This window comes from Phyllobates terribilis, unplaced genomic scaffold (genome assembly GCF_046119375.1).
Source record: "Phyllobates terribilis strain yellow unplaced genomic scaffold, ASM4611937v1 Scaffold_4__5_contigs__length_816908805, whole genome shotgun sequence".
In the NCBI taxonomy this organism is placed as follows: Eukaryota; Metazoa; Chordata; class Amphibia; order Anura; family Dendrobatidae; genus Phyllobates; species Phyllobates terribilis.
The window spans coordinates 478234924-478307012 of record NW_027362764.1 but is presented as its reverse complement, the minus strand read 5'-3'; the positions used below and the strand labels follow the sequence as shown (position 1 = coordinate 478307012).

The 72089-nt window shown below is 46.4% G+C and overlaps 1 protein-coding gene across 1 annotated transcript; it reads right to left on the bottom strand.

Moving 5' to 3' along the window:
* Positions 1 to 38801: 38801 nt before the first annotated feature.
* LOC141264378 (proto-oncogene Mas-like) lies at positions 38802 to 52389 on the bottom strand. The gene is made up of 2 exons (XM_073676669.1): positions 52258 to 52389; positions 38802 to 40706 (listed from the first exon to the last, which is right to left on the bottom strand). Exon 2 carries the CDS (start codon positions 40675 to 40677, stop codon positions 39673 to 39675), a length of 1005 nt encoding a protein of 334 aa, XP_073532770.1. The 5' UTR covers positions 40678 to 40706; positions 52258 to 52389; the 3' UTR covers positions 38802 to 39672.
* Between the last annotated feature and the right edge of the window lie 19700 nt (positions 52390 to 72089).

Sequence of the window (72089 nt, the reverse complement as noted above, 5' to 3'; positions counted from 1 at the left end):
GATTGGTGGGTTGGCACCCACCTGACCCGGTGACCTGGCACAGCCTGATTGGTTCACGGGTAACGTCACCAATAGCGCGTTGGTGGGCAGGGCTTAGTCTTTAAAAGGCCCGTCCACAAAGATGGCGATGCGCTCAGATCATTTGAGCTGGTTGTTTGTGGTGTGCACGCTGAAACTCTTGGGCTCCTCTAAGAGCCATAGCTTTATGCAGGTAGGTAGCCATATAGAGCGCGTCTGCTCAGTCCGGTAGCACGCCGGCTGAGTGCACGAATACCCGGCGGGTATCACACCCACATACTAGCGCCGACTGCTATAGCGTAACGCCTGTACCGAAGACAGGGCTACTGCTCCTAGTCCGGTCACACGTCTCCCTGCGGTTCTTGGAGATTGTGTGAACCGCTTTAGCGCCAATCCACATAGCGTAGCGCCTGTATCAAAGACAGGGCTACTGCTGTTCCCACGGTCGCACGTCTCCCTGGGGTTCTTGGAGATTGTGCGAACCGTCTTACCCTTCCGTGTGCCTTAACACGAAGGGTTAAGATAATTGTTAAGTGCGTCGCCGGTTCCTCTCTCCTCCGTGCAGTTAACGGAGATAGAGCGTACCGCTTTACCCGGTCCGGTGTGCTGTTAACACGGACGGGTTATCTGTTTAATTGTCGCTTTTCCTTTCCACCCGGAAAGTGTTCGGCAGCAGTCCATTAGGCTGCATTGCGGACCCCGGGGTCGGTTGCGTTCCATTTAAATAAAGTTGTCTGCAACGGCCCTCCTAACACCAACTATTTAAAACTGTGGTTTGTCCTTCACACGGATCACATATAATTGCGCTGAAAATTCTGCCATTTCTGGCCTCCATTAAAATTTTGTTTCAGTGTGTCAGTGAAGTTATTGACACCAGTTTGCTGTTAAAAATAGTTACGAACAGGCCAACTATTTAAAACGGTGGTTTGTCCGTCACACGGATCACATATGAGTTCGTTCCAAATTCAGCCATTTGTAGTGAGCGTGGAAGATATTGTCCTCCATTTAAAATGGGCAAGGCACGTGGCACAGGGCGGGGAACTGAACCTGATGGTGATGGTGCATGCAGAGGCCGAGGCCGTGGGCAAGCTGAAATTGTGCCACAACAAACACCCACACGTTCTCGCTTGACCTTCCTGTCCCAATTAATAGGGGACAGCAGAACACCACTATTGAACACAGAGCAGTGTGAAAAGGTTATTGGTTGGATAGCAGATAATGCTTCCAGTCACTTAGCCACCACCACCACCCTGTCTTCCACACGGTCAAGTCTCAGTAGCCGTGAGTCTGGACCACATATTCCTCACCATGATCCTCTTCCTCCCACCATGCCGAGTGCCCAGAGACAACTGATCCCACACTTGGACACTCTAAAGAGCTGTTCACTTTTCCATTTATAGGTTCGGGCCTCTCGCCTGGTCCACTTGAAGCGTGGCAAGAGGAGATCACATGTAGTGATGCCCAAATATTTGAGCAGCCACGGTCATACGAAGGTGACTGTGGGAAAGTGTCACAAGAGGTGGACGATGATGAGACAAAATTGCCAGAATGTCAGGAAGAGGACCAGGGTGCGGAAGTGGAAGACTAGGTGGTGGATGATATAGTAACTGACCCAACTTGGCAGGAGGACATGCAGAGCGAGGACAGCAGCACACAGGGGGAGGGAGGCAGAGCACCCCAACAGGCAGGAAGAAGCTGTGTGGTGGCCGCAGACACCAACACGACGGACATTGCCAGTACAACTGTTAGGTCTTCCCGAGTCTGGTTGTTTTTTAAAGACTCTGCAGATAACCCCAAAAAGGCCATTTGCACCACCTGCCAGGCCAGCATTAGCAGGGGTAGCAAAACTACCAGCTTGACCAGCACCAGCATGATCAGGCACATGGCAGCAAAGCAGCCGACTTTGTGGGCCGAACCCCAGGGTCCAGGAACTGTGTCTGCGGGTGACACCACTGCTTCTTCTGCTGTTGTTCATGCAAGCCAATTCCCTGTCCATAGTGCATGCGAAGATGCCTCCTGCCCTGCACCTGTCGTTGCACACTCTCAACTAGCAGCATCAGCAAGCATGTCCTTGTCCCAGCGCAGCGTTCAATTGTTCATTCCACAGTCCTTGGAACGCAAGCGCAAATACGCAGCCAATGACCCACAGGCCACACTGCTAAATTCACACATTTTGCGACTGTTTGCGCTAGAAATGTTGACTTTCAGGCTTGTGGAGGTGGAAGCTTTCCGCAACCTGATGGCAGCGGCCGTCCCTCGGTACTTGGTCCCCAGCCGCCACTATTTCTCCTGGTGTGTCGTCCCCGCCTTACACAAGCAGGTGTCCCACAACATTAGCCATGCTCTCAACAATGCAGTTACCGGGAAAGTCCACCTAACCACGGACACGTGGACAAGTGCTTGTGGGCAGGGACGGTACATCCTGCTGACGGCACACTGGGTTAACATAACGGAAGCCAGGACCCAATTGGACCTTGGGACGGAACACATCCTCCCGACGCTGAGGATTGCGGGCCCTAGGTCAATCAGCGTTGCCCCACAGTCTACAGCTCCTGCACCTCATCCTCCCCAGCCTCCTCCTCTTCAGCCTCAATCTCCGAAATGACCACATCAGTCACAAGCTGGAAGCACTGCAGCACTGCCTCGGCCAAGCGGCAACAGGCTGTGCTGAAGCTAATATGCTTAGGTGACAAACCGCACAATGCTGAAGAGTTGTGGACAACTCTGAAAGATCAGGCAGATCTGTGGCTGACACTGCTGAACCTACAGCCTGGCATGGTCGTGTGTGACAATGGCCGGAACCTGGTGGCGGCTCTGAGGTGAGATCACACATGTAGCTTGCCTGGCCCATGTGCTTAACCTTGTGGTTCAGCAGTTTCTCAAAAGCTACCCGGAGCTGCCAGATCTGCTTGTCAAAGTACGCCACCTGTGTGCCCATTTTAGAAAGTCAGCTACAACTTCCGCCGCCCTTGCTGTGCTTCAGCAGCGTTTGCAGCTTCTGGCTCACCGACTGGTGTGTGATGTTCCCATGCATTGGAACTCTACACTGCAGATGTTGGGAAGGATTTGTGAGCAGAAGAAGACAGCTGTTGACTACCAGCATCAGCAAGGCCGTCGGTATTCAGTTCAGACTCCACACATAAGACCTCAGGAGTGAACATGGATGTCAGACATCCGTACCATCTTCCAAAACTTTGAGGACTCCACCAAGATGGTGAGCGGCGATGATGCCATAATTAGCGTCACCATCCTGCTTCTCTGTCTTATGAAACGCTCTCTGCTCACAATCAAAGAGGATGCATGCAGGCAGAGCACAATGAGATGGTGCAAGGAACCATACAGGGTGATTACACACAGCCCAGCTTATCTCATCCCAACGTGAATTGGGTGACAACGAGGAAGAGGAGGAGGAGAAAGAACAGGAGCTAGTTTCATGCGCTATTGAAGGTACTACCTGCACTACTGTCATACCGTCTGTTCAGCGTGGATGGCCTGAAGACAGGGAGGAGGAGTAGGAGAGCATGGTCAGTCATCCTCTTGCTGAGGACACGGAAGTCTTGCCTGTTAGCAGTCTGGCACACATGGCTGAGTTCTGTAAGAACCCTCCTGTTAGTTCTTTTTCTATTTTGTTGGTCACATGACTTTCTGCCTATATAATCCAGCTCCGCCCTTCTGGCCTTGCTGGACTTCAGTGTTTCATTTACTCTTAAGCTAGCCAGTTGCCTTGTACCTAACTCTGTAGTTTGCTTGGTCCTTGGACCACTAGTACTTTTGTTTGTTTGTCTTTGCTTTGCTACAATTTCTGCTAGGAGGTGTCCATCTATATCCCAGTCCTTAGTTCTTGTAGGGACCCCTCCCTTATATCTATAGGTCTGAATTCCGACTAGCCGAGGACTTAGGTGGGTCTGTTCACAAGGAACAGGTCCCCCGCTGCATCGTAGGGAATCAACTTAGTCCTATTGTAGGGACAGTTTTCCTATCTTTCCTTAGTGCTTGTAGCAGTTCATAACACTAAGTCCAGCCTAAAACAAACAAACAAAAAAATAAAACACTCTAAGGAAAGAAATCCAGATATCAGCATGGTGTCGGTTCAGGAGTTGGCTCAACGCCTACAGGGACTGTCTTTGGAGGTGGCCGAGCTCCAGCAACACGTGAGTAGCTGTCCTGGAGCTCATTTTGTGGAACCGAAGGTAGGACTGCCAGATTTTTTTTATGGTAAACAGCAAGATTTTTTTTCCTTTAAAAACGCTTGTTTATTATATTTTCGTTTAAGACCCAGATCCTCTGGGAATGAATCACAGCGCATTGGGTTTATAATGTCACTTTTGCGCAAAGAACCACAGGGTTGGGCCTTTTCTCTCCAACCTAATGATCCGTGTTTTAGATCAGTGGAAGATTTTTTTTCTGCTATGGGGTTGTTGTATGACGATCCTGATCGAGTCTCATCTGCTGAAACTGAATTAAGATGTTTGAAGCAGGGATCAGGTGATGTGGAAAATTATTGTACATTCTTCAGAAGATGGTCGGCCGAAGTGGAATGGAATGACTCGGCATTAAAATGTCTGGTTCTTGCTGGTCTAGGTGAAAGGGTTAAGGATCTGCTGATTGCCTTCCCAACACCTGGAACCTTGCAGGAGGCAATGCAATTAGCTATACGTGTGGACAGGAGACTGCGTGCTAGGATTAATGAAGAGAAATCTACTGCTATGGCAGCTCCTAGTTTTCAGAGGGTCTGCTCGGAAGGTGGAGAACCGATGGAGATTGGGGCGACGTCACCCCATTCTCAGGAAAAAGACCGCAGGTTTGCTAAGGGATTATGTTTTTATTGCGGTAAATCTGACCACTTTATTAAGAACTGTGTGCTTCATTTTAACAAAGAAAAAAAAAAGGTCAGTTACGCCCGTATAGCTTGTTTAAACTCAAAGGGAGTATTTCTTTCTGGGAGCACCTCATTTCAGGAGGAGTTGATTGAATTTCAGGTATTTGTGGATTGTGGTTCTACACTCAATGTGATTGATAAGGGATTTTTGGAAAAATTTAAATTAGAATCCAAACTTTTGTCATCTCCTATTTCTGTGGTTGCTGTTGATTGCTCTCCTTTGAAATGTATTACTCACAAGGTTTTTGAGTTTCCCCTCACCATTAATGGTATTCACCAAGAGAATTTGGATTTGGCGGTATTAAATAATTTGCCTGCTCCAGTGGTTTTGGGGTTACCTTGGTTAAAATTGCACAATCCTGTACTGGACTGGTCTACCCATGAAATTAAGTCTTGGAGTCCTAAGTGTCATGATAAATGTTGTAACGGTCGCATTGCTGCTGTGGAAAAAGGGGATTTACCTGTACCTATTCAGGATTTTTGGAAGGTTTTTTCTGAGGAGGAGTCGCAAGTTTTGCCTCCTCATAGGGACTATGATTGCACCATTGAGTTTGTCCCTGGAGCTACTCTTCCCAAGAGTCGCTTATTTAATCTGACTATCCCTGAGAGAAAGGCCTTGGAGGAATACATACAGATGAGCTTGGCTGCTGGTCACATTAGACCTTCTAAGTCTCCTGTGTCTGTTGGATTTTTTTTTGTAAAAAAAAGGACGGCGGTTTACGTCCATGTCTGGACTTTCGCGAAATTAATAAAATTACCGTACTCAATTCCTACCCACTGCCATTAATTCCTGACTTGTTCAACCAGTTAGTGGGGGCCAAGTGGTTCTCTAAAATTGATCTCCGGGGGGCATACAATTTGTTACGAATGAAGGAAGGTGATGAATGGAAAACTGCTTTTAACACTCCGGTGGGTCATTTTGAGAATCTGGTTATGCCTTTTGGTCTTACCAATGCACCAGCGTTTTTTCAGAACCTTATTAATGACATCCTAAGACCGTTGATCGGTAAGAATGTGGTGGTGTATTTGGATGACATTTTGATTTATTCGCCGGATCTGGAGTCTCATTGGCAGAGCATACGTGAGGCATTGCAGTTATTAAGTGACAATTCACTTTTTGCTAAGCTGGAGAAATGTGAGTTCGCTGTGCAGAGAATTAGTTTTTTGGGCTACATTATCTCCAGCGAGGGCTGTGAGATGGACCCGGTGAAGGTTCAGGCGGTGCAGGAATGGCCTAGGCCTATTGGTTTGAAATCGATACAGAGATTTTTGGGTTTCGCCAATTATTGCAGAAAATTCATTAAGAATTTTTCTATAATTGTTAAGCCGCTGACCGATCTCACCAGGAAAGGTGCAAATACGGTTCTGTGGACTACGGAGGCCATTGAAGCTTTTGTGTATCTCAAGGAGAGGTTCAGTTCTGCCCCCATCCTTATGCAGCCTGATGAGACCAAGCCTTTTTTGGTCTAGGTTGATGCTTCTTCGGTGGGGGTCGGTGCTGTTTTGTCTCAGGAAAACAAGGATGGAGTACATCCCTGTGCTTTTTTTTTAAAAAAAATTTTCTGAGACCGAACTTAATTACGATGTTGGTAATCGGGAATTGTTGGCGATTAAACTCGCATTTGAACATTGGCGTCATCTCTTGGAAGGTGCTAAATTTCCCATTCAGGTTTTCACTGATCATAAGAATCTGATCTATCTTGATGCTGCAAAGCACTTGAATGCCCGTGAGGCTAGGTGGGCACTTTTTTTTTCGCGGTTTAATTTTTCTGTTACTTACATCCCGGGTACCAAGAATGTAAAAGCTGATGCTTTATCTCGCAGCTTTTCTCCCATGGTTGGTACTGAGGAGGAGGAGAGCATTTTACAGGAAGGTGTTGTGATAGCAGCATTGGACTCCGTTTTGGAAGATGGGATTCTGAAAGCCCAGGAGGATGCCCCGTCTAACACTCCCTATGGGAGGTTGTTTGTGCCTAGGAACTTTAGGAGAGATTTGTTTGTGGAGTGTCAGGAGTCTCGGTTGGCAGGTCATCCAGGAATTTCTGAGACTAAGAGACTTGTAGGTCGCAGTTTTTGGTGGCCTGGGTGGCAGAAGAAAGTCATTAAGTGGGTACATCAATGTACTGTTTGTGCTCGATCTATGTCTTCACATGCTTCTGCTGCGGGGTTGCTTTGCCCTCTGGAGGTTCCTAGTGCACGTTGGATGCATCTTGCTATGGATTTTATTACTGACCTTCCTGCCTCTGAGGGTTTCACTGTCATCTGGGTGGTCGTGGACCGTTTTAGCAAGATGTGTCACTTGGTTCCTTTCATCATACTGCCCTGCACTAAGACACTCGCTAAGGCTTTTGTTAAGGAAATTGTCAGACTCCATGGCGTTCCTACCGACATTGTTTCCGATAGGGGACCTCAGTTCGTGGCTCGTTTTTGGTGTGCCTTTTGTGAGTTCTTTTGTCATTTTCATCTGGATATCATCCTGAGTCTAATGGACAGACAGAAAGAAAGAACCAGGATGTTGAACAGTTTTTGCATTGTTTTGTGGCTGACAATCAAGAGGGGTTGTCTGAGTTTCTTCCACTTGCTGAATTTGCTGTTAACAACCATACATCCTCTTCTGCTGGGTGTTCTCCTTTTTTTTGTTGTACTGGGAAGCATCCGTCGTTTGGGTCATACTCCAAATTGGTATCGGCTGTGCCGGAGGAGGAGAGTTTTTCCGGTGATTTGGAGAGAGTTTGGACTGATGTACGTTGTAACCTTCAAGAGGCTAACAAAAAATCTAAGAGGTACTTTGACAGGAAACGTCAAGAGGTTTTGTTTACGGTTGGTGACATGGTTTGGTTGTCCTCTAAGAATCTGCGGTTGAGGATTCCTTCTAAGAAATTGGGCCCGAAATTTGTAGGGCCGTTTAAGGTACTTCAGGTAGTTAACCAATCTGCTGTTAGGTTGGAGGTTCCCACCTCCTGGAAGATTAATCCGGTGTTTCATGTTTCCTTATTGAAAAAAGCTGATGTTTCGGATAGGGACGCCACTATCTCTGTTCCTCCGGTGGTGGAAGACGGTGAATATGAAATTTCTCGCATTCTTAATTCTAGATGGCATAGAGGGAGATTGCAGTATCTCGTCGCTTGGAAAGGTTTCGGTCCCGAGGATAACTCCTGGGTAAAGGTGGATGATGTCTCTGCTCCTAGACTTGTCGGTGCGTTTCACAGGAGGTTTCCTGATAGACCTGGGCCTGGGGGATCCGGAGGATCCTCATAGAAGAGGGGATACTGTTAGAACCCTCCTGTTAGTTCTTTTTCTATTTTGTTGGTCACATGACTTTCTGCCTATATAATCCAGGTCCGCCCTTCTGGCCTTGCTGGACTTCAGTGTTTTATTTACTCTTAAGCTAGCCAGGTGCCTTGTACCTAACTCTGTAGTTTGCTTGGTCCTTGGACCACTAGTACTTTTGTTTGTTTGTCTTTGCTTTGCTACAATTTCTTCTCGGAGGTGTCCATCTATATCCCAGTCCTTAGTTCTTGTAGGGACCCCTCCCTTATATCTATAGGTCTGCGTTCAGACTAGCCGAGGACTTAGGCGGGTCTGTTCACAAGGAACAGGTCCCCCGCTGCATCGTAGGGAATCAACTTAGTCCTATTGTAGGGACAGTTTTCCTATCTTTCCTTAGTGCTTGTAGCAGTTCATAACAAGTTCATGTTATGCTGCCTTTCCCATTCTCGCGTTCTCAAAATTTTGGGTGACTGTCATTACTGGTTGGTGACACTTCTAGACCCACGCTACAAGGAGAACTTTATATCTCTTATTCCTGAAGCGGACAGGTCTACAAAAATGGGGCAGTATCAGAAAGCCCTTGTTGCGGAACTATTAAAAAAATTCCCATCTGAAAACGCTGGTGGCAGAGGTCACAGTTCATTGGAAAACCAAGGAGTACAGGCGAGAGAGACACAGCTCCAATCCAGCAGAGGCAGGGGAACACTGTCAAAGTTCTGGGAGAGTTTTCTCTGCCCCTCCCATCGCACAGGCCCTGAGGCACGGGGTACTCTCACAAGGGGTGCAAAGTTTGGAAAGATGCTGAGGGAGTACCTTGCCAACCGTACCAATGTCCTTCGTGATTCCTCTGTGCCTTATAATTATTGGGTATCCAAGCTGGACACGTGGAATGAACTGGCTCTCTACACCTTGGAGGTCCTGGCCTGCCCTGCCGCTAGCGTTTTATCAGAGAGGGTTTTTAGTGCTGCTGGTGGAATTATAACTGATAAGCGCATCCGCCTGTTAACTGAAAATGCTGACAGGCTGACTCTTATAAAAATGAACAAGGGCTAGATTGGGCCAGACTTCTCAACACCACCGAATGATAGCAGTGTAACATAAACTCAAATCCAGTGTCTTTTTATGTGCGGTGTATTCCCATGCACCTTTTCACACCCACACATGGGTATTCGCTTCCTGATTTTGGCTATTTGCTATTGACTCCTCCTTCTCCTCATCCTCCACCACCATATCTCCAGGGTGACCATGGTCTGTGATGCAACACCCACATATTTTTTTTAAAGGGTGTTTATGATGCCCGTAAAATTTTTTTTTATACTTATATGTTCATGTATACCCCCCCAGGGGTAAATGTTTCTCAGCCCATACACTTAGTGCATGGGCATTACAAGTATAGGAGACCGGCTCCGTTCTAATGGGAATATTTTTTTTATAAGGCCCTCCTCCACGTCTTTTCCAAGATGCATTTGAGTGCCTCTCAATTTTTGGCAGACCATGCATTCACTGCATAGGCCAACACTATGGGAGTCCCTCTTCCTAATAATGGGAACATTTTTTCATGAGGCCCTCTACATCTCTTCCAAGGGGCATTGTAGTGCCTCCCAATTTTTGGCAGACCTTGCATTCACTGCATAGGTCAACACTATGGGAAACCCACTTCCTAATAATGGGAACATTGTTTTCAGGAGGCCCTCTGACCTCCACGTCTCTTCCAAGGGGCATTGGAGTGCCTCCAAATTTTTGGAAACCCTTGCATTCACTGAATAAGCAAATACAATGGGAGACCTACTTCCTAATAATGGGAACATTGTTTTCAGGAGGCCCTCCTCTAAGTCTCTTCAAGGGGGTATTGGGTGCGTCGAAATTTTCATAGAGGTATTGGGGTGTGACCAAATTTTGGGCAGACCTGCCACTCATTGCATACGCAATAATAGTATTGGAGAGCCACTCTTTAGTAATGGGAACAACAAAGCATAGCAGGCTGATGGCTCTCTAAGAATAGCGAGGGCCGACTGCTGGCCCTTTAAGAAAAGTAAAGGTCGCCTGATGGCCCTATAAAAATAGGCTTTGTGACTTTCAGAGTCCCTCCTTCATAAATGAAACAGGATGTGTTTGATCATGTCTCACTCACCACATGGCCAGATAAGGTTGTAAAATGTTAAAATGACATTTCCCGGTGAATGCATTTGTCACTGTTGAAAGCAATGCAAAAGTGCAAAAATGCATCAAAAACGCTACGTGTGAACATAGCTCAAGGTGTGGAGGAGTATTTTTGTTTTTGGTTATTTATTTTGCCTTATATACAAGTAATTACCCCGGAAAGGATGTTCCTTAACATATTTCCCAGGAAAATCCATTTTGGTTTAGTTTTTGTATGTTTATTTTGAGTCCGTAAAAGTGGTTTAATACCTCTGACAATGTTGTTGACAGCAGTGACCTGAGAGTCAGAAATGCTTCTTCCCCATGCTGTTCCCATGTCATTTGAGCACTGTTCCCATCGATTTGGGCAATTTTTAGGCCTCTGCAGACCGCCGGGTAGAGCCGTCTGAAAAATGCTCGAGTTTCTCATGGACTTACATTGGGCTCGTTGCTCAGGTCGAGCACCCGAGCATCAAGCACCCGAGCATTTCAGTACTCACCCATCACTAATAATGATATTTCCATAATATTACAGCAACCGAGAGTGAGTCCTAACCAGAATTAAAGATATCACATAAGCAGTATAAACTAACAGCCATGTAGTAATAATCCAAAAATAAACAACCTTGTATTTTATTAATCAAAAAATTATCTTTATTACTTACAAAGAACACAAAAACCAAAAGGAAATTAAAATTATACCCTATTAAAAACTAAACAGACAGTGTGGACAATAGTTTACAGAACACTGGCAAAATGCAATCAATACTATACTACTTGGAAGGTAACAAATATAGGACAAGGAAACATTATTTATTCACGCTGAACAAATAAAATATAACAATCCACACATATTTATTTATTTTTATTTATTTTACTCACTTATGTAATGCCATTAATTCCACAGCACTTTACAGACATCATTAGCCCTGTCCCCATTGGGGCTCACAATCCACATTCCCTATCAGTATATCTTTGGAGTGTGGGAGTAAGCCTAAGTACTCTCAGGAAAGCCACGCAAACATGTGGAGAACATACAAACTCCTTGCAGATGTTGTCCTTGGTGGGATTTGAACCCAGGACCCCAGCACTGCAAGATTGCAGTGCTAACCACTGATATATAAAATAAATTCAATTTAATGATTAAATGCAAACAACTCTATAAATCTTGAACTTTGAAAATCAAAACCCACACCAACCATGAGCCTTGTCTGCCAAACATGACACTATCCAGTACCCCACCTTGTAGATGCTGCTAGAGGTTGCACTCAATCAATGTATATCCAAGAGATAGGCCACCCTGATGGATAGAGCTGAGGTCAGAAGTAAGTATGCAAAAAAAGTCAGAATGTTACAGTTTTGTAAAATACAGTCTTAACATATTACATTGTAATACAACCCTTGGCAAAAATTATGGAATCACCGGGCTCAGAGGATGTTCATTCAGTTGTTTAATGTTGTTGTAAAAAAGCAGATCACAGACATGGCACAAAACTAAAGTAATTTCAAATGGCAACTTTAGGGCTTTAAGAAACACTAAAAGAAATCAATATAAAAAATGTGGTACTCAGTAAGGGTAATTTTTTTCAGACCAAGCAGAGGGAAAAAATTATGGAATCACTCAATTCTGAGGAAAAAATTATGGAATTATGAAAAACAAACACACAAAAGAACACTCCAATACATCACTAGTATTTTGTTGCACCACCTCTGGCTTTAATAACAGCTTACAGTCTCTGAGGCATGGACTTAATGAGTGACAAACAGGTCTCTTAATCAATCTGGCTCCAACCTTCTCTGATTGCTGTTGCCAGATCAGCTTTGCAGGTTGGAGCCTTGTCATGGACCATTTTCTTCAATTTCCACCAAAGATTTTCAATTGGATTGAGATCCGGACTATTTGCAGGCCATGACATTGACCTTATGTGTCTTCTTTCAAGGAATGTTTTCACAGTTTTTGCTCTATGGCAGGAAGCATTATCATCTTGAAAAATGATGTTATCATCCCCAACATTCTTTCAATTGATGGGATAAGAAAACTGTCCAAAATATCAATGTAAACTTGGGCATTTATTGAAGATGTAATGACAGCACAGGACACCAGCGCTGTGGTGTCCTGTTCTGTCGGAGGGCAGGGGAGGAGAGCGGCACCGGAGTACGCGTGTGCCCACTGCAAATGTGTCTTCAATAAAATGGCGCCGGAGACCGACGTCTCACTCCTGCCCCGGTCTCCGGCGAAGAGAGGTGCCGCGGCAACGCTCCTCCCGGTCAGGTAAGTATGTAAGTATGGCGCCGAAGATCGCGGTATGCGTTTAGTGTCTACGCATACCGTGATCTCCGGCACCATACACTCCTCTTACCTGTAACAGCTGGATGCGGTCTTCTGTCTGGAGCCAGACTGTTCAGGCGTGTCGTGCTTGTGCAGTCTATAAAGGCTTCAGACAGAGACACACATCTCCCGTTATATTATAGATAGTTACATTATATGTCAGTTCTCTGACTTTGATACTGGCTCGCAAGCCAAGCCCATGTTTCCTGGCAGATGATGGCTGAATAATTCAGTCATCATCTGCCTCTAACTGCCTTGGCTGTTAACATGTTAAATGTCACTGCCAAGTAGTAGTACAAGCGATCAGAAGATCCCATCGGGGGACTGACAAACACAGTAAAAAGTGAGTAAAAAATGTTTTAAAAACTATGAAAAAAATGAAAAAATACAAAAGTTTAAATCACCCCCCTTGAGCCCCGTTAAAAAGAAAACAATTAAAAAAATATTAAAAACACACATATTTGGTATCTCTGCATCTATCAAAATGTAAAATAGATCAGTCTGATAGATACATGGTGTAAGGAGAAAGGGGATCAAAACGCTTGAATTATGTTTTTTTGTCCGCCGCAACAAAGCAATAAAATGCAATAATATGCGATCAAAACATTATACATATCCCAAAATGGTATCAATAAAAACATCAGCTCAGGGCACAAAAAATAAGCTTCCACCCAGCCTCAGTTCCTAAAAATGTAAAACGTTACAGGTCTCAGAAAATGGCGACATAAGCAAATTTTTTTTTCATTTTCAAATTTTTTTCCCCACTTAACTTAAAAAAAAACAATGCATACTAGCATCTGCGTAATCATACTGACCTGGAGAATTATATTGCCAGGTCAATTTTACTGTATGGTGAACATGGTAAATAACCCCCCCCCCCAAAAAAAAAGTGGAATTTTACCTTTTTTTGCAATTCCAATGCACTTTGATTTTTTTTCCATGGTTCAGTGCATCGCATGATAAAATGAATGGTGTAATTCAAAATTACATCCTGTCCCGTAAGAAACAAACCATGTGCCTGCCATTACGATACTCCTGTGAACGCGGCTTGTGGCCGGCATTCATAGGAGATCGTGATTTCTGTTATACATAGCAGGGCTGAAGCACTACTATGTATAGCACAGGCTATCGGACAATCGCAGCTTTAAGTCTCCTAAGGGGACTTTTAAATGAAGTAAAAAGTATAAAAAAAAGGTTTTAAAAAAATGAAAAGAATTTAATAAACACAAAAGTTAAAATCACCCCCCTTTTGCCCCATTGGAAATAAAACCATTAAAAATAAATACACATACTTGGTATCACTGGGTTCATAAATGTCTGATCTATCAAAATATAAAATAAATTACCGTAATATGATCGGTAAACAGTGTAAAGAGAAAAAAAAAATCAAAATTCCAGAATTATGTTTTTTTGGCCACCACAACATTGAAATAAAATGTAATTAGATGCGATCAAAACATTATATCTACCCCAAGATAGTATCAGTAAAAATGTCAGCTCAGGATGCAAAAAATGAGCTTTCAACCAGCCCCAGATCCCAGAAAATGAAAACGCTATGGGTCTCGGAAAATGGCAATATAAGCAAAATTTATTTTTCTTGCAAATTCCCTATTTTTTTTTCACCACTTAAATAAAATAAAAAAACCTATACATGTTTGGTATCTGCGTACTCGTACTGACCTAAGGAATCATATTGCCAGGTCAGTTTTACCACATAGTGAATATGGTAAATAAAAACAAAACAAAAAACAATTGTGGAATTGCACTTTTTTTTTGCAATTTGAATGCACTTGGAATTTTTGTTTCCTGCTTTCCAGTGCACTATATGGTAAAATAAATGGTGTCATTCAAAAGGACAACTCATCCTGAAAAAAAAGCCCTCATATGGATATTTTGATGTAAAAATAAAAAAGTTATGGCTCATGTAAGAAAGGGAGCAAAAAACTAAAATGGAATATCGCAAGGTCATGAAGGGGTTGTAAATAGGCCGCCAGATCTGAATTCATTGCGGCAAGATTGCCTGTAAAACATGTAAGGCTGACCCAGGGTGGGAGGAGTAATAAGTGATACCTTAATTTACAGCTCTTGAAAATCTGCTAAGTGCACCTTTTGGTGACGCACATAATCAGAAGCACTAAGCAAGTATCAAGAGGCAATGTCTCTTCATAGAAGTGTAACAGTAACCTTACATGCACAGCGGAATGGCGCCATCACTATAGAGAGTGGGCTCAAGAGCTCAGTCTGCTATAAAGGCTATGGTCACATGAGCGTTGATTCTCTCAGAGTCAGATCGGTAATGCTAATGACACTCGGCTCAAACTCTGATCAGAGTTTGATCTGAGCGTCAGTTCAGTGTGATCTGATTCTCTCACATGAGTGAATTGTTTCACAGGTGTGGACAAAACAGAGAACTTAATTTCTCCATCTTCTCCATTGTCTGTATCCACGTAAATCAGACTGCACTGAGATGACATCCGAGTGTATTCCAATGTTTTACACGCACCCATAGACTTGTATGGGTGCGCGTGTTCAGTTTGCGGAGCCACTCACATCATGATGCAATTTTGTTCTCATGCTGAATCGGTATGAGAAAAAGATATCAGATCTGCACTGCCCCATAGTATAATATTAAGCCAAGTGCTATCCGATAAAACATCAAATAGTATTCGTTCGAGATATACACTTTTGTGAGCGAGCCCATACAGAGATTGTGTCAACTGTGTTATAAAGCCAGTATCCGGGATTATTTGCTCCAGTCAAAGCTTAAAGCACTACTCCAGTGTTTGTTTTTTCAGCGCTGGAGTGGCGCTTTGGCTTTGTTTTTTTAAGCGTTTCCGCAGTGGCAATTCCGCTGCAGAAAAGCCTAAAAACGCTTGGTAGAATGCCTGCCATGTTCCCCAATGATAATCTGCATGTGCTGTGCACATGCTGCAGAAATTTCCGCTGCGGATTATCATTGCGGAAAAATACGCAGCACTACCAATTATTTTGCGGAAGTGCTGCGTTTTCGCCGCCATTGACTTGCATTGGAACGCATGGAATCCGCATCACTGCATCTGTAGATGCGGAATCCATGCGTTTCAATGTGCGGATGGTACCCGGATCTGGAGAAGAGGAGACTCTCCTCCGGACCCGGGTACCATAGAACCTGTAAAAAAAAGAATAAAATAAAAAATAAACATTATACTTACCTTCTGATGGCCCCCGACGCCTTTGTCTTGGCTTGCCGGCAGATCACGGTGGACTCAAGGACCTGCCATGACGTCATTAAGTCATGTGACGAGTCACGCGATTGCTGACGTTGGCAGGTCCTTAAATCTACCGCGAGCTGCCGGCAAGCAGAGACAAGGATACTGGGGGCCATCAGAAGGTAAGTATATATTTGTTTTTTTATTTTTTACCATTCTTTCGGTCACACTATATAAATCCATGCCGGTTGCATGGATTTATATAGTGTGACCAAGTTGTCCAGCACTTTCCAAGTGATGCTAAAATCACTTGGAAAGCGCTTGACAACCCTCATGCGGAAATGCATGTGAAGAACGCTTCACATCCGCATGTCCCTGGCAGGAAAAACGCATGTACAATCCGCATGTACAATCCGCATGCGTTTTTTCTGCCAGGGAGATGCAAAAACGCTCAGGAAAAAATCCGGAGCATTTCCGCATCGTGGGCAAATAGCCTCAAAGTGTAATCCCCCTGCCCCTGGAGATATATTCACCCTCCAGCATCTTTCCGGTTTTCAGCACTGCTCTGGTCCTGCAGTGCCATCTTGTGACCGCAGCTTCTGACAACTGGAAGTCAGAAGCTCCACTCACAAGCTCTCAATGCAAGTCTGTGAGATCCAGAACAAGACTCTCATAGACTTGTATTGAAAAGTGACCGCCGGCTCGCTCCAGCTTACACTGGAGCTATGAGCAGGTCACTTTTTCAGGAGACGGACCGGAACGTCCTGGAAATGGATGAAGGTAGCAGAAGGTGAGTATATGACAGTGGCAGGGGACTTATATTTTAAGCACCACTCCACCGGTGCAATAAAAAAAAATATCTTGTCCCAAAAACAATAAGCCCTCATATGGTTCTGTAGACAGAAAAATAAAAAAAACGATTGCTCTTGGAAAGTAAGAAGTAAAAAATAGAAGTACAAAACAAAAAATGGCCGTGTCTCCAAGGGGTATAAAAAAGCATTTTAGTCTTTTAATGTATATTTTATGGCTTTTTAACAGTTCTTCAGGTAGGCCTCCTTTAGAAGGTGGAGAGATAGAGATAGATGCATTTATAGTCAACAATAAAAGTAAAGTAGCCAACACTCCTATATATACAGGTAACATGTTATTGTCAACTTATATGCATGGTGAGATGGAAGTATATGTACTGCCACTAAAAGGAGTTCTCTGAGAAATTGAATAAAATAAATAAAATACATTTAAATATTGCAAATTTTACTAAATATCTTTATTTAGATAACATTTAGCAAAAATTAGCATCTTTATTTATTGGATAGTCAGTATTTTAAATATGTCAGCTGCCATCTATAGCAATTTCCCAGCCGTCCCAGCTGTGACGTAGTAGTAAGGGTTGCGTAAAGATATCTGCTCGAGACAGACGTCGGATGAGAGCAGCGTCCTTCAGCTATGGCAGCTGACATGTTTAAAATCCTGACAGTTCATTAAATAAAGATGACCTTTTTGCTAAATAAAGGTATTTAGTAAATTACATATTTAGTATTTTGTATATTATTATTTTATCCAATTTCTTGGAGAACCCCTTTAAATTCTATAAAGGTGAATAGCAGGGCATAAAATGAACTATAAAGGAATGTCTGACATTTTTACTAGAGTAAGGTAAGGATACTATTATTTATGTATTAAAGTTGAGAAAGAATTCTCCGAAAAACAAATCCATAGCCGAAACAGGTCAAACTTGAATTTCAGCTAATAAGTATTAATCATGGAGGGATTAACATCAGTTTTATGCAATATATGAGGATTGTACTTTGTATTCTTAAAATGTATATTTACATTTCAGACTCTGTTCCATTTTTAAATAAAAGTTCAAACAACATTTATCTAAAAAAATATAGCCAGATCAAAGAGCTCCTCCAAAGAAGTGGTCTCACTTCACTTGAATGCTTAGTAAATGGTTGCAATGAAGGAAGAAAGACCAGCTCAATATCCCTCAATAACTCAATTTCAGCTAATGACCTCGCTCCAGCTGAGGACAGTACTGCAGAAACAGAAAAATCTTGGTCAGCACCAAGTAATGAGTACACGAGGGGAAGGCCAATTTTTTTTTTTCTCATTAGTATTTATACAGGAAAATCCCATGACAGAAGACATGATCAGGAATACTGGAAATTCTCCACTAAACCCAGCGGGAAGTACGACACCACCTCAAAATCACTACAGTAGACAAATCCACGGGCCCGGATGGCATACACCCCGGAGTACTGCAGTAATTAAGTACAGTGATAGACAGACCGTTATTTTTAATATTTACAGATTCCATAATAACAGGGTCTGTACCACAGGACTGGCGCACAGCAAATGTGATGCCAATATTCAAAAAGGGGATAAAATCTGAGCCTGGAAATTATAGGCCAGTAAATTTAACCTCGGCTGTAGCTAAAATCCTTGAGGGATTCCTAAGAGATGCTATAGTGCAGTATCTCAATAAGAATAACCTCATGACCCAGCATCAACATGGTTTTTTGATGGACCAGTCTTGTTAAACTAATCTGATCAGCTTCTTTGAAGAGGTAAGTTCTAGACTGGACCAGGGAAATGCAGTGGATGTTGTGTACATGGACTTTTCAAAGGCATTTGATACGATGCCACATAAAATGTTGGTATATAAAATGAGAAAATGGGACTACGAAAAATATGTGTAACTGGGTTTACAATTGGCTCAGTGATAGGAAAAAAAACGAGTGGTTATTAATGGAACACACTCCGGTTGGATTGCAATTAACAGTGGGGTACCACAGGGGTCAGTATGGGCCCTCTTCTTTTTAACATATTTATTAATGACCATGTAGGGGGCATACAGAGTAGAATTATAATGTTTGCAGATGATACTAAACTCTTTAGGGTAATCAACACAGAGGACCATAATTTTAAATAAATGGCAATTTCAATTTAATATAGATAAATGTAAGGTTATGCACTTGGGCAGAGGAAATAAAATGTATAATTATGTACTAAATTGTAAAACACTAAGTAAAACTGTCACTGAAAAAGACTTGGGGTGTATGGGTGGATGGAAAACTCCACTTTAGTGATCAGTGTCAGGCAGCTGCTGCCAAGGCTAATAAAATAATGGGATGCATTAAAATAGGTTAGGTGCTCATGACGAGAACATAATTTTGCCTCTATATAAGTCACTAATGCGGCCGTACTTAGAATATGGTGTACAATTTTGGTCTCTGGGGTATCAGAAGGATATAGCTGAACTAGAAAGGGTGCAGAGAAGAACGACCAAGATTATTAAGTGAATGTGTGAACTGCAATAGCAAGATAGGTTATTAATTTTGGGGTTATTCAGTTTGGAAAAATGAAGGCTTAGGGGCGATCTTATTACAATGTACAAATATACAAGAGGACAGTACGGAGATCTTTTTAATGATCTTTTTACAATTAAGCCTGCAAAAGGGGCAAGGGGGCGTCTTCTACGCCTAGAGGAAAGAAGATTTAATCACAATCACAAACGCAGATTCTTTAATGTAAGAGCAGTGAGACTATGGAACTCTCTGTCGCTTGATGTTATAATGGTTGATTCACTACTAAAATTCATGAAGGGTCTGGATGGTTTTCTTGATAAATATAATATTCAAGGTTATGGGTACTAGATTCTGTGTTGATGGGGCGGTGATCCAGGGAACTAGTCTGATTTCCATATGGAGTCGGGAGGTAATTCTTCCCCTAATATGGAGCTATTAATGTCTGCTCCATGGTTTTTTTTCCTTCCTCTGGATCAACATGTAACTCTACAGGTTGAACTCAATGGACTTAAGTCTACCTTCAACCTTAAAACTATGAAATATGTATAGCTTATTGATTTTAATTCATTTTGTGTGATGGCTTCATGGTGGCTTTCCATGTTGGTGTCAGCTAATTACTGTAGCTCTTCTACTTGTAGCTTTGCATCTATGTCCAGTCATTTCCTCTGGATTCTCACCTGCATCAAGTAATGGTGAGAAGGAAAATAATGTACTGTACAGTGTATATAAAAAATATTGTAGCATCGGCGTCTCTGAGACGCCGTCCCTCTCACCTCCCCTCTCCCCGCGCGGCGTCCTCCTGCGCTCCTCTTCCTGCTGTGGCCGGCACGCGCAGCTTCCCGGGCACTGTGCTTAGGGCGCGCGCGTGCTCCCTCTCTCTTAAAGGGGCCCCGCGTGCCGTTCTAAGGAGTCCCCGGCCAATAGCCGGAGGACCTCCCATATATATGGCACCTCCTCCAAAATGGAGGTGCCCGAGCAATAGTTGATGCACAGTATACTTACCTCTGCTTCAGCCCTCAGGTCCAGTTGCCAGCCTGACTACTGTTCCAGTCCGCCAGCCTGACTACTCTCCAGCCCGACAGTCTGTCTTCCGTTCAACCCGCCAGTCTGTCTATGGGCAAGTCCGCCTGCTTACCAGGAAGTACCTGCCAGTTACCTGCCTGCTACCTGCCGTGCCTGCTAGCCCGCTCACCTTGGAGCACTCACCTGTTACCCGCTTGTTACCTGCTAGCCTACCTGGAGGCTCGGCCGTCACTTGCCGTGACCACCTGATAGCCTACCTGGAGGCTCCTGCTGTCACTTGCCTTGACCACCTGATAGCCTACCTGGAGGCTCTTGCTGTCACTTGCCGTGACCACCTGTCTGCTAACCTAGAGACTTCAGCCTGCTCTGCCGTCACGTGCCGTGACCACCTGTCAGCTAACCCAGAGACTTCTGCCTGCTTGTTGTGCCCATCCGCTATACCGGTCAGTCCCAGTCATCTGACCCGTGGGAGCCACCTGCTCTCTTACAAGGTCGTCCCCAGAATAGCACCTGGTCCCTCTGCTCGGTCCCTCCCTGCTCACGGAGTCGTTAGCCGCTGTACTACCAGTGTCGGTCTGAGTTGATACTTAGTTACGCCCCTTTGGGTCCCTCCTTGCACCGCGGCACAGAGGTTCCACCACCCGGATCCGTAACAGTTTTCTCGGGCCATGTCTGAGTACATTGAGGAGAATCTGGCTAGGGGATTCATCCGGAAGTCTACCTCCCCGGCTGGAGCCGGATTCTTCTTTGTCAAGAAGAAGGATGGCTCACTACGCCCCTGTATTGATTATAGAGGACTCAATCTGATCACGGTAAAAAACAAATATCCCCTACCGCTCATCTCCGAGTTGTTTGATCGCCTTAAGGCGCCAGGATCTTTTCCAAGCTGGATCTACGTGGAGCGTATAACCTGGTCCTTATCCGTCAAGGAGACGAGTGGAAGACGGCATTCAATACCCGGGACGGTCACTATGAATATCGTGTGATGCCCTTCGGTCTCTGCAATGCTCCCGCTGTCTTCCAAGAATTGGTCCCTGATCTTCTTTACTCCTGTGTGGTGGTATACCTGGACGATATCTTGGTCTTCTCTCCGGATCTTCCCACACACCGGAGGGATGTTCGTCAGGTCCTGCTTAGGCTCAGGCAGAAACACCTCTATGCTAAATACGAGAAGTGCCTCTTCGAGCAGACCTCTCTTCCATTCCTAGGCTACGTTATCTCCCAGACAGGCTTACGAATGGATCCTGAGAAGCTCTCTGCGGTCCTAAAGTGGCCCCGTCTGGAGGGGTTGAAGGCGATTCAGCGATTCCTGGGCTTCGCCAACTACTATCGTCTCTTCATTCCGCACTTCTCTTCCCGGACTGCTCCCATATCTGCGCTCACCCGTAAGGGAGCAAATCCTAAGGTATGGTCGCCCAAAGCTGAGGAGGCCTTCCTCTCCTTAAAGCAAGTCTTCTCCTCTGCCCTGGTACTGCACCGTCCGGACTGCAACAAACAATTCTACCTGGAGGTTGATGCTTCCTCCTCCGGAGCCGGAGCGGTGCTCACCCAAAAGTCTTCATCCGGAAGAATTGTAACCTGCGGCTTCTTCTCCAAACTCTTTTCCTCGTCTGAGCGCAACTACTCCATTGGAGACCGAGAATTGTTAGCCGTTAAATTGTCGCTGGAGGAATGGCGCTACCTGCTGGAAGGGGCTTTATACCCGGTGATCATCTATACGGATCACAAAAATCTGGCATATCTCCAAAATGCCCAAAGACTCAATCCACGTCAGGTCCGGTTGTCTTTGTTCTTCGCCCACTTCGACTTCGTCCTGCATTTCCGCCCGGCGGACAAGAAAGTCAAAGCCGACGCCATGTCCCGATCCTTCCTGTCCTCCAATCAAGAGGAGGAGCCTATGCACATCATCGACCCCTCCAAGGTGATGAAGGTGGCCCGCTTGGATCTAACTCTTCTTACACTCGTAAGACGTTTGTAGCAGTACCAGATCGTGAGAAGGTTCTTCGCTGGGGTCATTCATCTAAACTAGCCGGCCATGCTGGCCAAAAGAAGACCTTTCTGCTCATCACCTGGCATTACTGGTGGCCTACCCTGCGCAAGGATGTGGTAGACTTCGTCTCAGCCTGTTCGTCCTGTGCCCGCAACAAAGTTCCCAGACATCTACCAGCCGGTCATCTCCTGCCTCTTCCCATACCTGATGCCCTGTGGCAACACATTGCTATGGACTTTATTACAGATCTCCCTGTCTCTGCCGGTTGTACAGTCATTTGAGTGGTCGCCGACCGCTTTTCTAAAATGGCTCACTTCATCCCTCTGCCTGGTCTCCCATCTGCATCAGAGCTAGCTAAGGACTTCTTCCTTCACATCTTCCGTCTCCATGGCCTACCCCTCCACATCATGTCAGATCGAGGGGTTCAGTTCACCTCACGTTTCTGGAGAGCTACGTGTAAGCTGCTGGATGTCACCCTGGATTTCTCCTCTGCGTACCATCCACAGTCCAACGGTCAAGTGGAGCGGATCAACCAGATCCTTACCAGCTACCTCCGGCACTTTGTTAACGCTCACCATACTGATTGGGTGGATCTCCTGCCATGGGCCGAATTCTCCTACAACAACCATGAGAGCGAATCGTCTTCCAAGTCTCCGTTCTTTATAGTCTATGGTCAACATCCCCGGATTCCGTTTCCCGTCTCCGCTTCTGTGGACAACCCTGCCGCGGAGTTTCTGGTCAGCGAATTTTCCACCATTTGAGAGAATACTAGGTCCGCACTTCTTCAGTCCTCCGAGCGGATGAAGAGACATGCTGACAAGAGACGTCTGGATCCGCCTCAATTCTCTCCGGGAGACAAGGTTTGGCTCTCCTCCAAACATGTTCGGCTCAAAATACCCTCCTACAAGTTGGGCCCTCGGTTCATCGGTCCATTTGAAGTCCTTAAACAAATCAATCCAGTGGCCTACAAGTTAAAACTCCCAGCCACCTTACGGATTCCCAACTCCTTCCACTTATCTCTCCTCAAACCAGTTGTCTTTAATTCTTTTTCCAACAATCCAGGTTCTTCCCCTGCTCCGGTTTCCGCTGAGGACATTTTTTAGGTAGAGAATATTCTGGCCACCAAAAGGGTAAAAGGAAAAACCTTTTTTTCTGGTGGATTGGAAGGGGTTTGGCCCAGAGGAGAGAACTTGGGAACCAAGGGAGAACACCATGCCCCGCTTCTCCTTGAAAAATTTATTTCTGGCCTAAAAAAGAGGGGGCATAAAGGGGGGGGGGGTATTGTAGCATTGACGTCTCTGCCCCCTGCCAGGCAGAGACACCGTCCCTCTCACCTCCCCGCTCTCGGCGCGGCGTCCTCCTGCGCTCCTCTTCCTGCTGCGGCCGGAGCGCGCAGCTTCCCGGGCACTGTGCTTAGGGCGCGCGCGCTCCCTCTCTCTTAAAGGGGCCGCGCACGCCGTCCTAAGGAGTCCCCGGCCAATAGCCGGAGGACCTCCCATATCTAAGGCACCTCCTCCAAAATGGAGGTGCCCGAGCAATAGTTGATGCACAGTATACTTACCTCTGCTTCAGCCCTCAGGTCCAGTTGCCAGCCTGACTACTGTTCCAGTCCGCCAGCCTGACTACTCTCCAGCCCGACAGTCTGTCTTCCGTTCAACCCGCCAGTCTGTCTATGGGCAAGTCCGCCTGCTTACCAGGAAGCACCTGCCAGTTACCTGCCTACTACCTGCCGTGCCTGCTAGCCCGCTCACCTGGGAGCACTCGCCTGTTACCTGCCTGCTACCTGCCGTGCCTGCTAGCCCGCCCACCTTGGAGCACTCGCCTGTTACCCGCTTGTTACCTGCTAGCCTACCTGGAGGCTCGGCCATCACTTGCCGTGACCACCTGATAGCCTACCTGGAGGCTCCTGCTGTCACTTGCCGTGACCACCTGTCAGCTAACCTAGAGACTTCAGCCTGCTCTGCCGTCACGTGCCGTGACCACCTGTCAGCTAACCCAGAGACTTCTGCCTGCTTGTTTTGCCCATCCGCTATACCGGTCAGTCCCAGTCATCTGACCCGTTGGAGCCACCTGCTCTCTTACAAGGTCATCCCCAGAGGAGCACCTGGTCCCTCTGCTCGGTCCCTCCCTGGTCACGGAGTCGTTAGCCGCCGTATGACCAGGGCCGGTCTGAGTTGATACTTAGTTACGCCCCTCTGGGTCCCTCCTTGCACCGCGGCACAGAGGTTCCACCACCCGGATCCGTAACAAATATACAGTTCTTTGTTAAAATGCCAGGTTTTTGTCATGTAAAGAAATCATCCTAGAATGAATTATTTAAGAACATTTTCCACCTTTTAATGTCATTAATCTGTACAAATCCATTGAGAAATAAGCTGGAAATTTTGATTGGGAAAATAAAAATAACAAAACAAAAATACTGTGGTTGCATAAGAGTGAAAAACAAACTGAAATCTCTTCAGGTGGAACAGAAAAATAAAGAACTGAAACATGTGATTGCATAAATATGCACACCCTTAAACTAATACTTTGGTGAAGTACCTTTTGAATTTATAACAGCATTCAGTCTCTTTAGGTAGAAGCCTATGTGCATGGCATATCTAGAATTGGCAATTTTTGCCAACTCTTCCTCTAAATCTGTCAGATTGCTAAGCATCTCCTGTGTACATCCCTCTTTAGGTCAACCCACAGATTTTCAATTGGATTCAGGTCTGGACTCTGGCTGGACCACTCCAAAACTTTGACCTTCTTCTGGGGAAGCCATTGTTTTATTGACTTGGAACTATGCCTAGGGGTCATTGTGATGAAAGCTGAAATTCCTCTTCATCTTCAGCTTTTTAGAAGATGTCTGAAGGTTTTGATGCAGAATTGACAGATATTTGGAACTGTTCTTAATTATTTTCTCCTTTACTAAAGTCACACTTCCAGCTGCTGTAAAATAGACCAAAAGCATAGTGCTGATTTTAATATGCTTCACTGTGGGTATGGTGTTATTTCCATGATGTGCATTGTTTGCTTTGCGTTGAACATACCTATAGGAATTATGGCCAAAAAGTTCAATCTTTGTTTCATTAGACTATGACACATTTTCCCACATGCTTTTGTGAGACTTGATGTAGGTTTTCGCAAAATATAGCCGGGCTTGAATGTTTTTCTTTATAAGAAAAGGCTTCCGTCTTACCATCCTACCCCACAGGCCAGACATATGAGGAATATGGTAGATTTTTGTCACATGCAGTACACAACCAGTACTTGCCATAAATCCCTGCAGCTTCTTTAATGCTGCTGAAGGCATTTTGATGACAGCCTCTATTGGCTAATTCTGAACACAACCACATCCCAAATTATGCAACCACATTATTTTAGTTTTGTTATTTTTATTTTCACCCTCAAAATGATTTCACTTGTATTTCTCAATGAATTTGTACAAATTATAGGTGATAATAAAGGTGGAAAAAGTTCTGAAATGATTCTTGATGCATACATTTCATCCATTCGCTTACAGGCGAGAAACATTGGAATATCCTACACAGGTAATACCAACATAGAAAAGGAAACCATTCCTCCTGTGTTTTAGATGCCCCCATAATTTGAAAGATAGATTGGTTCAATTCGATATTGGCTCGATGAAAAGGATACCTAGGCAACAGTTTTTCCATACCGCGCTGCTTCTTTTTCCTCATCTAAAGTCATGCAATCTATATTACTGATGAAGGTAGGGTATTAGGACAAAAATGACTATTCAATTTAGATTACTTGCATCAATAAAATTATTCTGAATAATTTCAACTATGTTTGAGTGCCAAGTTCTGTGAACATCTCACGGAGCACTGTTCAATCCATCATTCAAAAATGGAAGTAGTATGGCACAACTGCAAAGCTACCATGGCCGTCCACCTAAACTGACATCCCAAGCAAGGAGAACACTAATTAGAGAAGCAGCCAGGAGGCCCATGGTCACTTTGGAGGAGCTGCAGAGATCCACAGCTCAGGCTGGAGAATCTGTCCGCTGGACAACTATTAGTCATATACTACACAAATCTGGTCTTTATGGAAGAGTGGCAAAAAAAGCGCCATTTTTGAAAGCAAGCCATATGAAGTTCCATTTGCAGTTTGCAAAAAGCCAAATTGTGAACACAGCTACCATGTGGAAGAAGGTACTCTGGTCAGATAAGACCAAAGTAGAACCTTTTGAGCTAAATGCAAAATGCTGCATGTGTCGGAAAACTATCACCGCACATCACCCTGACAACACCATCCCCACCGTCAAACATGGTGGTGGCAACATCATGCTGTGGGGATGCTTTTCTTCTGCAGGAACAGAAAAGCTGGTCAGAGTTGATGGGAAGATGGACAGAGCTAAATACAGTGCAATCCTGGAGGAAAGCCTGTTGGAGGCTGGAAAAGACTTGAGACTGGGGCATAGGGTCACCTTACAGCAGGACAATGACCCTAAACATACTGCCAGAACTACAATGCAATGGTTTAAATAAAAGCATATTTGTGTGTTCATTTTGGCCAGTCACAGTCCAGATTTAAATCTCACTGAGAATCTGTGGCAATACTTGAAAATTCCTCTTCACAGACATTCACCATCAAGTCTTAATGAGCTAGATCTAGTTTGCAAAGAAGAATTGGCAAACATTTCAGCCTCTAGATGTACAAAGCTGGTAGAGCCTTACCCAAAAAGGCTTTCAGTAGTAATTGCAGCGAAAGGTGGTCTTACAAAGTATTGGCTCAGGGGGCTGAATACAAATGCACATCACAATTTTCAGATTTATATTTTTAAAATAATTTCCTTTACACTTTATAAATGCTTATTACTTAGTGTTTGCATATCACATAAAATCCCAATAAAATACATTTAAGTTTGTGGTTGTAATGTGAAAAAAATGTGGAAAAGGTCACAGGGTATGAATACTTTTTTAAGGCACTGTATATATTTTCTATATTGTTATAAACATGTTTTTCCATTTTGACTCTATTTTGTTACTCCCTTTGGGGCTAATAATATGTACTGGAATACCACAGTAGTGACATTTATAGTGAAATTGCGGTTCTCCTTTGAAGCTCAGCCAATGGCTGAACTTCCTTGAAGGACCATGATAAAAGTTACAGGGGCATTGAGCAAGACCCCAGTTGCCATGGTAGCTCATTGGTACCCCACCTTCGCAAAAAACGTGTGTACCGCAAGGGGTAGTCGCCATCCCAGAGGGAGCAGACATTTTCTGGGTTTTCTTTGCTTTTAACAAGTGGCCATTATTTCCATTGATGCATTTGTCTCTAATATAGTATTTATTGAAATATTTATCAACTGATTATGCTATTTACCGTATGAATCTGTAACACTTTTTCACAGTATTTATTCTCTATTACTTTGTCCTAATTCCTATTCTTTTTGCTTAATCATGGTCTTATTTATTTAAATAATGATTTCAAATTGCAGCACTTGCTGGTATGTTTTTATTTTTTTTATAATTTTATGACTAGATTTTTTCTGAACTACTGCAACATTTATTATGGGGCTATACCACCACATCTGCTGATTCCTCGATTTTTCATCAGTCTAGGGTCTGCTTTGTATATTTTTTGTTTATAAACCTTAGAACCAAGGTTTTCTTAATGTTTTCATACCTGTTTGCAGTGATATTTTTACACTCATATACTTTTTATTTTCTCTATTTTCATTGACATGTATTTTTTGTCTGTTTCCTCTGTTGCGGCCATCTTTTTCCTGCCATTGACTCACTTTTTATACAAGTATTTAACATTTTTCTATCTTAATAAAGTTTATACATTTTTAATCATTCTTTGTATCATATTTATTGAATGCCCATTATTTTCTTTAAGGGTATGCATTGTTTCTGTACTTTTTGTGTCACATGGCAATACATTCATAAGGCATGCACCTATATTTTCCTTGCCTATATATCTGTCACTATTCTCTTTTTTGATGGTTATACATATGTGTGTGTGTGTGTCACACATTGGGGAAAATAAGTATTTGCTGCACTACCAATTTTGCAAGTTTTTCCACCTACAAAGAATGGAGAGGTCTGTCATTTTTTTACATAAGTACACTTCAATGGTGAGAGACAGAATCTAAAAATAAAAAACAGAAAATCACATTGTATGATGTTTAAATTATTAAATTGCATTTTGTTGCATGAAATAAATACTTGATCACCTACCAACCAGCAAGAATTCAGACTCTCACAGACCTATTAATTTTTCTTTAAGAAGCCCTACTACTCTGCACTCATTATCTGTATTACTTGCACCTGTTTGAACTTGTTACCTGTATAATTAACACCTGTCCACACACTCCAACCTCTCCACCATGGCCAAGACCAAAGAGCTATCTAAGAACATCAGGGACAAAATTGGAGACCTGCACAAGGCTGGGATGGGCTACAGGAGAATAGGCAAGCAGCTTGGCGAGAAGGCAACAACTGTTGGCATAATTATTAGAAAATGGAAGAAACACAAGATGACTGTCAATCTTTCTCGTTCTGGGGCTCAATGCAATATCTCGCCTCGTGGGGTAAGGATGATTCTGAGAAAAGTCAAGAATCAGTCCTGAACTACACAGGAGGACCTGATCAATGACCTGAATAGAGCTGGGACAACAGTCTCAAACATTACGGTTAGTAACACACTACACCGTTAAAATCGTGCAGGACATGCAAGGTCCCCCTGCTCATGTTAGCACATGTCCAGGCCCGTTTGAAGTTCACCAGTGACCATCTGGATGATCCAGAGGAGGCATGGGAGAAGGTCATGTGGTCAGATGAGACCATAATAGAACTTTTTGGTATCAACTGCACTCGCCGTGTTTGGAGAAAGAAGAAGTATGAGTACAACCCCAAGAACGCTGTCCCAACCGTAAAACATGGTGGGGGAAACATCATACTTTGGGGGTGCTTTTCTGCAAATGGGACAGGAAGACTGCACCGCATTGAAGGGAGGATGGATGGGGTCATGTATCCCAAGATTTTGGCCAACAACCTCCTTCCCTCAGTAAGAGCATTGAAGATGGGTCGTGGCTGGGTCTTCCAGCATGACAATGACCTGAAACATACAGCCAGGGCAACTAAGGAATGGCTCCCTAAGAAGCATTTCAAGATCCTGGAGTGGCCTAGCCAGTCTCTAGAACTGAACCCAATATAGAATCTTTGGAGGGAGCTGAAACTCAATGTTGAACCTCGACAGCTCCGAAACTTGAAAGATCTGGAGAAGATCTGCATGGAGAAGATCTGCATGGAGAAGTGGGCCAAAATCCCTGCTGCAGTGTGTGCAAACTTGGTTAAGAACTACAGGAAATGTCTGACCTCTGTAATTGCAAACAAAGATTTCAATATCAAATATTAAAGGGGTTGTCCACTCAAAAGTGATAAGTCTGCAGTCATTGTGTGTGCCTGCAGACTTATGAATCCCCACAGCGTAGGCACTGTGCGCTGCGGGGATTGGCCGGTATGAGACCCGGGACTGGAGTCTTATGTATACGTTATATATACCCCCGGCCATTCAGTGACGCCTCGCTCAATGCAAGTGTATGGAGAGAGAGGCCACACCCACTGGACAGGGGTATCTATAACACATACATACCCTCCGTTACCTGGTCTCATACCGGCAAATCCCCGCAGCGCATAGTACACAGAGTGACTGAAGACTTATCACTTTTGACCAGACAACCCCTTTAAGTTCTGTTTTTCTATTGTATCAAATACTTATTTCATGTAATAAAATGCAAATGAATTATGTAAAAATCATACAATATGATTTTATGTTTTTTATTTAGATTCTGTCACAGTTGAAGTGTACCTACGACAAAAATGACAGACCTCTTCATTCTTTATAGGTGGGAAAACTTGCAAAACTGGCTGTGTATCAAATACTTATTATTCAAAACCAAAAACAGCCTCTTCTGGGCATAAAGGTATCACAGCAAATAAACAGTGCACATATGCAGTACAGGCTCACACGAACAAATTACAGTACTTCATACACAGAAGAAGCACGATCCTTCCATGTCTCGGTATCCCCTTTAGCTTAACCTCAAGTAGCTTCCAGCACCAAACAAAAGTGTTCAACTCCAGGCACAGTTCACACTGAACAGGCTGCAGCTTCTTCATGGTTCTCTGCAGTTCCAACACACAGACTGCTCAGCTTTCCTAGCTGATCCGTGCAGTCTCCATTCAGAGAGAAACCCCGGCAACATCTATCTCTCTCTCAGCTACCACTTACATTTTGTCTGGTGACTCACCATCTCTGGCGCATTCGACTCTTTTTCATCCAGCTGACTGACACACCTAGTGAACACAGGCCCTGGTTCTAGTAAAAAGCTAGGCAGGTGCATTTAATCAAATCCTGCAGAGCTAGGACTTAACCCTGGCCTATCTGGCTCTGCTACTAAATACACAAGTATACAGTTGTGGTCAAAAGTTTACACACCCTGGCAGAATTTTTCCTTTCTTGGCCTTGTTTCAGAGAATATGAATGATTACAAAAAACTTTTTCTCCACTCATGTTTATTGATTCGGTGAAGCCATTTATTGTCAAACTACTGTTTTCTCTTTTTAAATCTTAATGACAACCAAAAACATCCAAATGACCCTGATCAAAATTTCACATACCCTGGTGATTTTGGCCTGATAACATGCACAGAATTTGACACAAATGGGTTTGAATGGCTACTAAAGGTAACATCCTCACCTGTGACCTGTTTGCTTGTAATCAGTGTGTGAGCATAAAAGGTGAGTGAGTTTTTGGGATCCAAACAGACTCTTGCATCTTTCATCCAGTAACTGACGTTTCTGGATTGTGAGTCATGGGGAAAGCAAAAGAATTTTCAACGGATCTATGGGAAAAGGTAGTTGAACTGTATAACTACATATGTGCAAAATAAAACTACTTTTCAGCACCAAAGAGCCTTTGTCAAGGTTTGACAAAGGCTCTTTGGAGCCGAAACTTTGCTTTTTTTGCACACAAGGCAAATTAAAAGTTTGTTCACTGAAACCTGTAGGCTGGCACATACCAACTTCATTTTGTCTTTGCTTGTGCTGCCTCATCTTTTTCTGTAGCTGAGACCGCTGAACCTACATCCCGGCATGGTCGTGTGTGACAATGGCCGTAACCTGGTGGCGGCTCTGAGGTGAGGTGAGATCACACACGTACCATGCCTGGCTCATGTGCTTAACCTCGTGGTTCAGTGGTTTCTTAAATCGTACCCCGAGTTGCCAGATCTGCTCGTGAAAGTACGCCGCCTGTCAGCTCATTTTCGCAAGTCGGCTACAGCTTCCGCCGCCCTTGCTGTGTTGCAGCAGCGTTTGCAGCTTCTGGCACACTGACTGGTGTGTGATGTCCCCACACATTGGAACTCTACCCTCCACATATTGCAAAGGATTTGTGAGCAGAAGAGAGCAGTTGTGGAGTACCAGCTGCAACAAGGCCGTCGATATTCAGGTCAGACTCCACACATAAGACCTCAGGAGTGGACCTGGATGTCTGACATATGTACCATCCTGACAAACTTTGAGGAGGCCACCAAGATGGTGAGTGGCGATGACGCCATCATTAGTGTCAGCATCCCACTTGTCTGTCTTTTGCAACTCTCTCTGCAGAGAATTAAAGAGGAGGCATTGCAGCCAGAGTATGATGAGATGGATCAAGAAGCCGTAGCAGGCGATTACACACAGCCCAGCCTCATCTCATCCCAACGTGCATTGGGGGACAATGAGGGAGAGGAGGAGGAGGAGGAGGAGGAAGAACAGGAACTGCTATCATGCGTTGTAGACGGTAGTACCTGTACAAGTGTCATACCGTCGGTTCAGCTTGGGTGGCCTGAGGACAGGGGGGAGGAGGAAGAGGAGGAGGAGGAGGAGAGCATGGTCAGTCGTCATCTTGGTGAGGACACGGAAATCTTGCCCGTTACCAGTCTGGCACGCATGGCTGACTTTATGTTACGCTGCCTTAACCGTGACCCTCGCGTTGTCAAAATGTTGGGTGACAGTCATTACTGGTTGGTGACACTTGTAGACCCCCGCTACAAGGAGAACTTTCACTCTCTTATTTCTGAGGTGGAGAGGTCTACAAAAATGGGGCAATACCAGAAGGCCCTTGCTGCAGAACTCTTAAAAAAATTCCCATCTGAACACGCTAGCGGTAGAGGTCACAGTTCGTTGCCCAACCAAGGCGTACAGGCGAGAGAGATGCAACTCCAATCCAGCAGAGGCAGGGGAACACTGTCAACGTTCTGGGACAGTTTTCTGACACCCGCCCAGCTTACAGGCCCTGAGGCGCGGGGTACTCTCACAAGGAGTGGAAAGTTTCAAAAGATGGTGAGGGAGTACCTTGCCGATCATACCAGCGTCCTCCGTGATTCCTCTTTGCCTTTTAATTATTGGGTATCCAAGCTGGACACTTGAAATGAACTCGCTCTGTACGCCTTGGAGGTCCTGGCCTGCCCTGCCGTTAGCGTGTTATCAGAGCGTGTTTTTAGTGCCGCTGGTGGAATTATAACTGATAAGCGCACTCGCCTGTCAACTGACAATGCTGACAAGCTGACCCTTATCAAAATGAACAAGGGATGGATTGGGCCAGACTTCTCATCACCACCAAATGACAGCAGAGTAACATAAAGTCAAATCCACTGTGTTATTTAGGGAGGTGTATTCACATGCACCGCTTCACACCCACACATGGGTATACGCTTCCTCGTTTCGGCTGTTTAATCTTCTTCTCCTTATCCTCAGCCTCCACCATCACTATACCACCAGGGTGCCAGCATTGCATGTTCCTCCGTCCTTATTTTTGGCAGCTTTTGCTTGCAAGGCATAAGCAAATACTATGGGACCCCCACTCCCCAATAATGGGACTTATGTTTGTAATATGCTGTACTGCATGGCTCTTGTAAGGGGCATTGCAAGTTGCTCCGTCCTAATTTTTGGCAGCTTTTGCTGGGAAAGCATAAGCAAATACTATGGGACACTGACTCCCCAATAATGGGACTTATGCTTGTAATATGCTGTACTGCATGGCTCTTGTAAGGGGCATTGCAAGTTGCTCCGTCCTAATTTTTGGCAGCTTTTGCTGGGAAAGCATAAGTAAATACTATGGGACACCCACTCCCCAATAATGGGACTTATGTTTGTAATATGCTGTACTGCATGGCTCTTGTAAGGGGCATTGCAAGTTGCTCCGTCCTAATTTTTGGCAGCTTTTGCTGGGAAAGCATAAGCAAATACTATGGGACACCCACTCCCCAATAATGGGACTTATGTTTGTAATATGCTGTACTGCATGGCTCTTGTAAGGGGCATTGCAAGTTGCTCCGTCCTAATTTTTGGCAGCTTTTGCTGGGAAAGCATAAGCAAATACTATGGGACACCCACTCCCCAATAATGGGACTTATGTTTGTAATATGCTGTACTGCATAGCTCTTGTAAGGGGCATTGCAAGTTGCTCCGTCCTAATTTTTGGCAGCTTTTGCTGGGAAAGCATAAGCAAATACTATGGGACACCCACTCCCAAATAATGGGACTTATGTTTGTAATATGCTGTACTGCATGGCTCTTGTAAGGGGCATTGCAAGTTGTTCCGTCCTAATTTTTAGCAGCTTTTGCTTGGAAAGCATAAGCAAATACTATGGGACACCCACTCCCCAATAATGGGACTTATGTTTGTAATATGCTGTACTGCATGGCTCTTGTAAGGGGCATTGCAAGTTGCTCCGTCCTAATTTTTGGCAGCTTTTGCTGGGAAAGCATAAGCAAATACTATGGGACACCCACTCCCCAATAATGGGACTTATGTTTGTAATATGCTGTACTGCATGTGACACGCCCCCTGGGCCGTGTGTACACGTGTATGGGATACCCGGTGCCGGGTCTCTGGGGTCTGTAGTCTCCGTGGCGGTGACCCGGTCCCGTGGCTCAGGCTGGTCAAACCAGTGGCAGTCTTTCTTAGGTTTTGAGGTTAATTGTCCGACTGCGCCACCCGTGGATTGCGGTCAGGGAGTACCACCGCTGCGAGGCAGACCGCTGAGGCTGGTGTTGTGTGCGCAGCATAGAATGGGATAACTCCCCTCGGGAGGAGTATAGCCTCAGGGCAGTGAGTGTGGATGATGGGGGTGATTGTGCACGAGCGCAGCAGGAATGACTCAGAGTCTTTGCAGTGCAGTTCAGGGTCTTTACTGATGATTATAAGGTAGACCCTCCCGGGAGTACTGGCTAGCATAAGAGGCCTGGTCAGTCTGTGAGCAAGCAGGAGTTCCCCTGGCCAGGTGGAGTTGTAGGCCTCCCCGTCTGTCTGCACTCTTCCTGGCTACCTTGCTGAAAGCGGGTAGAAGTAGCCCACGTCCCTGAGTGTACCGTGTAGTGCTCACCCATATGGCTGGTGACTTGGGGCCTTCTGTTAGCCTCCGCTCCACGACAGCGGTGCTGGTCCCTTGCTTGTGACTGAGCCTCCGGGCTTCTATGGCCAGAGGACCTGAAATCCCCTGCCGGCTGGTTTCTGCTGCTGGATATATAAGTCCTCACAGCTTCGGACTCCTGTGTCCGGTTCCTATTGTCTTCTGCCAGGGCGAGCTCTGCTCAGCTTCCAGCCCCTGGTCTTTAGCTCCTAGCTCCTACAGAGCTCCTTGCTGTTACTTTCCCTTGTTCTCACTCTGACTCTGACTGTTCTCTGACTCACTCAACCCCGCCCCAGATCCAGTTGATAAGGGCAGAATTCTCCCCTCCCAGGATTGGGGCAGGAGGATGTTGCATGTTTAAGGGATCCTGACCAGGAAACCTCCCACTTGCTCTCCGACGTAATATCTCTATTACTGTGGTGACCAGACCCCTGGGGTGCCACACATGGCTCTTGTAAGGGGCATTGCAGTTCCTCATAATTTTTGGAAAGCCTTCCATTCACTGCTTAGGCCAACAGTGCACGGGAGACCCAGTTGCTATAAATGGAAAAAAAGGTTTAGTTAACCCCCTCTGACCTCCATGTCATTTCCAAGGGGCATTGGAGTGGCTCGAAAGTTTTGGTAGGCATTGCACTCACTGTATGCCCTATAACTGTGTAGCCGAACCGCTCCTTTTGTTACAGAAACATATCCTACAAGACATATCTGGTTGACTGGCCTGATATTGATCTGAATGGTTCCTGTTCCTCCTGCTCTTTCTCCTTTGCCACTACCTCATCCATCATTTATCACCTGAAGCTTTGTTTTAACGGGAGTCATAGAACTTGGATAGTAGCAGGAAAACATCCAGCAATCGTCGGAGGAGGTAGGATATGCGCCAAAACGCTGACCACCTCAGGCCTAGCCGCTACTACATACATGCGCTTGCATTACAACAAAACAAAGCAGATGCTAACTTCTATCATCCTCATCATGCTCCTCACCTTGGCACTCTCAACTCCCCTGATGGAGAAGCCAGGGCCCACCGGAGGAGTCTGATAGTCCGGTGGGCTCGGCCAATGCTGCCCTAAAGCAGGCCAGGCTAAGAAAAGTGTGAGAAAGGTTACCGGGACAAATAGGGGTGGCTGGGGACCGAGTATGGACACCCGGCCACCCCCTGGAGGCTGGGGAGCCAGCGGGGACACCCGGCCACCAGGCGGCTGGGGACTGAGTATGGATACCAGGCCGCCGACACAGCAATGGCGTGGTGGCCAGATTCTGCCTCCACATGCCTAAAAGGCCCAATGTAAAGTGCAAGCAAGCAAGCAGTATGGTATTGCAGCCTGGGGGTGGGTGGGTGGCAGGCTGCATTCTTGCGCTTGCATTGCAAGGAATGGGAGAGGTACAATTGAACACTGCCCTTGGACAAGGACTTGAATGGGGATAGTTGCAAGTCTGCAACGACAGGTGCAAGGTGGGAGGCATCTTCGCATGTACCATGAACAGGGGTTTGGCATGCACACACTACAGCGGAATAGGCTCTCCTTCCCACTAAATGCACTGGGGAGGGCACAGGTAATGTTTTGGTATACGCGCTTAATCTTATGCTTAATCTTATGTATAAGGCACACCAGGACAAATATGGCCGGCTGGGGACTGAGTATGGATACCTCGCTTCCGAAGCAGCCATGAGGTAGTGGCCAGCTTCGGCCTCCTCCAAACTAAAAGGCCCCATTTCAAGTGCAAGCTAGCCTTATGGTATTGCAGTCTGGGGGTGGGTGGGTGGCAGGCTGCACACTTACACTTGCATTAAAAGAAAACATAGCAGATGCTAACTTCTGTCATCATCATCATGCTCCTCACCTTGGCATTGCCAACTCCACCGATGGAGAAGTCAGGGCCCACCGGAGGAGTCTGGTTCTCTGGTGGGCTCGTCCAATGCTGCCTAAAGCAGGCCGGGCTAAGAAAAGTGTGTGGGGGGATGTTCCAAGGAGAAATAGGGGCGGCTGGGGACCGTTTATGGACACCCGGCTGCCCCCAGGCGGCTGAGGACCGTGTGTGGACACCCGGCCGCGGGGCGGCTGGGGACCGAGTATGGACACCCGGCCGCCGGGCGGCTGGGGACTGAGTATGGATTCCAGGCCGCCAACACAGCCATGACGTGGTGGCCAGATTCCGCCTCCACATGCCTAAAAGGCCCAATTTCAAGTTCAAGCAAGCAAGCAGTATGGTATTGCAGCCTGGGGGTGGGTGGGTGGCAGGCTGCATACTTGAGCTTGTATTGCAAGGAATGGGGGAGGTACAATTGAACACTGCCCTGGGACTAGAACTTGCATGCGGATAGTTGCAAGTCTGCATCTTCTGATGCGGTAAGGATCACTTATGATGGGCACACTTTTAGACAGTGACCTGGGAGTCAGAGATGCTTCCAGGGGTCTTTCCCATGCTGTTCCCTTGTCTTTTCAGCACTTTATGCATGTGTCACACAGCACATGGCCAGATAAGGTTGTAAAATGTTAAAATGACATTTCACGGTGAATGCATTTGTCATATTTGAAAGCAATACAAAAGTGCAAAAACCCATAAAAAATGCTACTTGTGAACATAGCCGAAGGTGTGGAGGAGTATTTTTGTTTTTGGTCATTTATTTTAACTTATACACAAGTCTTTACCCTGGAAAGGATGTTCCTTAATATATTTCACAGGAAAAAAGTTTCACTTTCGTTTTTGAACGTTTTATTGTGAGCCCGTAAAAGTGGCTTAATACCTCTGACCACGTTGTTGACAGCAGTGACCTGGGGGTCAGAAATGCTTCCTGGGGCGATCCCCATGCTGTCCCCATGTCATTTGAGCACTGTCACTATCGGTTTGGGCACTTGTCAGGCTTTTAAAAGACTGCTGGGGGTGCCACCGCAAAAATGCTCGAGTCTCCCATAGACTAACATTGGGCTCGTTGCTCGGGTCGAGCACCCGAGTATCACGGCGAGCTCGGCCCGAGCTTCGAGCACCCGAGCATTTTAGTGCTCGCTCAACACTAATGGGTACATTATATTTTTATTTTTGGTGGATTTTTCTTATTTTTACAATTTTTTTTTTTTTTTCATTTTTAAAACTTTTTTTTGCTTTCGTTCTTTATCCCACTATGGGACTTTCACTTTTTTTATTCTGATCGCCTGTATAGCATAGGAATGGAGCACCATCCCTGTGCTGTACAGGCTGTCAGCGCTGCAGAGACAGAAGATACTTTGGTCATGCACTGCGCATGACAAAAATATCTTCCTGCTGTCTGGTGACCCGGATGTTGTCATGACGACAACGGGTCATCATGGTAACATCCGAGAAGCCGCGGCAGACATTGCTGGATGCCGGCAGGAGAGGTGAGTATCCCGATCACCTCCCCTTGCCACCACAATGCAGCGATCGACTTAAATCGCAGCATTGCGGGGGTTAATGTGCCGGGAGCGGTGCGGGACTGCTCCCAGCACATAGCACCGGGTGTCGGCTGTGACAATCATCTGACACCTGGCGGCAATCGCGCCCGCACAGCCTGCGTATCAGGGTCTTAAGTCCCAGGGTGCAGATACGTATTAGTACGTCTTGGGCTTTAAAGGGGTTAAACATAGTTCTGGTGCATTTAGATTGAGTCATCTTCCTCAGCCACCTCTCTTAGCAGCAATGTCTTGAAATAGCTTATCTTGCAATTTGTGCACTCTTGACGCCTACTCACATAGTCATACTCTTGACGCCCACTCACATTTCAGTCATTCTCAATCACCAGTCTCCTCACTGACTCTGGTGTTGCAGTCATTCTCACACACAGACATCAGATTCTTTCTTGGTAAAGGGATCTCTAGAAAATAATTGCTCGCGGGTTGTTCCCGTAATCTCTTGTGATCTTCAGGAGAGCCAGTCTGCAACTGTTAAACTCCTCTACATCACCACCACAGGGACAATCAATGATTACTTTGTTTCATTGAAATTATACATTTAGAGAGAAACCAAGATATAATATATATCCATCAAACACAATTTTATTTACATCAGGAAGGTATAGAACATACTCTTTTGCTCACAAAGGTAGTAAAAGCCATTGGCTACTCTGCTTTGAATAAGCTTCATAAGTAACAGCTACCCTTAGGGCTCCTGCAGACATCTGTGAAACTGGGTCCGAGCATGGACCACAATGCACGGAATGTCCACGAGCCTCCCAACCCGAACACAACAGCCTCATAGGCATATATGAGGCTGCAAAGTTCTGGCGCATATCCCATGGATAGTCCATGAATTGAGGCTCATGCTTGAACCAAGTTTCACGAACATCTGTAGGAGCCCTTAGTGGTTAGATGTTAATCATAGACTTGTTACCCTCATACATAGGCATTTGGATCTGTATTTTCTATAGGTATTTGTAAGCAAAACCAGGAGTGTTTATAAAATGCAAAAATGTTTCCATAATGCTTATAGAAAATTCTGACTACATACTGATGTGTGAGACTTAAAGGGAATCTGTTACTCGATTTTTGTTGCCCCGTCTCAGAGCAACATGATGTAAATGCAGAAACCATGATTCCAGTGATGTGTCACTTAATGAGATGTTTGGTACAGTTTTTATAAAACTACTGTGCCATCTGCTGCTGATCTAGCAATTCTCTGAATGCTGAGCTCTGTATAACCTCACCCACCCCACTGATTTCTATGTACACTGTGCATAGGCAGAAAGTTGCCGATCAGTGATGTGGGTGGGGTTATACAGAGATTATAAATATGGAGGAACTACATGGCAACAGGTTTACTAGTTCTCTAGTAATAAAACAGTGATTGTATATAATCTACAGTAAGTGAAAAATTGCTGGAATCAGAGCCTCTGCCTCTACATTTTGCTTCTCTCAGAGTAGGTGGCAAAAAACAGGTGACAGATTCCTTTTAGAGTGGAGAAATCCTAATATAGGTTATAAAATGTTTATGCATTGCATAAACACCAGTTGTGCCCACCAACACTTCTTAAAAGATTTGCAAAAGATTAGAAAAAAATGTTTTTTTTTCAGAAAGAATGACACTTTTGTTTTTGAGGTTGAACTCAAAACGTCACCTTTTAAGTCCCAGTCCTAGATTGTTACGCAGCACAGTACAATTCTCACAATGTACTTGCAAGGTTGGTTTGGTTTGAGGCTTTACTTGCTTTGTTACTGTCTGAGTCCTCGTGTTCATCCTCTTCTATTCTGAAGGCTCGTTGTAGGGCATCTTGGATGGAGTGACTCGTCTTCTGCTTCCATTTTTTCCCAACGATGAAGTAAATATATGGGTCAATAGTACAATTTAACACTATACAAAACACACTGGCAAAGTAAAGTCCGACGGTTTCAATATCAGATTTTAGCAGTTGAAAATACATTAAAAACCAGACAAAATTAATCGGGATTACAGAAATAATAAATATAAAAACTGCAACAATGATGATAATATAAAGCTTTTGTGGATACTGCTGCCTGAAGGTCCTTTTTATTTTAATGAGCAAGATGAAACTTGAAATGACCATGATTGGCAAACAGATAATTACGGATAGACCAAACGTCATGATCTGAACCGCTGTGCACTCTGTAGCTTGACTGAAAAAAGCCTCTGGCGTACATACTAAGTTGTCTATGAGACCCTCTGCACATCCAATAAGCCAAACTGATACACAGATGATAGTGGACAAGTTCTTAGGACGATGACACTGGTACCAGAAGGGAAATAGGACAGAGAGACATCTTTCCAGACTGATGGCTGTGAGGATAAACATTCCTGAATATTGCGCGCTGTCGCTAAATATTTCCAAAACTATGTAAAGGGATTCCTTCCCTTTAAAATATGGATCTGCACTTGATAAGGTATAAATAAACATTATTAGTACAATTATGCTGAATATTAGAAAGATGAAATCAGCCACTGACAGATTGATGATGTAAATAGTATACTTATTCCTCTTGATCTTGAAGCAAAGATACCAAAATACAATAATATTTCCTACTAAGCCAATGAGACAGAGACCTATAGCAAAGCCAGCAGCTATAGTGAAATGCATTTGTGCATTTTCTGGATAGTTACTATCAGTATTATTTTCATCTGTGACATGCAGAGTTAAAGTTGAGTTATCCATAATTTGATTGGTTGTCTCTTCTTGAAGACCTGTGTTCAGAGATATAAATGTATTACAAACAGACATAGTTTACCAGCTTTTAATTACCAGTTTAATTCAAAAGGAATTAAAGAGTGACCGCTGTTTTAATTTTTATTTCAGAAATCAATAGTGCACATGAAAATAAGAAACTTTATAATACATATTATCAGGGAAATCTGCTTCTTTCTCCTTCAGGACTGATAATTTATTCTCAATATTCTCAATTCAGCGAATACAAAATGTCCCATTACTGAGCTAGGAGATGACAGTTGGTGCTCATAAAGTTCTATGGAGAAGGGGAGGAGGAAATAGCAGGAAGGAAGCAGACACAGACATTCTACTGCAAGTTATCCTGAAATGAAAGTTACGTTTTAACTTCTTTGGAAATTGTTCTGATTCTTGTTTATTGCCATAATATTGTGTGTGTGAGGGGGAGGGATGCTTGTTGGAGAGGAGAGGCGATACACCCACCACGTAACCTATGTGTATTCATGGTTACAGACAGGGACATATATTTTTACAGTTTGTATACTTTTTAAAACTTTTTTTTAAATTCGATTTCAAACTTGAACCTGTGATCCTCTGAACACTTGTCTATACGCAGCAATACTACAGTATTGCAGTATATACTGTATTTTTCTGACCATAAGACACACTTTTTTCCCCCCAAAACTGGGAGGAAAATGGGGGGTGCGTCTTATGGTCCGAACTCAGAGCTTACCGGATAGTTACGGTGGTGGTGGAGCGGGATTGCAGGGCCCTCTATTACCTTCCTCCTTCAGGAACCTAGTGGCGGCAGAAGAGGCGAGATGCTGCGGGCCGGTGTATAGCTTGGGGCTGGTGAGCGGCTTGGCAGAGCGCGGTTTCCGGTGAGCACGGCCATCTTCCTGAAGCTCTGATCTACAGGAAAATGGCCACTCGAGCTGGTGCATGTGCAGACTGGTAGCTCTGGCGGCCATTTTCCTGTAGATCACAGCTTCAGGAAGATGGCTGCACACACCGGAAAGTCGCTCACCGGCCCCCGGCCCCCAGCCATCTCACCTCTTCTGCTGCAGCCGCAAGGTTCCTGAAGGAGGGAACGGAAGGCCCTGAGATCTTGGTCCACCACCACCGCTGGGGTACCGGCTTCCTGCTCCACCACCCCCCAGGTAAGATACCAATTCAGTCTATAAGACGGACTCCCCATCTTATAAAAAATAATTTTTTTCCTATATTCTACCCCAAAATTTGGGGTATGTGTTATGGTCCGGTGCGTCTTATACTCCGAAAAATATGGTAGGTAAAATAACAGACTACTATGAAGCCCAGTCTGTGATTAGGCTTCACAGCAGTAGCAAGATGGCAACCATGGGAGCATTCACTAGGCCCTTGGTTGTTATTCAACCCAACGAAAGTATTGAACGCTGCCTGAAACAGTGGCTTATATGCCGTTGTCAGAGACAGCGGAATTTAAGAGGTTTACAGAAGCAATCAGAGCTCACACTGGTCGCTGCTTTTAGAAGCCAATACCTGCTGTATAATACAGCTGCTGAGGTTGCCCTACAAGCGCATCTGATGAACGACATACAGATACATCCCAAGTCAGTAAAGGGTTAAAGAGGTATTCTCACCTTAGATATTTATAGTATGTCTATTGGATATACCATAGGTATCTGATTGATGTGGTTCTCACACTTATCTCTGCCCTGACTCTCTATCCGCTGTGTTGCAGTGGTGTGGCACATGATGTTAGTGGAGATGTCACAGAATTATTCGTCCCTAAACCAACCTTCCACATTGGCAGTAAAACATTACAAACTTTCACCTCTCCCAGATTAGTAGAAGATAATAAGACTAACATAGGAGGCGGGGAGAGAGTGTAAGGACAGCACTACAGTTTCCAACCTTTTATGTAGTTCTTCCAGTCACCCTCTGGCTGAAGAATCTGTGGTCAGATGTCACAAAGGTCCTTCTTCCCATATAACATTGGGAACTGCACAGATAATGAAGTACTGGCAGTATCAGTGAAGTTCCTGCTTTCTGTAGGCAGGTGGACTCTTGACTGAGTGGCTCACCAGGAATCTTCCTGGCCTGCTAGATTACCAGTCCAGGCCCGGTTACATTGTTTATTGTCTGGTTGTGTTTTCATTGGATGTAATCCATAATCATCAACATTAACAGAAATAAACACTTGAAATAGATCACTCTGTTTATAATAACTCTATAGAATATATGAGTTTCACTTTTTGTATTCAAGAATTGAAATAAATTAACTTTTTGATGATATTCTAATTTAGTGAGATGCACCTGTAGATAGATAGATAGATAGATAGATAGATAGATAGATAGATAGATAGATAGATAATACTGCACTACTATTAGGGTGCATTCAGACGTCAGTACAAATCGGTCAGACTGCAAAGCATGGACTGGTTCGGGTCTCAAGATCCAAGCGTGACAGCCTCATAGAAATGAGTGAAGCTGTCATGTTTAGGTTGGGAGACCCGCGGCAAGTCCATGCATTGTGGTCCGATCTCGGACCGATTTGTATAGAAGTCTAAATGCACTGTCTTTCAGGCAGAGCCAAATAGATTTCTATAGTTGGCAGATTAAAAGACTGCTGTTTGGCCTTAGGATGCCATAGAAATCGATCAGCACCCCAAGATCACATTGCGGGGGGCTGATGGAGTAATAGAGAAAGCTATAAATTGATCATTTAATGGGTTAAACAACTGGAATGCTATGATTGTGTGGCACCCCAGGGGTCTGGTTTCCACAGTAATGTAATGTTATGTCTGAGAGCAGGTGGGAGGTCCTTTGGTCAGGGATCCTGTGCATGCCACACCTCCTGCCCAGTCTTGGGAGGGGAAGAACTTCCCCTATATAAACCCGGGGCTGAAGCAGGGTTAGCAGTCAAGGAGAGTAGAGACAAGAAACAGCAGAAGCAATACTACTACGAGTCAGGGGCTGGCAGCTGCAGAGCTCGCCCTGACTGAGAAGCTTTCTTACCGGACCCGGCGTCCGAGGCTGTGGGGACTAACTCTTACCCAGCAGCAGAAGCCGACCGGCAGGGGATTTCAGGTCCTCAGGCCCAAAAACCCGAAGGCACGGTCACACGCGTGGGACCAGCACCGCCATCGTGGAGCGGAAGCCATTAGAAGGCCCCGAGTCACCGGCCATACGGATGAGCACCACACGGTACACTCAGGTACGTGGGCTACTTATATCCGCTTCTAGCAAGGTAGCCAGAAGAGTACAGTCAGTTTGGGAGGCCTACAACTCTGCCTGGCCAGGGGAGATCCCATCTGCTCAAGGACTGACCAGGCCCCGTTCACTAGCAAGTACTCCGGGAGGGTCTATCGTTGTTACCAGTAAAGACCCTGAATTACACCGCACCGTCTCTGAGTGGTTCCTGCTACCCCCATCATCCACATCTGCTGCCCTGAGGCCATACCCCTCCCGTTGGGGGTTATACCATCTACGCTGCACTATCCATCCACCGGCCTCAGCGGACTGTCTTGCAGCGGCAGCTCCATAGCTGCATTCAACGGGTGGCGTAGTCGTCCTACATCTACCGCTGTTACATCGCCGCTCAGTTTGACTCCCTGGGCACGGACCGGGTCACCGCCACGAGACTACAACCCTCAAGAGATCCGGCTCCGGGTAAGCTCCCGCGTGCGCAACGGAGCGCGACACAGGCCCAGGGGCGCGTCAACTTTGGCGTAGTCGGCAGGATTTCGTGCCCGCAACCACCGGGTACTGCGTGCCTGAAAAAGAGACTTTTCAAACTTACCTGTGGTGAAGATTCCCGCCATCCGGCGCCATCTTCAGCCTTCTTCCCGCCATCGGTGAAGTTTCCCGCCATCCGGCGCCATCTTCTGCCTTCTTCCCGCCATCCGTGGAGTTTTCCCGCCATTGGACGCCATCTTGAGGACGCCGCGCGGGAAGAAGAGGGGCGTGGACTCCGAAAGCGCGCGAGAACTGAAGCCCCGCCTCACGTCCGGACGTTGCGTAAGGTCCTGGAAGGAGCCCAGCAGACGCCGACGTCACAGGAGCGAGACGGAAGGTCCTCAACCCTGACGATCCACTGCGGAGCCGCGGCCTACGGAACAGGATCATCGCAAGGTAGGCCACGGTCCACTAGGGGGGAGGAAGATGTCGGATACGGAGAGCTTCACTGCCTCAACCCCCGCCAGCGCTACCGCTGCTGCAGTTATGCCCTTCACCATGCCCTATATCCCGGGAGCAGCTTGGCTACCCCAGTACTCAGGGGAGTCACATACCCTGCATGACTTTAGAGAAAAGCTGGATAGCCTCTTCCAGGTGTACCCCCTCACAGAAGAGCAAAAAGTGAGCATTCTGGTGGCCCAACTAACCGGGCAGCCAAAAGGGAAGTAAAATCCTGGCCACCTGGGAGGAAGACTGTCGCAGGGATACTAACCCGGCTGAAGGACACCTTTGATACCCGCACCTCAGCCGAGATTAAGCTTAGATTCTACGGGTGCAAGCAGCGAGCGCATGAGAGTATAAGGGACTATGCACTAAACCTACAAGAGGCCCTGAGGGCCATTAAGCAGACCGACCCTGATGGAGTGGGAAACGAGGACAGGCTGTTGACCGAACAGTTTATAGAGGGACTGTATTGTAATACCCACCGAACCCAGTTGCGGGCAATGGCCTTACAGGATCCCCATCTGGGCTTTGCACAGTTCAAGGACAGAGCCATCCGGGTGCTCCGAGAACCGGCACCGGGTGGTTTTGTGACCCACAAGCGCCCTGCTATCACTTACCACCAGGAGGCGGCGCCCTTGTCAGCAGGGCCTGTGGGAGCTGATGCGCAGGCTTTGGACAATGACCCGGCTCCAGACCTACACCATCAGGTCCAAGAGCTAGCTAAGAGCGTTGCTGCGCTAACCCGAACTGTGCAGTCTTTACAGGCTTCCACCCCAGGGAAGATCCAGCTGGCATCCGTACCGGAGGACATCCCGTGGCGTCGACCAAGGAGGACCCCACCGGCCAGAGGAAGACCCAGTGACCGATACAGCGAGGACGGACGACCCATCTGCCGCCGCTGCAATCAACCTGGACATATGGCAAGGTACTGTTCTTTAAACGGGCACAACCTGGGGTAGAGGGCCAACCCCCAGGAAAAAGATCACCAGGCCCATCGAACTGGCGCGACAAATATGTGGGAGGACGTCCAGTCTTGCCTGTGGTACTGGATGGCATTCCCATGAGTGCCCTACTGGACACCGGGTCACAGGTCACCACCATCCCGTACGTGCTCTTTAAGCAGTTCTGGAATGACTCGGATATTACCCGCTACCCTGACGACGACTTGAGTATCATCGCCAGCAATGGCCAGCCCGTGCCACAGATCGGATTTAAAGAGGTGACCATCAAAATCGGTAGAGTCGAACTGGCAGCACAGGGACTGATCATTGTAGATATTGACAAACATGAGAGTCACCCAAAAATAACTCTAGGAACTAATGTAATTGAAAATTGTCTTGCAGAGGTGATTTTCCTTTTACAGCAGGTTGCCAAGAACGCCAGCTCCGGCGAGCAGCGGGTGCTCCAGAAAGAGATCCGGGCACTGATGCGACGGCAACAGGTGGAACTCTCCGGCGGTGAGATTGGTAGCGTAAGAATGTGTGACCCTTTTCCTATTGCCATGCCCCCAAAAAGTGAAATGATGATTTGGTGCCGGGCAGCTATTGGTCTGAGAGGTAGAGATTACCAGGCAATGGTAGAACCAGTTTACTCGGACAGTAGGCCCACCATTTTGACAGCACGGGGGGTGGTTGATGTACGCCATGGGAGGGTGCCCGTTCGCATAATAAATATCGGGGAGAGGGAAGTGTACCTGCCCCGGTATGCCACGCTAGCCAAATTATATACCATTAACCAAAATTCTATACAATCTGTGGAACCCTTGCCTCCATCTTACCCGGAGGAAGGTAACGGCTCTAAGAAAAACATGGAGGACTGGTGTCAGCAACTACATCTGGGTACTGACTCCACTCCCGCACACCAGAAACAAGGAGTCTATCGGGTGGTTCAGGAGTACGAGAGAGTGTTCAGTAAACACCCGTTAGACTTCGGGCGAGTCAAGGGGGTAGAACACCACATCCCCACGGGAGACCATCCTCCTATAAAAGAGAGGTATCGACCCGTACCCCCTGCCCACTACCAACACGCCAAGGGGATGCTAAGAGACATGAAGGAGGCTGGGGTGATCAGGGATAGCTGTAGCCCCTGGGCAGCTCCACTAGTCTTAGTCCGAAAGAAAGACAACACCATGAGGATGTGTGTAGATTACCGGAAAATCAATCGTATCACACACAAGGATGCGTACCCCTTACCAATGATAGAGGAGTCATTGGCTGCTTTAAGATCTGCTAACTTCTTCTCTACCTTGGATCTCACTAGCGGGTACTGGCAGGTTCCTGTAGCAGAGGCGGACCGGGAGAAGACCGCATTCACCACCCCGATGGGACTTAGCGAGTTCACCTGCATGCCGTTCGGACTCTGCAACGCACCAGGAACCTTCCAACGACTAATGGAGTGTTGTCTGGGCCACAGAAACTTCGAGACGGTCCTGTTGTACCTGGACGATGTCATCGTATATTCCAAGACGTATGAGGACCACCTGAAACACCTGGCGGAAGTGTTCGAAGCTCTGGCAAGTTACGGCCTAAAGGTGAAACCCTCCAAGTGTCACCTCCTGAAACCAAAGGTGCAGTACCTGGGACACGTGGTGAGCGCTGACGGAGTGGCTCCCGACCCTGATAAGATCACCGCAATTAAGGAATGGCCAAGCCCCTCCAGCGTAAAAGAAGTGCGGCAGTTCCTCGGGTTGGTAGGCTACTACCGAAGGTTTATTCCCGGTTTCACCAAAAAGGCAGCACCTATGCAGGACCTCCTGATAGGCCAGTCCCGGAAGGCCAAGAACCAGAAGCCGCCCTTCAAATGGGAGGAGCTGGAAGAAGAGTCCTTCCGCCAGCTGAAGATGGCCCTCACGGGGGACGAAATCCTGGCGTACCCGGATTATAGCCAGCCCTTTATCCTCTACACCGACGCCAGTAACATCGGGCTAGGAGCCGTACTGTCCCAGATCCAGCAGGGGAAGGAACGAGTAATCGCCTACGCCAGCCGAAAACTGCGACCCACCGAAAGGAACCCCGAGAATTACAGCTCATTTAAGTTAGAGTTCCTGGCCGTAGTATGGGCAGTCACCGAGCGCTTTAAGCATTACCTCGCTTCTTCCCGGTTCACCGTGTACACGGATAACAACCCGTTGACACACCTGGACACGGCAAGACTCGGTGCCCTGGAGCAGAGGTGGATGGCCCGTCTGTCCAACTACGAGTTCACAATCAAATACCGGGCAGGGCGCTCCAATACCAACGCGGACGCCCTGTCCAGGATGCCCAACCTGCCGGACGGAGGAGAAGATCCGGAGGGACTGGAAGAAGTTGAACTCCCTGCGTTCCACCGTCGTGGGACTATCCAGTATTCCCACCTGGTAAGGAGTAAGCAGGCTGCTACGTTGAACCCCTTACCCCACTACAACTGGGCGGAAACGCAAGACAGCGACCCTGCCGTCCGACTGGTGAAGGAGATGCTGACTCGGCCGGAGGCTCGCCTTGAACCAGACGCTCCGGAGGAAGCCAAACAACTATGGGCAGAGAAGAGTCGACTGTTCCTTTACAAAGGGAAATTGTGCCGCAGAATGGTTAACTCCCGGACGCATGAATTACTCTGGCAAGTAGTGGTGCCACGAAGAGACGCAGCCATGGTGATGGAGGCATACCACGACGGAGCTGGACACTTCGGGTGGAAGAAGCTGGAGTTCCTGCTGCGCGAGCGGTTCCACTGGGTAGGCATGAGGGGAACCATCGAGAAGTGGTGCAGAGACTGTGGCCCGTGCAACCTGAGAAGGAAGGACCGTGCCAGCCAGAAGACTCCCCTGCAGTCCATCGTCACCCGGCAACCGTTGGAACTGGTAGCCTTGGATCATGTAAAACTGACCCCAAGCAGAAGTGGCTACGTCTACGCGTTAACCATCGTGGATCATTACTCCCGGTTTCTGGTTGTCGTCCCCGTCAAGGACTTAACGGCTCAAACAGCAGCTAGAGCCTTCCAGCAGCACTTTTGCCGTCCACACGGGTACCCGGACCAAGTGCTGACGGACCAGGGACCTGCCTTTGAAGCGGAGGTCTTCCAGGAATTCTGCAATCTGTATGGCTGCCGGAAGATAAGGACGACACCCTACCATCCGCAAACTAATGGACTTTGTGAGAAAATGAACCAGGTGGTAATGGATCTTCTAAAGACGTTGCCCCTGGAAGAACGCAGTCTGTGGCCTGAGAAGTTGCCCGATCTGGTGGACCTATACAACCACATCCCGGTAGGTTCCACCAACTGTACCCCGGCTTACCTAATGAGGGCAAGACCTGGTAAGTTACCTGTTGACCTGGAAATGGGAGTCCTGACACCCGAGGACACTTCACCAGAAACAGACTGGGACACAGAGAGGCAGCAGCAGTACCGGAGAGTACAGGAGAGCGTGGAGCGAAGTCTCTGTCAGGCTAGGGAAAGACAAGAGAAAACTTACAACCAGTATGCTCCCGCTGTTCCCCTGGTACCCGGAGAGCAGGTCTTGAAGAGGAAGAGACGGCTCCACAAGTTGGATGACCAGTGGGAGAAGGACCCGTACACCGTACTGCCCTCAAGCCACGAGAACCCGAAGGTTTGTACCATCAGTAAAGACGGAGGGGAAACCACAGCCATTGTATCCCGGGACCACCTGAAGAAGTGTCCCGAACAACTGAGGAACCCTGAAGAGGAACAAGAAGACCATCGACCCGTAGAGGAAAGGGAAGATATGGTTAGTACTGTGCTCGGGGACTTCCCTCGGTCTTGGACTCAAGTCAATGGTGCAGTTGTGGTACCCGTACTCACCTTCCTCCAATCAGCATCCCAAGCACCTACGGAGCAACAGGTAGAGCTGGAAGAACAGCCGGTCCAGGAGGCAGAAGACTCCACACAAGCAGAACAGCAGGATCAACCCTCTGCTTATAGTGAGCCTGCCGTACCCCTAGTGAGACAAAGAGCCGGTAGACAGCTGCCCAGTTTACCCTTGACAGCTCCTACACCCTGTAGTTCAGGGCCAGACAGTCAGCTCCGTAGGTCCACTAGGGCCACTAGAGGCCAGTTACCCGCACGCTGGAGGATTTGAAGTGTATAAATTGTTTTATTTATGTTTATCTGTGTATTGTTGCTTGTGTATAATTTTGTGTTTCCAGTTATTTTTAGGAGTCCTTGGTGGATTTACCGGGAATCCTTGTACATAGTTGGAGCGTAACCCAGGATGGACTAGAGACTGTTAAGGACTCGGGGTAGGACAGACCCCTACCTGGTTACGTCTCCCTGTTTTGGTGAAATGGACACCTTGCTTTCTTCAAAGACTGCACCCGGTTACGGACATGCCGTGACCACCTTTATGTGTTTCTTATTGTATTGTTATTGTTATATCTTGTTATGTTTTTCTAAAATGTGTTTAGTCCCGGAGTACTAAATTTTACTAGGGGGGAATGTGGCACCCCAGGGGTCTGGTTTCCACAGTAATGTAATGTTATGTCTGAGAGCAGGTGGGAGGTCCTTTGGTCAGGGATCCTGTGCATGCCACACCTCCTGCCCAGTCTTGGGAGGGGAAGAACTTCCCCTATATAAACCCGGGGCTGAAGCAGGGTTAGCAGTCAAGGAGAGTAGAGACAAGAAACAGCAGAAGCAATACTACTACGAGTCAGGGGCTGGCAGCTGCAGAGCTCGCCCTGACTGAGAAGCTTTCTTACCGGACCCGGCGTCCGAGGCTGTGGGGACTAACTCTTACCCAGCAGCAGAAGCCGACCGGCAGGGGATTTCAGGTCCTCAGGCCCAGAAACCCGAAGGCACGGTCACACGCGTGGGACCAGCACCGCCATCGTGGAGCGGAAGCCATTAGAAGGCCCCGAGTCACCGGCCATACGGGTGAGCACCACACGGTACACTCAGGGACGTGGGCTACTTATATCCGCTTCTAGCAAGGTAGCCAGAAGAGTACAGTCAGTTTGGGAGGCCTACAACTCCGCCTGGCCAGGGGAGATCCCATCTGCTCAAGGACTGACCAGGCCCCGTTCACTAGCAAGTACTCCGGGAGGGTCTATCGTTGTTACCAGTAAAGACCCTGAATTACACCGCACCGTCTCTGAGTGGTTCCTGCTACCCCCATCATCCACATCTGCTGCCCTGAGGCCATACCCCTCCCGTTGGGGGTTATACCATCTACGCTGCACCATCCATCCACCGGCCTCAGCGGACTGTCTTGCAGCGGCAGCTCCATAGCTGCATTCAACGGGTGGCGTAGTCGTCCTACATCTACCGCTGTTACATCGCCGCTCAGTTTGACTCCCTGGGCACGGACCGGGTCACCGCCACGAGACTACAACCCTCAAGAGATCCGGCTCCGGGTAAGCTCCCGCGTGCGCAACGCAGCGCGACACAGGCCCAGGGGCGCGTCAATTGCATTGGCACAACTGAGCTATAGCAATCAAGTTGATGCACAGTTATGGCATGGTGCCATAACTAAATTCATTCCATGACATGTTGCTTTAAGAGGTTAAAAGGTGATGGAAAGTGCACATACCTTTTAAACTAATTTTTTTGGGTAAATTAAGCACAATTGATATAGAAATCTTAAGATGGAAAAGGAAATTATTTGAGAAGGAAATGGTTGTTTTCCCCTCCCTTTTACTTTTTGGTTAAAAAAAAAGTTAAAATTGACTGAAAACAATCTAGTGTAAATGGCAGCAAGGTCAATTTGCAGAACAGTACATTGAAATTTCATTATCTACAATCTCTTCCACAGTGCTGACAGTAGTACAAGGTATAAATAAATTTATCTAAGGAATCTATCTAGCAAAGTGTTTAGTAAATACACAGCTCACTCAGAGCATCAAGAAAAAGTCCTGACCTCATATCAGTTGATCCTGACTCCCACCCTCCCCCATCAACCCTACCTTTTCCCTCGCTAACCAAAGAAATAAAAGTAGGACTAAAATACTACGTTTACATGCAGAAATATACGCCTCCTAAGCACACATTTTTTAGCATTCTTAAGCATTGTTGAGACTTTTTTAAATGTTTTTTCTTGGCATTATTAAAGTGTTTTGGAGAAACCTAAAAAATGGCAGTAAAATAAACATACCAAGAACATACAAATTTTTATAAAAAAAAAAAAAAGAACACAAACTAAAATCTATATTAGGGAGTGCATTTTATATTTTAATATAGACTTCACATTATCAACTGGCAAAATGCTGTGAAAAGCATCATGTAAATGCCATTAAAAAAATTGCCATTTTTCAGAAAACCGCAGTGTGAAACAAGCCTTAAAAAGTTTAAAAATGCAGACCCATGAAAACTAATCAAAAGACTATAATACAATATGCACACATACTTATTACATATGAAATGCATACCCACTACAAAAACATTAGAATACAATAGAACATAAAAAAGGAGAGGGAAACTAACCTGTAAAGTCTTGCTTTACTCCAGACAGGGATAGCTTTGCTAAACAATCTACAGTATTCTAGGGCTCTGAGTACAAAGAAAGTATTTTCCTCAGCAGCTCTAAACGCAGCACTTAATATCTGCTTCTACGACGTACAGTAGGTGGAGTAATCTCACAAAATATAAATAATGTGGGGAGTTCCAATATTTAGAAACCAGCATACCAGTTGTATGAGACTTGCTAGGGATCAACAAGAAGAAGGATGACACTTAATGAAGTCATGAAACTTTCAAGATTTTATTGGATTATAGTTGCTGTGAACTTTTTTTGCAATACAAGCATCAAAATATTTTGCGGCAAAAGGATAACTTTAAAAAATGTTTCTAGAATTTAAGCTGTAGGAAATAACTTAGTGTAAAATATTCACTTAGTTCCTTTATAAATACATTTCTAATAAATTAAATTAACTTTAAAACTGTTTCAAGGGTTACATTTTCAACCTACACTCGTATTTATCAATTAAAACTGGTCATACACATAAAACTGTGAGCTGAATGATCAGCTATCTCTCTCGACTTCCCCATTCACACTGAGCATTCCTGTGTTGTCCATTGAAGATTGAATTTTAACCGCCAATCGTTATCTTTCCCAACATAACCTGTCGGGGGAAAAGTGAAATCCTCCCATAAATGATTTGCCGATCCTGACGAAATTGTTGGGTTGGCCTAATTATATTTAATAATGTATAGAGGTATAGATCCACACATTTTACATATATATATACAGTACAGACCAAAAGTTTGGACACACCTTCTCATTTAAAGATTTTTCTGTATTTTCATGACTATGAAAATTGTACATTCACACTGAAGACATCAAAACTATGAATTAACACTTGTGGAATTATATACTTAACAAAAAAGTGTGAAACAACTGAAAATATGTCTTATATTCTAGGTTCTTCAAAGTAGCCACCTTTTGCTTTGATGACTGCTTTGCACACTCTTGGCATTCTCTTGATGAGCTTCAAGAGGTAGTCACCGGAAATTGTTTTCACTTCACAGGTGTGCCCTGTCAGGTTTAAGAAGTGGGATTTCTTGCCTTATAAATGGGGTTGGGACCATCAGTTGTGTTGTGCAGAAGTCTGGTGGATACACAACTGATAGTCCTACTGAATAGACTGTTAGAATTTGTATCATGGCAAGGAAAAAGCAGCTAAGTAAAGAAAAACGAGTGGCCATCATTACTTTAAGAAATGAAGGTCTGTCAGTGTAAAAAATTGGGCAAACTTTGAAATTGTCCCCAAGGGCAGTTGCAAAAACCATCAAGCACTACAAAGAAACTGGCTCACATGAGGACCGCCCCAGGAAAGGAAGACCAAGAGTCACCTCTGCTTCTGAGGATAAGTTTATCCGAGTCACCAGCCTCAGAAATCGCAGGTTAACAGCAGCTCAGATTAGAGACCAGGTCAATGCCACACAGAGTTCTAGCAGCAGACACATCTCTTCAACAACTGTTAAGAGGAGACTTTGTGCAGCAGGCCTTCATGGTAAAATAGCTGCTAGGAAACCACTGCTAAGGACAGGTAACAAGCAGAAGAGACTTGTTTGGGCTAAAGAACACAAGGAATGGACATTAGACCAGTGGAAATCTGTGCTTTGGTCTGATGAGTCCAAATTTTAGATCTTTGGTTCCAACCACCGTGGCTTTGTGCGATGCAGAAAAGGTGAACGGATGGACTCTACATGCCTGGTTCCCACCGTGAAGCATGGAGGAGGAGGTATGATGGTGTGGGGGTGCTTTGCTGGTGACACTGTTGGGGATTTATTCAAAATTGAAGGCATACTGAACCAGCATTGGCTACCACAGCATCTTGCAGCGGCATGCTATTCCATCCGGTTTGCGTTTAGTTGGACCATCATTTATTTTTCAACAGGACAATGACCCCAAACACACCTCCAGGCTGTGTAAGGGCTATTTGACCAAGAGGGAGAGTGATGGGGTGCTACGCCAGATGACCTGGCCTCCACAGTCACCAGACCTGAACCCAATCAAGATGGTTTGGGGTGAGCTGGACCGCAGAGTGAAGGCAAAAGGGCCAACAAGTGCTAATCACCTCTGGGAACTCCTTCAAGATTGTTGGAAGACCATTTCCGGTGACTACCTCTTGAAGCTCATCAAGAGAATGCCAAGAGTGTGCAAAGCAGTCATCAAAGCAAAAGGTGGCTACTTTGAAGAACCTAGAATAAAAGACGTATTTTCAGTTGTTTCACACTTTTTTGTTAAGTATATAATTCCACATGTGTTAATTCATAGTTTTGATGCCTTCAGTGTGAATGTACAATTTTCATAGTCATGAAAATACAGAAAAATCTTTAAATGAGAAGGTGTGTCCAAACTTTTGGTCTGTACTGTATATATATACATATACGCAGTGTGTATATATATCGTAATAAATATGCCGTAATCTTCATTAGAAAAGAGGATGGTGAAAGATATATACGTGTACATATACTATAATACTGTATATTGTTGTCATGATTCTGCTAGAAGCAAGACGGCCCACAGCAAGACTGAAGGGGAGTTCTGTCACTAGGCAAAGTTTAAAGGGGGCACCCCTGACACTTGTCCTGTGTAACCCTAAGCTCCATGGCATCCCTAGGCAGGTTCTTTCACCCTGTGCGGTGATCACGTTCCTATCCCAGTCTTACCCTGAGACTGACCCTGACTAGTGCGTAGGGCGTCAGGAACGCTAGTCCTGCTCTAAAATAAAGACACACGGGGAAACCGACAAGTATAAAAGAAACAGCAATCACACAACGTGCTCCCAGACAACAAAAAAAAGGGAAGTAAAAGGTGAGACAAACCAAATAAGAAATAAGGTAAACAAGCAAACTTCCAAACAGATATCTCCAGAGACGACTCCTAGGCAACCTTTATTCACACAGCTCATACCTTCAGCTCCAAACCAGGCTATAGCAAGCTAGCACTGGCAAATACTCAAGCTAAGAGGTGAGTATTTATACCAGATGGGAGTGAAGAAATCAGAACAGCTGCGATAACTCAGGATGGAGAGCTCTAGGAGACAAATGACACGCCCCCTGGGCCAGTGCTGTAGGGGATACCCGGAGCCGGATCTCGATGGGGGTAGTAGTCCTTGTGGCGGTGACCCGGTCCGTGCCCAGGGTGTCAAACTAAGTGGCAGTCTATGGCAGCAGATGTTAACTTGATTGTCGACTACGCCACCCGTTGAGTGCGGCTTTGAAGCCGCCGCTGCAGAGCAGTCCACTGAGGCCGGTGGTATATGTGCAGCAGTGATGGTATAACCCCCAACGGGAGGGGTATGGCCTCAGGGCAGCAGGTGTAGATGATGGGGGTTGTAATGATGCAGAAAGAAGATTCAGAGTCAGGAGATGCAGTTCAGGGTTTTTACTTACTGGTGTTCTCTTGGTCACTCTGGCCTTGAGTGACCACCCGAGCCGTGCTGCGTTCACCAGGTCCTGGACTCGGCCAACCCCCAGGCAATTCCGGAGCGTGGTCCTGAGCTCCTTTCTGACTCTCCCTTCCTCTGGCCGTTCCCACCAGGGTTCCACTTTTGGCCGGCTCCCTCGGGTCTCCTGGTGGTCAAGCCTCCTCTGGGCTCCCTGACCCTATGCTCGGTGTGCCTTTCTAGTGGATTTGGTGAGGGTCGTGGCAGATCCTGACCACGACCTCCGGTTTCTGGCTAAGGTTGGTTTTGGCCTCTGCCAGCTTGGGATCCGGTACCCTTGTCCGCCAACCCTTCAACCTTTTGTCTTTATTCTGGGATCTTGGGGTTCCCTTCTTGTCTCCTCTCTGGGTCCTTCTTTTCTCCTCTCTCCCTCTGCAGGCTCTGCTCTGGAGCTGGGCCCAGCCGGAGCCACAGCTCCCTGTCAGCCCTCCTGGCTGAGCTCCTCTGCTCTGCTCCTCAGGCTAAACTCTGACTGAACTCTGTTCTAAGATGGTGCCCACCTTATATACTCCCTCTATGTGTGAGCTCAGGTGACCAGCACCCAATGAGCTCCTATCTTTACCCAGACTACTCCCCCTATCTGCCCCTACACTACTGGGATGTTCCACCCCCCTCCCACTCCAGCCAGGGACAGACGCTGTCGTACCTGCACATAAACTGGTGGGAGTACCGTCGTTCTGTCCCCCGGAAATGGGATGTATGTAGTGCATGCAGCCTACTAGCTCAGTTCCACACTCCATCCTTACCCGGGAGTGGAATACCACACCTCTGGCGTGAGGTGCAATACCCCTGTAGCAGCCGAATCCTCAGGGTGCTACATTCCCCCCTGGTAAATCACAGCACGTCCTCGGGCTGTAAAAGAATAAACATCCAAAAACATACAATTTTTTTCAAAACATCATAAACATATAAAACATTATAAACATTATCCTTCAATCATCCCTTTATTGGAGGTACTTCTTACTTATAATGTTACCAGCATCAAGTGTTACGGACACATCATATAATAATATTAACTCTTTCAGCATAATAAAACTTTTCCTATAAAACATTTTTGACCTCTGGCCACTTGTGCAAATTGTGACCAGGGAAGTGCCACAGTCTCTTCAAGAAAAACACAGCTTTCCTATAAAACCAGTAGGGGGCGCCTTAGAAAGCGCAACTATATACAAGGGGAGGTATGGCCGCTCTCAGTCCTCGGCCAGTGGGGAAAAGGGATGGCTGCTCACAGTCCTCAGCCTGTGGGGAGATGGGACACACTGGAACAGTTCACACTTGTCCCAACGGGGAACATATTTAAATTAGCAGCATGGCAGATACCCTTACGGGTAACTATTTTACAGTTTCAGTTCACCTCTTAATGGTGACGATGCCCTCCTGCTCCTTCCTGAGGGTAGGCTTCAGACCCGTCCGGGTCCTCTTGACCTTCCTCACACCGCAACTCCTCTTCCGTCAGGCGATGTACATGAAGTGCATAGGGTCCTTTGGCACACTGGTGCCGGGTAAAGGTGACCTCATCACCCAGGTAAAGGTCACGACCTCTGTGTCCCTCCGGTAGGTGGGACTCGACATCTCTTCTGGTCACAAAGACGTCGCCGGGGGTGTGATGATCTCGAATGAAGCCCCAACCGTGCTGCAACTGGAATTTAATTACAGTCCCGGTGGCACGGGGACCGTGGGCTGCACGGGGGTTCCTCCTGGTCCGGCTCTTCTGTTCTGCACTTTTTATTTGCAGCCGCTGCTCGCGGACCCGCCTCTCTCTTCTTTCTCGGTCAAAGGCTTCCAACTGCTGGCGGCAGCACTCTGCACGCTCCGCTGCAGCCGCCCGGGTTTCTTGAGTGAACCCGATGAGGTCTCCTCCTGCGGGGTCCCACTCAAACTGCGCCTCCTCTAACGAGAGCGGGGTCATCTTGACGGGCGCCGGAACCGGGATTAGGGGCTCATCCAGGGGTCTTTCTTTCCGGAGTCGGGGATGGTGGAACTCCGGTGGCCACACAAAGGGCTGCCCATCCGGGCATGTGTGCTGGGCAAATAGGTCTTCACCCAGGTGTGGCGCTGTGGACGTTGAGGGCGCTGTTGTGGTGGCGGCGCCCGGGTTCACCAGGCCTTGCGACCAGGCTTGGGGCACCCTGAATGTAAAGGGCACCGTGAAGACGGCGGCGCCCGGGGTTACTTGGCCCAGCGACCAGGCCGGTGGCTCAGTGGAGGTAGAGGGCGCTGTTGGTACTGCGGTGCCCGGGGGTACTCGGCCTTGCGACCAGGCCGGTGGCGTCTCCTGCTTGGCCGCGCTCAGGATTGAGGCGCGTGACATCACAGGGGGCGTGGTCGCGGCTCCTGCCGCTTGAGGCCTAGCTTGGAGCGGTGACGATGCAGCAACGTGAGTGGTGAGTGGGGTCTCGGGCTCTGCGACGGGGAGTTGGGGCAGGCTTGCGACCATCGGGCACGGGATGTTGTCGTCCCCATTACCTGCTCCCTTTTCTTCAACTCCCTCCGCGGCATCGTCTCCGGCCGTCGTCCCTCCTGCACCGTCCTCAGAGGCGGACATGCTCCTTGTTGTGGGTGGCGTGCTTCGCTGGCGGGTTCCAGCCTGCTGGGCCATCTCTCTGCTCCATGCGGCCAGTACGTCCCGCTGCACTCGGGCCATCCTCTGAGCCAAGCCCTCCAGTGCGGTCCGTGCATGCTCCCGATCTCTGGGGAGCTGCGCCAGGATCTCCACCAGGCCTTCTGGGGTTGTCGCTTGCAACAGGCTCCTGACCACTGGGTCGGTGCTGCCTGCCTCTCCCTCCATCTCCGGGTACGGCTCCTCCAGACTCCTCCAGGCTGCACCCATCTTCTCTGTTTTGTTCTGTATACGTCCATACTGAGGGCGGTCCCGGGGCAACTTGGTGATTGTCAGTTCCAGGGGCAGACCCCCCACGCTGATGGACATCTCAATCATTGCAGTCTCTGCTGGTGGGGGCGGTCTTCGTTTTTGGCGCCACTCTTGGTCCTGGCCCACGATGGGAGGTCGTCTCTTACCACCCTCTGGCACGCCCATAATGGCGTCCGCTCTGCCAGGGCGGGAAACTGTCCAAGATGGCGGGAATCGCCTCCCAGTGGCGGGAAACTCTGTGGATGGCGGGAAAAAGCTGCAGATGGCGGGCAACCCGCGGGAACCGATCCGAGATGGCGTCCGATGGCGGGGACCCTCCGGAACCGGCGGGAGACTTCTTTTTGAGGTAAATGTGAACTTTTCTTCAGGCACGCAATACCCGGTGGTTGCGGGCACGAAATCCTGCCGACTACGCCAAAAGTTGACACGCCCCCTGGGCCAGTGCTGTAGGGGATACCCGGAGCCGGATCTCGATGGGGGTAGTAGTCCTTGTGGCGGTGACCCGGTCCGTGCCCAGGGTGTCAAACTAAGTGGCAGTCTATGGCAGCAGATGTTAACTTGATTGTCGACTACGCCACCCGTTGAGTGCGGCTTTGAAGCCGCCGCTGCAGAGCAGTCCACTGAGGCCGGTGGTATATGTGCAGCAGTGATGGTATAACCCCCAACGGGAGGGGTATGGCCTCAGGGCAGCAGGTGTAGATGATGGGGGTTGTAATGATGCAGAAAGAAGATTCAGAGTCAGGAGATGCAGTTCAGGGTTTTTACTTACTGGTGTTCTCTTGGTCACTCTGGCCTTGAGTGACCACCCGAGCCGTGCTGCGTTCACCAGGTCCTGGACTCGGCCAACCCCCAGGCAATTCCGGAGCGTGGTCCTGAGCTCCTTTCTGACTCTCCCTTCCTCTGGCCGTTCCCACCAGGGTTCCACTTTTGGCCGGCTCCCTCGGGTCTCTTGGTGGTCAAGCCTCCTCTGGGCTCCCTGACCCTATGCTCGGTGTGCCTTTCTAGTGGATTTGGTGAGGGTCGTGGCAGATCCTGACCACGACCTCCGGTTTCTGGCTAAGGTTGGTTTTGGCCTCTGCCAGCTTGGGATCCGGTACCCTTGTCCGCCAACCCTTCACCCTTTTGTCTTTATTCTGGGATCTTGGGGTTCCCTTCTTGTCTCCTCTCTGGGTCCTTCTTTTCTCCTCTCTCCCTCTGCAGGCTCTGCTCTGGAGCTGGGCCCAGCCGGAGCCACAGCTCCCTGTCAGCCCTCCTGGCTGAGCTCCTCTGCTCTGCTCCTCAGGCTAAACTCTGACTGAACTCTGTTCTAAGATGGTGCCCACCTTATATACTCCCTCTATGTGTGAGCTCAGGTGACCAGCACCCAATGAGCTCCTATCTTTACCCAGACTACTCCCCCTATCTGCCCCTACACTACTGGGATGTTCCACCCCCCTCCCACTCCAGCCAGGGACAGACGCTGTCGTACCTGCACATAAACTGGTGGGAGTACCGTCGTTTTGTCCCCCGGAAATGGGATGTATGTAGTGCATGCAGCCTACTAGCTCAGTTCCACACTCCATCCTTACCCGGGAGTGGAATACCACACCTCTGGCGTGAGGTGCAATACCCCTGTAGCAGCCGAATCCTCAGGGTGCTACACAAACAGAACTGTTCAACCATTGCAAGAACACAGCAAGGAAAATCTGCACAGCCATCAGGAAGGCAAAGCAGATCCAACCAGTGCAGATGCATGTGTAGCCAGACGTCATGATCTTCTGACCCCTCTCTATCGCAGTACCCCCGTGACAATAATATACGTACATACAGTTGAAACCAGAAGTTTAGTTACACTATATAAAAAGACACATATGCATGTTTTTCTCAATATCTGACATGAAATCAGAATAAACCTTTCCCGTTTTAGGTCAATTAGGATTACCATAATTTTTAATATTTGCCAAATGCCAGAATAATGAGAGAGAGAATGTTTTAAGGCATTTTTATTACTTGCTGCAAAGTCAAAAGTTTACATACACTAAGATTACTATGCCTTTAAACAATTTTGGACTGTCACCATCCTCTTTCTGATGGGTATTTATACATAAATATATATATATACTGCTCTTTCACAGCTGTCCACAACTCACAAGCAGTGCGAGGTTTATCACCTAAGCTTATGAGTTTCAGCACAGCCTGTTGCCGCTTGGCGGAGGCAGTACTGCAATGCTTCCAGCTTGTAACTGATGTGGTGATATCTGAGATGGAGGCTGAACATGAGTAGGAGGAGGAGGAGGAGGATGCGCAGGAGCTGTACACTGTGGGGGCAACTCTGACTGACATAGGGCCCGCAATCCTCGGTGTGGGGAGGATGTGTTCCATCCCAAGGTCCGACTGGGTCCCGGATTCCACTATGTTTACCCAGTGTGCCGTCAGAGAGATGTACCGTCCCTGGCCACAAGCACTTGTCCACGTGTCCGTTGTCAGGTGGACTCTCCCAGTAACTGCGTTGTTGAGGGCATGGCAGATGCTTTGGGACACGTGCTTGTGTAGTGCGGGGATGGCACACTGGGCAAAATAGTGTCGGCTGGGGACCGAGTACCGAGGGACGGCCACCGCCATAAGATTGCGGAAGGATTCCGTCTCCACCAGCCTAAAAGGCAGCATTTCCAATGCAAGCAGTCGTGAAATGTGCGATTTTAGGACTGTGGCCTGTGGGGCGTTAGCTGCGAATTTCCGCTTTCGTTCAAAGGTCTGGGATATGGACAATTGAACGCTGCGGTGGGACGTGGACGTGGACGTTGATGCTGTTTCTTGAGAAACTGCCATAACAAGTGAAGACTGAGAGGAGGGGGCATCTTTACATGCAGTATGGACAGGGGATTGCCTTGCACACACAACAGGTGGTTCTATTGCACGCACAACAGTGGAAGAAGCAGTGGTGACACCCGCTGACACTGGTCGTGGACCCTGGGTTTCGCCCCACAAAGTCGGGTGCTTTGCTGCCATGTGCCTGATCATGCTGGTGGTGGTCAGGCTGGTAGTTTTGTCACCCCTGCTGATGCTGGCATGGCAGGTGGAACATATGGCCTTTTTGGGGTTATCAGCAGAGTCTTTAAAAAAATTCCAGACTCTGGAAGACCTACCGCTTGTACTGGCAACGTCCCTCGTGTTGGTGTTACGGGGAACTGTTGCCTGCCTTCTGTCTGCGGCCACCACACTGCTTCTTCCTGCCTGTTGGGGTACTCTGCCTCCCTCCCCCTGTGTGCTGCTGGCCTCACTCTGCATGTCCTCCTTCCACGTTGGGTCAGTTACTAGATCATCCACCACCTCCTCCTCTTCCACTTGCGCACCACGATCCTCCTCCTCACTTCCTGGCAATTGTGTCTCGTCATCGTCCACCTCTTGTGACAGATTGCCAACGTCGACTTCCTGTGGCCGTGGCTGTTCAAATATTTGAGCATCGCAACATGGGATCTCCTCTTCCACCACTTCAAGCGTATCAGGCGAGGGGCCCAAATATGGAAATGGACCAGTGAACAGCTCTTCAGAGTGTCCAAGTGTGGGATCACTTGCTGTCTGACGAAACTCGGCATGGTGGGAGGAAGGAGCATCAGGGTGAGGAGGAGTATGCGGTCGAGACTCACGGCTACAAAGAGTTGACCGTGTGGAAGACAGACCGGAGGTGGTGGTGCCCAGGTAACTGGAAGTATTATCTGCTATCCAATTAATAACCTGTCACACTGATCAGTTCTCAATACTGGTGTTGTTCTGTGCTTCCCTAGTAATTCGGTCAAGAAGTGGGAGCGAGAAGATGTGGCTGTTGGTTGTGGCACATTTTCACCTTGGCCACGGCCCTGTCCTCTGCACGAATCTTCACCAGAACGTCCACTTCCACGTCCCTTGCCACGCACCTTGCCCATTGTAAATGAAGTAAAATAGCTTATACTTGCACTATCAATGGAAAAAGGGTAATAAAGAGTAGATTAGAACCGTGGAAGAGGAAAACCACAGTTATTGTTTACTGGGGTATACCACACTTTTTTAAATAGAGATATTTGCAGCTGAACAGTGAGCGACACACTCAAACTGCTTTATTTTTAGATACCAAAGGCCCAAAACTGGATAGTACAGCGATTTGACCCGTGGAACTGAGAAACCACACTGGGATGTCGGGCCTACACAAGACTATTTTCAACAGATATATTTTTGTGTCACAACAGTCAGGAGACTCTACTGTTTTTCTTTACGGAAAAAACTACCAAAAGCTGAATAATAGAGATTTTTTACCGTGGGATGGCAAAACCACAGTTATTGTTTACTGGGGTATACCACACTTTTTTAAATAGAGATATTTGCGGCTGAACAGTGAGCGACACACTCAAACTGCTTTTTTTTTAGATACCAAAGGCCCAAAACTGGATAGTACAGCGATTTGACCCTTGGAACTGCAAAACCACACTGGGATGTCGGGCCTACACAAGAATATTTTCAACAGATATATTTTTGTGTCACAACAAATAGAGATATTTGCGGCTGAACAGTGAGCGTCACAATCAAACTGTTTTTTTTTTTTTAGATACAAATGGCCCAAAATGGATAATACAGAGATTTGAACCGTGGAAGTGCAAAACAACACTTCTGTGTCTCTAGGCTACACCAGACTATTTTCAACAGTTATATTTGTGTCTGAAAAATCAGAGACACGCTTTTTTTTGGGGGGGGGGGGACACCAAAAGGTTAATAAGACGGGTATTTGTACAGTGTGAAGGAGGAAAAAAAAAGGAGGATTTAGATGGAAAAAAAAGGATTTTTCCTGGCCCCCGACACCTGGTGCTAAGTCCAGCAATTTCAGCAACAGGAGCACACAGGACTGTAATGCAGCGTTTGCTGGTATAACCACTGTGTCTCCTATACAGCCTGCCTGCCTGGTATCTGGGATGGATATTAGTCCTGAAAAGGACTGTTTGTTTGTTCTGGCAGCCTTTACAGACCTTACACTAACTATTTCACAGTTTATATCTCTCCCTAAATCAGCAGCGCTGTCCCTACACTGTCTAATCCGGAGCGACTGTGTCCAAGATGGCGGCGCCCCGTTTTAAATACTCGAGGTGACACTGTGCGGCCAGCCAATCACTGTAATGCCCACAAACAACATGGCTGCAGCATTACAGTGACTGGCTGGCAATCCCTGCATGTTCATTGGCTCTGTAAAGAGCGCCAAACATGCAGGGCGGAGACCTGAGCTCCCGCCCGAGTAACCCGGAAATGCTCGGTGCTCGCCGAACATCCCGAGTAGCGTGATGCTCGGGCGCGTACCGAGCAGTGTCGAGCATGTTCGCTCAACACTAGTACCCATCAATAAATATTATTATGAAAAAAAAAAAAACGATAAAAGTACACATATTTGGTATTGCCTCGTCTGGAACGACCTGACCTATAAAACTGTCCCACTAGTTAACGCCGTTAGTGAACACGGTAAAAAAAAAAAAAAAAAAAAACGAACCAAAAAACAATGCTTTATCATCATACCACCAAACATAGAATGGAATAACACGCGATAAAAAAGACAAATATAAATAAAAATGATACCGCTGAAAACATCAACTTGTCCCGCAAAAAACAAGCCACCATACAGCTCCAGCAGCCAAAAAATAAAAAAGTTATAGCTCTCAGAATAAAGCGATGCAAAAAAATATTTTTTTCTATAAAATAGCTTTTATTGTGCAAAAGCGCCAAAACATAGAAAAACAATATAAATGTGGTACTGCTGTAAACGTACTGACCCAAAGAATAAAGCTACCTTATTAATTTTACCACATGCGGAACAGAATAAAAAAATAAAAAAAAATAACAATTCCTGAATTGTTGTTTTTGTTAGAACCCTCCCGTTAGTTTTTTCTATATTGCTGATCACATGACTTTTTGCCTATTTAATCCAGCTCCGCCCTCCTGGCCTTGCTGGACTTCAGTGTTACATTTACTCTTAAGCTGGCCAGGTGCCTTGTTCCTTACTCTGTGGTTTGCTTGGTCTTTTGACCACTGGTACTTCTGTTTGTTTGTTTTTCTTTGCTCTGCTGCAGTTTCTGCTGGGAGGTGTCCAGCTGTGTCCCGGTCCTTGGTTCTTGTGGGGACCCCTCCCTTATATCTGTGGGTCTGCGTTCGGACTGGCCGTGGACTTGGGCGGGTCTGTTCGCGGGGAGCGGGTCCCCCGCTGCATCGTGGGGAGTCGGCTTGGTTCTGTTGTGGGGACGGTTTTCCTATCTTTCCTTAGTGTTTGTAGCAGTTCATAACAGTAAGTCCAGCCCAAAAATAAAACACTCTAAGGAAAGAAATCCTGATTTCAGCATGGTGTCTGTTCAGGAGTTGGCTCAACGCCTGCAGGGACTGTCTTTGGAGGTGGCCGAGCTCCAGCAACACGTGAGTAGCTGTCCTGGAGCGCATTTTGTAGAACCGAAGGTAGGACTGCCAGATTTTTTTTTATGGTAAACGGCAAGATTTTTTTTCCTTTAAAAACGCTTGTTTATTATATTTTCGTTTAAGAGCCAGATCCTCGGGGAATGAATCACAGCGCATTGGGTTTATAATGTCACTTTTGCGCAAAGAACCACAGGGATGGGCCTTTTCTCTACAACCTAATGATCCGTGTTTTAGATCTGTGGAAGATTTTTTCTGCTATGGGGTTGTTGTATGATGATCCTGATCGAGTCTCATCTGCTGAAACTGAATTAAGACGTTTGAAGCAGGGATCAGGTGATGTGGAAAATTATTGTACATACTTCAGAAGATGGTCGGCTGAAGTGGAATGGAATGACTCAGCTTTAAAATGTTTGTTTCTTGATGGTCTAGGTGAAAGGGTTAAGGATCTGCTGATTGCCTTCCAAAAACCTGGAACCTTGCAGGAGGCAATGCAATTAGCCATACGTGTGGACAGGAGACTGCGTGCTAGGAGTAATGAAGAGAAATCTACTGCTATGGCAGCTCCTAGTTTTCAGAGGGTCTGTTCGGAGGGTGGAGAACCGATGGAGATAGGGGCGATGTCACCCCACTCTCAGGAAAAAGACCTCAGGTTTGCTAAAGGATTGTGTTTTTATTGCGGTAAATCTGACCACTTTAGTAAGAACTGTGTGCTTCGTTTGAACAAAGAAAAAAAAAAAAGAGGTCAGTTACGCCCGCATAGCTTGTTTAAACTCAAAAGGAGTATTTCTTTCTGGGAGCACCTCATTCCAGGAGGAGTTGATTGAATTTCGGGTATTTGTGGATTGTGGTTCTACACTCAATGTGATTGATGAGGGTTTTTTGGAAAAATGTAAATTAGAATCCAAACTTTTGTCATCTCCTATTTCTGTGGTTGCTGTTGATGGCTCTCCCTTGAAAGGTATTACTCACAAGGTTTTTGAATTTCCCCTCACCATTAATGGTATCCACCAAGAGAATTTGGATTTGGCGGTATTAAATAATTTGCCTGCTCCAGTGGTTTTGGGGTTACCTTGGTTAAAATTGCACAATCCTGTACTGGACTGGTCTACCAATGAAATTAAGTCTTGGAGTCCCAAGTGTTATGATAGATGTTGCAACGGTCGCATTGCTGCTGTGGAAAGAGGGGAATTACCTGTACCTATTCAGGATTTTTGGAAGGTTTTTTCTGAGGAGGAGTCGTAAGTTTTGCCTCCTCATAGGGACTATGATTGTACTATTGAGTTTGTCCCTGGAGCAACTCTTCCCAAGAGTCTCTTATTTAATCTTACTATCCCTGAGAGAAAGGCCTTGGAGGAATACATAAAGACAAGCTTGGCTGCCGGTCACATTAGACCTTCTGTTGGATTCTTTTTTGTAAAAAAAAAGGACGGCGGTTTACGTCCATGTCTGGACTTTCGCGAAATTAATAAAATTACAGTACGCAATTCCTACCCACTGCCATTAATTCCTGACTTGTTCAACCAGTTAGTGGGGGCCAAGTGGTTCTCTAAAATTGATCTCCGGGGGGCATACAATTTGTTACGTATGAAGGAAGGTGATGAGTGGAAAACTGCTTTTAACACTCCAGTGGGTCATTTTGAGAATCTGGTTATGCCCTTTGGTCTTACCAACGCACCAGCGTTTTTTTAGAACCTTATTAATGACATCCTAAGACCGTTGATCGGTAAGAATGTGGTGGTGTATTTGGATGACATTTTGATTTTTGCGCCGGATCTGGAGTCTCATTGGCAGAGCATACTTGAGGTTTTGCAGTTGTTAAGCGACAATTCACTTTTTGCTAAGCTGGAGAAATGTGAGTTCGCTGTGCAGAGAATTAGTTTTTTGGGCTACATTATCTCCAGCGAGGGCTTTGAGATGGACCCTGTGAAGGTTCAGGCGGTGCAGGAATGGCCTAGGCCTATTGGTTTGAAACCAATACAGTGATTTTTGGGTTTCGCCAATTATTACAGAAAATTCATTAAGAATTTTTCTATAATTGTTAAGCCGCTGACCGATCTCACCAGGAAAGGTGCGAATACGGTCCAGTGGACTACTGAGGCCATTGAAGCTTTTGTGTATCTCAAGGAGAGGTTCAGTTCTGCCCCCATCCTTATGCAGCCTGATGAGACCAAGCCTTTTTTGGTCGAGGTTGATGCTTCTTCGGTGGGGTCGGTGCTGTTTTGTCTCAGGAAAACAAGGATGGAGTACATCCCTGTGCTTTTTTTTCAAAAAATTTTTCTGAGACCAAACTTAATTACGATGTCGGTAATCGGGAATTGCTGGCGATTAAACTCGCATTTAAACATTGGCGTCATCTCTTGGAAGGTGCTAAATTTCTCATTCAGGTTTTTACTGATCATAAGAATCTGATCTATCTTGATGCTGCCAAGCGCTTGAATGCCCGTCAAGCTAGGTGGGCACTTTTTTTTTCGCGGTTTAATTTTTCTGTTACTTACATTCCGGGTACCAAGAATGTAAAAGCTGATGCTTTATCTCTCAGTTTTTCTCCCATGGTTGGTACCGAGGAGGAGGAGAGCATTTTACAGGAAGGTGTTGTGATAGCAGCATTGGACTCCGTTTTGGAAGATGGGATTCTGAAAGCCCAGGGGGATGCCCCATCTAACACTCCCCATGGGAGGTTGTTGGTGCCTAGGAACTTTAGGAGAGATTTGTTTGTGGAGTGTCATGAGTCTCGGTTGGCAGATCATCCAGGAATTTCGGAGACTAAGAGACTTGTAGGTCGCAGTTTTTGGTGGCCTGGGTGGCAGAAGGAAGTCATTAAGTGGGTGCGTCAATGTACTGTGTGTGCTAGATCTAAGTCTTCACATGCTCCTGCTGCGGGGTTGCTTTGCCCTCTGGAGGTTCCTAGTGCTCCTTGGACGCATCTTGCTATGGATTTTATTACTGACCTTCCTGCCTCTGAGGGTTTCACTGTTATCTGGGTGGTCGTGGACCGTTTTAGCAAGATGTGTCTCTTGGTTCCCTTCATCAAACTGCCCTGCGCCAAGACACACGCTAAGGCTTTTGTTAAAGAAATTGTCAGGCTCCATGGCGTTCCTACCGACATTGTTTCCGATAGGGGACCTCAGTTCTTTGCTCGTTTTTGGCGTGCCTTTTGTGACAGGTTGGGAGTCCATTTGTCATTTTCATCTGGTTATCATCCAGAGTCTAATGGACAGACAGAAAGAAAGAACCAGGATATTGAACAGTTTTTGCGTTGTTTTGTGGCTGACAATCAAGAGGGGTGGTCTGAGTTTCTGCCACTGGGTGAATTTGTTCTTAACAACCATACATCCTCTTCTGCTGGGTGTTCTCCTTTTTTTTGTTGTACTGGGAGACATCCGTCGTTTGGGCCATTCTCCAAATTGGTATCGGCTGTGCCGGAGGAGGAGAATTTTTCCGGTGATTTGGAGAGAGTTTGGACTGATGCACTGTACGTCGTAACCTTCAAGAGGCTAACAAAAAATCCAAGAGGTACTTTGACAGGAAACGTCAAGAGGTTTTGTTTACTGTTGGTGACATGGTTTGGTTGTCCTCTAGGAATCTGCGGTTGAGGATTCCTTTTAAGAAATTGGGCCCGAAGTTTGTGGGTCCGTTTAAGGTGCTTCAGGTAGTTAACCAATCTGCTGTTAGGTTGGAGGTTCCTACCTCCTAGAAGATTAATCCAGTGTTTCATGTTTCCTTATTGAAAAAAGCTGATGTTTCTGATAGGGACGCCACTGTCTCTGTTCCTCTGGTGGAGGAAGACGGTGAATATGAAATTTCTCGCATTCTTAATTCTAGATGGCATAGAGGGAGATTGCAGTATCTCGTCGCTTGGAAATGTTTCGGTCCCGAGGATATCTCCTGGGTAAGGGCGGATGATGTCTCTGCTCCTAGACTTGTCGGAGCGTTTCACAGGAGGTTTCCTGATAGACCTGGGCCTGGAGGATCCGGAGGATCCTCATAGAAGAGGGGGTACTGTTAGAACCCTCCTGTTAGTTTTTTCTATTTTGCTGGTCACATGACTTTTTGCCTATTTAATCCAGCTCCGCCCTCCTGGCCTTGCTGGACTTCAGTGTTACATTTACTCTTAAGCTGGCCAGGTGCCTTATTCCTTACTCTGTGGTTTGCTTGGTCTTTTGACCACTGGTACTTCTGTTTGTTTGTTTTTCTTTGCTCTGCTGCAGTTTCTGCTGGGAGGTGTCCAGCTGTGTCCCGGTCCTTGGTTCTTGTGGGGACCCCTCCCTTATATCTGTGGGTCTGCGTTCGGACTGGCCGGGGACTTGGGCGGGTCTGTTTGCGGGGAGCGGGTCCCCCGCTGCATCGTGGGGAGTCGGCATGGTTCTGTTGTGGGGACGGTTTTCCTATCTTTCCTTAGTGTTTGTAGCAGTTCATAACAGTTTTTTGTTTATTCTGCCTCCCATAAATCGGAATAGAAAGCGATCAAAAAATGTCAAGTGCCTGAAAATGGCACTAATAAAAACGTCAACTCATCCCGCAAAAAAACAAGCCGTCACATGACTCTGTCGGCCAAAATATGGAAAAATTATAGCTCTCAAAATATGGCGATGCAAAAACTAAATTTTACAAAAAAATACGTCTTTTAGTGTGTGACAGCTGTCAGTCATAAAAACCCGATATGAATCTTGTATCGCTGTAATCACACCGACCCGAAGAATAAAGTCGTCTAATCACTTATATCGGGTTAGGGTTTTGCTAGGGTTAAGGTTGGGGTTAGGTTTGGGCTAGAGTTAGGGTTGGGGTTAGGGTTAGGGTAGGGTTAGGGTTGGGGTTAGGGTTAGTATTGGGCTAGGGTTAGGGTTGGGCTAGGGTTAGGGTTGGGGTTAGGGTTGGCTAGGGTTTGGGATGGGCTAGGGTTGAGATTAGGGTTAGGGTAGGGCTAGGGTTAGGGTTGGGGTTAGGGTTAGTGTTGGGCTACGGTTAGAGTTGGGCTAGGGTTAGTGTTGGGGTTAGGCTAGGGTTTGGGTTAGGGTTGCGCTAGGGTTGGGGTTAGGGCTAGGGTTAGGGTTGGGCTGGGGTTAGGGTGGGATTTTTTTCAAAAGTAAAAAAAAAAAAGTTGACGATATAGCGACTAGTGTGGAGCGCAAGTGCTCGCTACTTGAGTTTGCATCGGGTGCTCGGGTATGCACTGAGTATCGTGGGTGCTCGAGTCTCCGCCCCATATGCTTCGCGGCCCAAAAAACCTTGCGGTGATTGCCTGCCATGCACGAGCTATCCCCGTATGTTTTTTTTTGGGTGTCTAATAACCGTGAAAATGTGGGTGGGGACTCGAGCATGTCACTCGAGCACGCACGATACTTGGTGCATACCTGAGTACCCGATGCAAACTCAAGTAGCAAACACTTGCGCTCAAGACTAATGACAATTTATTCAATATGATGACCTAATGTTATCAAATTCTGTGTCGTACCTCTGGGTTCAAAAGGTTCACTATACCACTTGATAAAATCCTTGAGGGGTGTAGTTTCCAAAATGAGGTCACTTGTGGGGGGTTTCCACTATTTAGGCACATCAAGGGCTCTCCAAACGCGACATGGCGTCCGCTCTCGATTCCAGACAATTTTGTGTTCAAAAAGTCACACAGTGCTCCTTCACTTCTGAACTGTATTTTCTCCACATATGGGCAATTGGCGTACTCAGGAGAAATTGCACAAAAGTTTTTGGGGTCCATTTTCTCCTTTTACCCTTGTGAAAATAAAAAAATTGTGGCTAAAATATCATTTTTGTAGAAAAAGTTTGATTTTTTTATTTTCATGACTTCATGTTATAAACTTCTGTAAAGCACTTGGGGGTTCAGGGTGCTCACCACACATCTAGATAAGTTCCCTCAGGGGTCTAGTTTCCAAAATGGTGTCACTTGTGGGAGGTTTCCACTGTTTAGGCACATCAGGGGCTCTCCAAAAGCAACATGGCGTCCGCTAATTATTCAAGCAAATTTTACAATCAAAAAGTCAAATGGCGCTCTTTCCTTCCGAACCCTGTCGTGCGCCCAAACAGTGGTTTTCCCCCACATATGGAGTATCTGCTTACTCAGGAGAAATTGCACAACAAACTGCATGGTGCAATATCTCCTGTTATCCTTATGAAAATGCAAAATAAAATTGGGGTCTGAAAAACATTTTTGTGGGGAAAATGTGAAAATGTTATTTTTATGGCTCAATGTTATAAACTTCTGTGAAGCACCTGGGGGTTCAAGGTGCTCACCACACATGTAAATAAGTTCCTTTCGGGGTCTAGTTTCCAAAATGGTGTCACTTGTGGGGGGTTTCCACTGTTTAGGTACATCAGGGGCTCCCCAAACGCAACATAACGTGCGCTAATTATTCAAGCAAATTTTACATTCAAAAAGTCAAATGGCGCTCCTTCCCTTCCAAACCCTGCCGTGCGCCCAAACAGTGGTTTTTCCTCACATATGGGGTATCTGCGTGCCCAGGGAAAATTGCACAACAAATTTTGGGGTCCATTTTTTCCTGTTACCCCTGCGAAAATAAAAAAAATTGGGTCTAAATTAACATTTTTGTGAAAAAAGTTAAATGTTAATTTTTTTCTTCCACATTCCAAATATTCCTGTGAAGCACCTGAAGGGTTAATAAACTTCTTGAATGTGGTTTTGAGCACCTTGAGGGGTGCAGTTTTTAGAATGGTGCCACTTTTGGGTATTTTCTGTCATAAAGACCCCTCAAAGTGACTTCAAATGTGATGTGGTTCCTAAAAAAATGGTTTTGTAAATTTTGTTGGAAAAATGAGAAATCGCTGGTCAACTTTTAACCCTTATAGCTCCCTAATAAAAAAAAAAATTATTTCCAAAATTGTGCTGATGTAAAGTAGACATGTGGGAAATGTTATTCATTAACTATTTTGTGTGACATACTGTATCTCTCTGATTAAAAGGCATGAAAATTCAAATTTTGAAAATTTAAAAATTTTCGCAAAATTTCCGTTTTTTTCACAAATAAACGCAAGTGATATCGAAGAAATTTTACCACAGTCATGAAGTATAATATGTCACGAAAAAAGAATCTCAGAATCAGGGGGATCTGTTGAAGCGT

Bases quoted from the DNA above. Each gene is read 5' to 3' on its own strand.
- LOC141264378 (XM_073676669.1), bottom strand. From the start codon at position 40,677: ATGGATAACTCAACTTTAACTCTGCATGTCACAGATGAAAATAATACT.